Source organism: Peromyscus maniculatus, chromosome 2 (assembly GCF_049852395.1).
Source record: "Peromyscus maniculatus bairdii isolate BWxNUB_F1_BW_parent chromosome 2, HU_Pman_BW_mat_3.1, whole genome shotgun sequence".
NCBI lineage: Eukaryota > Metazoa > Chordata > Mammalia > Rodentia > Cricetidae > Peromyscus > Peromyscus maniculatus.
In genome coordinates, this window is record NC_134853.1 from 17130201 (window position 1) to 17202289 (window position 72089).

Here is a 72089-nt window from a genome sequence, read left to right on the forward strand (position 1 = left end):
CACTAAAAAAGTAAGTCCTTTATCCAGGATCAGAGTGGTAGACCTCAGGCTTTTGTTTTGTAAGAAATACACTCAAGATAATTAAAACAAAAAAACAAAAACCAAGCCCTGGCTAGTGACGAGAATCAAAGGAGATTCTCAAAATGCAAATGGAAAGAACACGCTGGACCAGAGAGGCCCGGAGCCCAGGGCAGCCACAGCTGACAGAGCTCGCACAGTGGCCAACTGCAGGGAACAGCTCACTGTCATCATCTGAGCAGGTCTTCTCCCCAGGAGTCTTATTCCAGTGTCAGGACATCGGACTGACCAAACTTGGCTCGTGTAGTTACCTCTGGATCAGCCATCTGGACCCCCAAATGAGACAGCAAGATTCGGGATGATAAAGTGCTGTAATCACGGTGACCTTGCCTGCCAAAGAGGGAACGCCACTGCCCACCTGAAACTTCAACATGCCAACTGCCGCCATAATTGTCCAGTCTACAGTGGAGAACAGCTCAGTCTTAATGGTAGCATTTTCCTCCTTGGAAAACGGAGTCAGGGAACCGGCTTATTTAGTGGGAATTGAAGTAGCAAACAGTTTAAACATCACAATGGCATCTGTCTTGGTAAACAAATTAGATAGTGTGGAAAAGCCAGCAAGCTTAGCAAGAGTAAAGCAAGCAAACAAGAGACGCTAAGACTAATAAGGAACCATTACAGTACAGCTCCAGGAAATAAACTGATGATGTGTTCGTCAATTTCTGTCTCCCCTCTCCACTTCCTTTCTCCCATCTCTTTAATTTAGGATGGACCTGAATGGTTCTCTTGGAGAAAGTGCTTCTTAAAATAGCTGGAATCCTCCCCCAACTCCACACTCACTTTATATCATTTGTTTCTTGGCTTACTACAAGTTTTATCACATTATATATAGAACACTTGAGCTATTTTTTTCAAAAGAAAATGAGCTAGGAAATGTGAAGAGTGAAGCCAGGACAAAGCAGGAGAGTGCCACTCAGAAAGCACATGCTCAAACTTCATGCGCACAGGAATCCTCTGCTTCTGGTGCACACATCTTTGATGATGATGCAGGAGAGTAACCGGTCCCTTTTGGTAGCGGGAAACATCATTCAGGCTTCTCTGTGGAATGCTGATGTGTGTGTAGTTATTATTTTGACTGCAAAAATACCACCTCATCCTCAGTTTTGATTTCCACGGCTTCTGTTACCTGTGGATAACTACAACCTGAACACAGCAGAGGAAAAAAAAATTAGAAAGCAGAATCATAAGTTGTGTGCTGTTCTCAGTCTCCTGATGGAATCCTATGCTTCCTTAAGAATCTGGCTTGGGATATGACTTGTATTTTGTACTGTGGGTCCACACTGTATATGCTACCTGCCTAATAATGAATTAATGGCCTTCTTGATTATCAGACTGTCACAGTATTACAGTGCTTGTGACCAAGTAACCCTTATTTAATTAATAATGTACTCAAAGGGTAAGAGTACTGGTACATGTAATTGTATTGTATTATAGTGTTGGGATGATTCCATTTAGTCCTTACTGTGTTTAATATATAAGCTACATATATGTATATAAGCACATGTAAACATGTTTGTACAGGGTTTGGTCTGCCCATGACTTCAGATACCCTCTAAAGGTCTTGGGCCACATTCCGTGCAGATATGTGTCCATGCAACGTGCATATGTTAAACACAGATGACGTGACCATGTACTGGGCATGTTTTGAAACCCTCCTCCTTCTTGCCCTTAATGCTCGCTTTCTCCTGTTTTCTTGGCTTTCCCTTTCCTGGCTCACTGATGAGAAGTTATTGAATTCGCCATGATGTCATTATTGGTGTCTCTCCCTTTCACAGCTTCCACAGCTCTTACTTTAAGTTATACCTTGTTCTCACTGCCTTGCAACCATGCCTTAGTTTCAGAAGGTTGTCATGACCAACGTGTTATGCTTATGTTCTGCTTCTGTGACCCATGTGTCCTGTCCCCCATTCTCCCACGCTTATTTGCCTGCCAAATCCAGCGTTTGGAACTGGCTTACTCCTGAGCTGTAAAAAACTTATCTTCCCCACATCGGTGCTGATCTCTTGAACCCCCTAGGAGGAGACAGCCTGTGCACACGAATAAAGCTTGCTTTAATTAATTTGGCCATGATTTGGGTCGGTGGTCTTGCTCCTCTTATTTGTGGGGTTAATGTGAAAGAGTACCAGGTGGGTATGAGAGGGAAACGATATGGGTTTTAGGTAAGAAATAGTCGAGAGGGAACAATCGAAGAGGCACGGAAAGCAAGCCATCAGAACTTAAGCCTTACAGAAGCTTTCAAAAATGTGGTTACGAAAGAGCAAAAAATGAAAAACGAAAATAAAGGAGATTCTCTCTGGGATGGGCGCTGTATCGGTTGCTCCCTTGAGAGGTGTTCCAGAGCCAATGCTAATGCGAGGGCTGTTGTTGGTGTCTCCAGTCCAAACCTGTTAGATCAGATTCCTTATGTGTGCCGTGTCTCAGAGGGGTTCCTGTTGGATTGAATTTCTGCCCAGAAGTCAGTGGGGGGGGGGGGGGAGGGGGGGAGGTCAGCTGTCCCTTCGCAGTTATCTAGTCCTCCACTGGAGTGCTGCCCCACGGTAACTTCCATCTGTTTTCTTCCTGGGCTGGACGGTCAGCTTCCCCTACATGAGCATCAACGTCTAGGTTCTCTTTGCGACCAGCCCCATCTTCCTGTTTGTCTTTCCGGCTGGACGTGCTGGTCTTTCCAGAGCTGGAGCTGTCTGCAGGCTCCTGTGGGATGTCCACGTGGTTCTGTGCTTTTCCAGGTCTGGTGGCTGCTCCTCCTGCAGAACCGCTTTAATTAGAGTTCAGGAACTGCTCCCTCTTTCTCCAACACAACAACTGATAGACTGGCAGGCACCCGGTGGTTCCCAGCATCTGCTTCATGAGGCGCGTGGTTCTGCTTTCAAACTTGTGTTTCTGCTGTATTTACTTCTGGAGCGTCCCTTTCCAGCTTGTGTTCGAATCCACCCCGGGAAGGACGATTCTCCCCTTCCCTGTCGCTGTTCAGTGCTGGGGGTCATAGTCTGTGGCGTTCTTGTTTCGGCATATTGTGTCTTTCAGAGCTCTTTATGAAGGCCCTCCATTGCTTTCCCAGGCTCGCACCTTCTTCCCTGAAGGGCGGCTTGTCAAGTCCTGGCGGGCAGGAGCTGTGGTGAAGAATCTTGATAGATGGGACTGAGGATCGCCATGGAAACAAACCTCTAGGCGGAGTCTGTGTGGGGGTGTCTAGGTTAGGTGACCAGAGGTGGGAAAAACCACTTTAATTGTGGGCTGCCTTGTTTTGTGGAGGCCGAGGAAGCGAACTGGGCAATACTCGTCTTTCTGTCTCCCAGGCCGTCTGCATCCAACTGTCCCAAGAACGTCTCTTCGGATGATGAGCCGAAAGCAGTTCTTCCTTTCCTTGCTTCTGTCCGGCTTTCCGGCAGTAACGGAAACAGTAGGGGGTGCCGTGTGTCCAGCTCCGCCATCTCCCTTCTTTGCCTACAGAGTCTGGCTTTTTTTTTTTTTTTTTAGTTAAGATATTTTTGTTTGCTTGTTTGCTTTTTTTTTTTTTCTTCAAGACAGGGTCTCTTTGTGTAGCTCCCGCTGTCCTGGGACTCGCTCTGTAGACCAGGCTGGCCTGGAACTCACAGAGATCCGCCTGCCTCCGCCTGCCGAGTGCTGGCATTAAAAGCATGTGTCGATTGTTGTATCTTGTTGAACTGACCCTTTTATCAATATAATATGTTCTTTGATTGCCTTAACAGCTTTTTTAAAAAAAGATGTTCTTCCTGCACGTATGCCTGCGCGCCAGAAGAGGGCACCAGATCTCATTTTAGATGGTTGCTGAGACTTGAACTCAGGACTTCAGGAAGAACAGCCACTGGCTCTTAATCTCTGAGCCATCTCTCCAGCCCCCTTAACTACTTTTGGTTTAAGGTCTACTCTATTTGCTATGATTATAGTCGCCACGGTACTAGTTTTGATTTCCGTTTGTATAATACATATTCCCCTAGCCAGTGAACTATTAAATGATCAGTTTCCATTTGATGACATTAAAAGCATTGCACAGATAGAGGACAGCTGCTAGAGAGGTAGACTTTATGTAGGATCCTGACGGCAAAGTGGTACAAAGGGGAAAAGAGAGAGCGTTAGTGGTTTCGAAGCAGGTCAGAGGGACGGGTTTCTAGTCCAGATGGCTAGCAAGTTGCATATTTTCAGAATAAGATGACAAGTGGTTATCATATATAACATTCTTAAAAGATTAGCTGAAGTTAAAAAAAGTTAAAGAATGAGTAAAGTTTTGCAAAGGAACAAAGAGAATGTCAGAAAATAGACAATACGGGAGTGATTCTGGGGCAGAATAGGCTTGTTAGAAATAGACGCACACCAATATCCCTTGGCTGGTATGCCATGAAAATTAGGTGTGATGCTTAATACAGATTGCCACTTCGACAGAGTGGGCATGTCTGTGAGGGAGTTTCTAGACTAGGCTGATACATGACTCCATGGGGTGGGATTATGGACTACATACAAAGGAGGAAGCAAACAGAGCACCAACATCCACCCCTTTCTGCATCCTGACTGCAGACACGTGAACAAACCAGACCCCAGTACCAGGACTTCTCTCCTCGGAGGACTGCAGCATCCACCCTTTTCCGCATCCTGACTGCAGACACAACGTGAACAAACCAGACCCCAGTACCACGACTTCTTTCCACGGAGGACTGCAGCATCCACCCCTTTCTGCATCCTGGCTCCAGGTACAACATGAACAAACCAGACCCCAGTACCACGACTTCTCTCCTTGGAGGATTGCAGCATCCACCCCTTTCTGCATCCTGACTGCAGCATCCACCCCTTTCTGCATCCTGACTGCAGCATCCACCCCTTCTGCATCCTGGCTCCAGGTACACCATGAACAGCAAATCAAACCCCACTACCATGACTTCTCTCCACGGAAGACTGGATCCTCAAGTAGAGCCAGCATCAAATCTTCCTTTCCTAAGTCACTTTTGTCAGGGATTTGACTGTTCAACAAGGAACATATCTAATATAACAGTAAAATAATAGAAATGAGTAAATTGAAAATTTATTAAAGTTAAAAACACACATAGCAACTCAGCATTGTGCATATTAAATATTATCTATAAAAAGTCAGGGTAGGGACTGGAGAGCTGGCTCAGAGGTTAAGAGCACTAGCTGTCCTTCCAGAGGTCCCGAGTTCAATTCCCAGCAACCACATGGTGGCTCACAACCATCTGTAGTGAGATCTGGTGCCCTCTTCTGGCATATAGGCAGAATACATAATAAATAAAGATTTTAAAAAGTCAGGGTAAAAAAGGAAATTATGGCTTGGATATGATATATTCCCCCATGGGTTCATATGGCGTATTCTTGATTCTCAGGAGGGTCTGGAAACGTTAGGTAGGTTATGTGTAGGAAGCAGATGGCAGAGGTTAGACTTTGAAGGTTCAGTCCTATCTGGCTGCTTTCCTTCCCGACGAGGTGAATTGCTCCTCTTGTACCTGTTCTTGCTATCCTGCTTCATCACTAGCTCAGAACAAACAGAACAGAGAACTTCTATTTCAAAACTCTGAAACCAGAAGCCAAAATATGTATTTTTTTTTTAAATATTTCCCTTCAGGTATTTTGGTCACAGATACATGCAGGACCAATTTTATGTTCTCTTCGGATGGTAAAGAGAAGAATTTGCCAAGAGAGTCTCTAACTGAAATCCACTGTTGAAATTATTTGAGAGGTAAATGCAGTGAACAAACACATTGATTTAGCTGGTTCCATTCTTAACTGGGGTAGTCAGTCAGTCATCTAAGATAAATCTTGGGATGTATCTCCCTTAGGTCAGGCAAGTCCATGAAATACGAGCTGGTCAGTCATCTGAGACCTTGGGATTTTCAATCCATAGCCAGCCGGATTCCCCCCTTGGGAGTTTTCTTTGCAGAATGTCATCGTGTGCTGTTACTCATAGTAGCCACGAGGCGGCACTCTAAGCCCGTCGTAAATGCGAGGAAGGCGCACTGACGAAAATCTGTCTCCAATTGTAGAAAATTGATAACAGTTTGTATTTTACTAATTAGTTTTTGTAAATGAAAATAGTTGCTTCAAAACGAGGCAATAGGGCAGACCATATGGTTTAACGGAGTCTCTGAGAGCCTACCGTGTTTGAGAGTTTGCGTTCTTTCTTCTCTCCTCAGGACAGCTGGGGTCAGGCTGCAGGTGGCAGGGACATTTGGGACTGGGCGGGGGGTGCGTCCCCACCTTCTACTACAGACGGCTGGGACCGTAGTGACTGGGATATGATGCCTGTGCTTAGGGAAGGAATTTACAGAAGACTAAGTAACCTTGATCAGAATAGAGGTTACCCTAACCAGCAGTCTCAGATGCCTTGGGCTCGGGCTCCTCCTCACTGCAGGGGCAGGACCTCATGACAGGACCTCGTGACAGGACCTCATGACTGCAGCCTGAGGGCTGGAACCACTGCCTTCCTTACCCAGCCTTTCCTTTCATCCTCGCAGGAATCCACTTACTGGAGCGACCATTGTCTATTCCTGTTAAGGAGGAAGTGGAGGTTCAGAGAGCCCCACTCTGGCTTGTGGAGGGGCAGGGACTGGGGCTCTGTGTGTTTCCAGTGGCTGATAAGCCTAACCGATCGTCCCAGGATAAGGGGGCTTGCAATGAGACACCTTAAATCTTGCAGGCCAGAGTCAGACACTCAAGGGTCTCAGAAGGCCACAATGAGGGCGTGGCGTAGGGCTGTGATCTCCTGGGGGAATGTTTCCCGGTGTTCCCGCCCCTTCCTCTGCCTTCAAAGCCACCACGTTGCAGCTTGTGATCATAGCCAGGAGATGGCGCTCTGCTTCAGAAGAGGTTACACAGGGCTACCCAGACAGTCGAGGGTAGTCTCCTCATCCCAGGATGGGGGCATTTGGGAGTTAAGTCGACACAGCACTTGCTTTGTGAGTCGGTTCATGTATAATTCTGTTCAGTATTTTGAGCTGGCATGAGTGTGGAGGACTTCTTGTCATTAACTAAGGCATGCGACAATCTATACAGAAATATCTCCCAGCGTCCCTAAGCATGGATTCCTAATGAACTCCTAGTGTGTGCCCGGCATCCTATTAGGTGGTAGCCATGCAGGGGTAGAAAGGTGAGCTCTTCTCTCTCCGCACAGTGGAGTGAGGGAAGTTCCAGAAACAGGTTAAGCGTGACCAAGTCACACTGGTCCTGTGGGTGAAACCGTACCAGGGAAGGGTCTAGGGAAGGAGAGTGTAAAATCAGTGCTCTGTGGTTTCTAAAGCAGCCATGCACTCCGTGTGGCTTTTTTCTTCTCACTATGGATTCTGTGACTAGGAAGAGGAAACCCTCTAGAGCAAAGAGAACCACACCATGTTACCATGACCGCTGGCTGCGATGCTTCCATTCTGAGTGCAGGGGCCCGGGCAGCCCTTCATAAACTCTGAAGTTTGATGGGTAAAAAGAGTTCGTCTTGGCTGTCCCCATCTGTCAGGATTCATGGGGCCGTGGCTCCTGAATCTGCATCTGGTGGGTTCCTCCCTGTCTGCAGGGCCTGTGCTCCTCCACCCTGTTCTAGACCACGGAGAATGAAGATGAGCCCCGGCCTCACTTTCAGCTGCGAAGCTGGGGCGGCGAGGGCCAGCATCCTTCACGGAACCTGCGGTGGAACTGAGTGGATTCTGAAGGTGAGAGCAGAGATCGGGGGTGGCGGGGGAAGAGGTCTCAGTTAGGGTCACCGTTGCTGTGATTAAACACCATGGTCAAAAGCAGCGTGGGGAGGAAAGGGTTTATTCTGCTTACACTTTCGTGTGACTGTTCATCACAGAAGAAAGTCAGGGCCGGACCCTGGAGGCAGGAGCTGATGCAGAAGTCATGAAGGAGTGCTGCTTACTGGCTTGCTCAGCCTGCTTCCTTGTAGAACCCAGGACCACTCTTCCAGGGATGTCCCCACCCACAATGGGCTGGACTCTCCCCCATCAATCGCTAATTAAGAAAATGCTTTCCTACAGTCAGATCTAGCAGTTTCTCAAATGACTGTAGACCTCTCCGGTGACCCCGGCCTGTGTCAAGTTGACATAAAACTAGTCAGTGCAGGAGAGAAACTTCTAAGGGGGCTATGATTCCTTCAGGGGACATTGTAAGCCTGTCTTGTTTGAGCTCCTGTCAGGGTAGACGTCACACTTTGCTTGCAGACCCCTGGGCTCCTAGCCTTTCTCGAGCTGAGCCCAGCATCTGTGGTGCGACCCTGACTTAAGGAGCCAGCACTTGCTCCAGGGGCTCTGGTACTTCTTCCTCCCCTGGCTGTGGGGCCAGAGACTTCACAGGCAGTGTTGGGTGGGGCAGTATTTTCAGGCTGCAGGGAGGTCGGTGGCTCAGGTGTGTCTGCAGCTACCTCAGGTGGAGGTTGTTGCCATGGTTGGTGGTATTCAAATGTGATTCAAAACACTCAATTTAGCCGGGTGGTGGTGGCACATGCCTTTAATCCCAGCACTTGGGAGGCAGAGGCAGGCGGATCTCTGTGAGTTCGAGGCCAGCCTGGACTACCAAGTGAGTCCCAGGAAAGGCGCAAAGCTACACAGAGAAACCCTGTCTCGAAAAACCAAAAAAAAAAAAAAAAAAGCCACTCAATTTAGCCTATGAAGAAGACAGAGAATCCAGGGATCAGGGCCAAGGTGGAGAACTCTATGCCCTGGCTCTGGTGAAAGTGTGTTTCACAGACCACAGTTGAAGGTTTTTAGCAAGCCGGACCGTGGCAACCACAGGCCCAAGCACGGCAAACATGACCCTGACAGGTTTTGCCTTTTACTTCTGCCCCTTGCTAAACCTTTAGATTTCATTCCTAAAGCTAAGCAACAAGGCCTATTCCCTTAACTGGCCACTGGCTCATTCCTGCAACGGATCACCAAGGTCCAACTATCAAAACACCAAGGTCCAGCAATCAAAATCATTATTTTTGACTAAACTAATTAAAACACCCAATCAGAATTTACCAACACGTCCTAGCTCATTCTAACGCAGACCCTCCCCCCTTTTTCCCCTCATCAAATTAACACTTGCAAAGCTATTTGCAATTCAGATTCAGCCACCTTGTCTCTTTGCTTTGCTTAATTAAGGATCTCTTTGATGGCTTGCAGTGGGGATGGGGTGCGAGAAGGACTCAGTTTTCTCCAAGGGACTGGCCACTGGGAGTTTGACCATGCTTCAGTGAGTATATGGGCAACACAAATTGGACTTGGTATTTTTTTTTTCTTTTTCTTCTTTTGTTTCAAGGGAGGTCATAAGGGTGGCGAGTGGGTCTGGGAGGAACGGGAAGTGAGTGGGATCAGAGTGCATTATGTGAAATTTCCAAATAACCAACAAAAACATTAAGTTAAAACAACAACCAAAAAAGGATCTCTTTGCATTTGATTTGTGCTTAGAAATTGGTGTCTGGGTGTGGTCTGTGCCTGATCTGGAGCTCAGAGGGGAGCACCCCAAGGTACTCCGGCCCCTTCAACATGATGGTCAGTCTTCCATGAAAGCTTCCCAGACATAATTTCTCTATGCAGGAGAGATGCATAGAGAATAAAGAATCATTGGGCAGGGAGTCAAGGAGCCTTGTTTTCCATCACACTGTGTTTCTCACTCTGTCTTACATCACCTTCCTGGGTTGAGGCTTCATTGGTAAAATGAGCAGGTGGGAGTGGAAGATTTGGAAGGTTCCCTTGGGCATAAAGGTTTTGGGCTGGTATCAACTAGGTGGAGTTGGTCTGCAAACTGCTGCCCTACTGTGAACCCGGGAGAGCTTCCTGAATTCCTGGTATCCATGGCAGTGGCAGCTTCCAGGAAGGATCTATGTGCTTCGGTCAGTTGGTCCAACTGCTTTCTGAAGTATGTTTTATTATCAAGCTTCTAGGTTCTGTTACTTGTGAGTGGATTAGAAAGTATTGATTGGGACCTAAGGGTCACAAATACTACTTCTTTATTATTTATTTTCTTTTGAGTCAGAGACTCATTATGTATCCTAGGTTTGGCATGAACTTATGACCCTTCTGCCTCAGACTCCTAAATCTAGCTTACAGGCATACACCTTACATTTGGCTCCAAATAGTCTATTTCTGTTTTAATTTAAGTATTTGCTTTTCATTTTTTATGCATTGGTGTTTTGTCTGCACGTATGTCTGTATGAGGATGCCAGAGCCCCTGGAACTGAGTTGCAGACAGTTGTGAGCCACCATGTGGGTGCTGGGAATTGAACCCAGGTCCTCTGGAAGAGCAGTCAGTGCTCTTAACCACTGAGCCATCTCTCCAGCCCCCAAATACTCTATTTCTAAGTGCTCTTTTCAGGATTGTTCATATATAACAAGTATGTATTGAGCTTCTGCAGAGTGTCCCGACCTGTTCCTAGGACAGGTGAAGGGCTCCTTAGAGCCCACCATTGTGGACAGACTTAGATGAATGAATGCAACTCAAGGTGGCAAGTAGGCTGTAAGAGGAACATGGTACTGTAGTGGTACTTCCTGGGCATTCTGGGAGGAACAGCACATGACAGATGGGACAAAGCAGTTAGAGTTGAGGGCTGGTGGTGACCACTCATATGCAGAGACGGGAGAAATATTAGTGTCATGAAGGTCTTTGTACATTGTAGCACAAGTCAAAGACATGTCCTGCCATGCAGACAGCAAAAAATCTTTATGGATTAGAGGTTAAACGATATTGGGCTATGGTGCTGGGGAGCTGGCTCAGTGGATGAAGCACTTGCTGTACCAGTGTGAGAACCTGCATTCCAATGCCTAGAACCCACATGAAGCAGGCTGTGGTAGTGTGCACGCACAATCCCAGCATTCCTGTGGTGAGGCAGGAGGCAGAAACAGCAGAGTCTTGGGAAGCGTGTTGGCCACTTGGCCTGGCGAATGCAGCTTATATAACTCAAACAAGGTGGAAGGTGAGGACAGACAGGTGAGGTTGTCTTCTGACTTCCATGTGGGCAGTGTGGCATATATACACCTGAATTCATACACAGGAACTGGATACATGCTGGTGAACATGGTGCTTCTCCTGTCCTCTGTTCCAGAACGTCGTGGAAAAAGGTGGGGATCTCGGGGTGGAGAGGTGAATGGGAGGGGATTCTTATTCACAATTCAAGTTAACTTTCTAAAGTTTAGAAGAAGGTTGGTGAAGAAAGGTATGGAAAGGGGGTCCAAGCAATGGTCACTTTAGCCATCTTAGAATCTATGCAATCATGGGAGGAATCAGCCTTCAATGAGCATTGTTTTATCATGGTGACCACTTTGTACCTTGAAAATTTCTAAGTGTCTTCTGTGTATGGTATCTTTGTCTTGACAGCAAACAGAACCACTATTATTCCCTTGACAGAGTTGAAAGAGAAGACTGAGCCAAGAGGAAAAGAAAGCTTCCAAGAAAAACGTAGAGAAATCTGAAACTTGATCCTGAACAGGTCAGCTTTTGTTTTCTGATTTCTTTGCACCCATAAGCAATCCCTCTGTAAACCTGATACATTTATGGGGAAAGTTTTATTTTAATTTTCAGTGCTTATAAAAAACAATTCATAACATCATATAATGAAACATGAAGGTGGGAATTTGGGATTTCTTTGGCTGTGTCTAGACATTATTTCCCTGTAGAGAGGAAATATGGAGAAAATATTGCTTGACGGTTTTGAGGATGTCCTCAGAACACTGAAGAAACAGGAATGGGCCACTGCGGCCTGTGACTCTGACAAGCAATGGGAGACGAGGTTGAAAAGGTTAAGCACCCATTGTTGTCTAGCTGGGTGCTTTAAAAACATTTGGTGACAATGTGAGGCCCCAGCATCTCGAAGCAGGTCCCTGAATGTAGAATAGGCCGGTTCAACACTGCAGGTGGCATCCTTTGCTTACCTCCCGCTCTCAGGGATCTGCTACCTTCTGGGAGCACAGTGGAGCAGACTGGGCAACACAAATGTCTGATGGGATAATACCATCACCTGACACAGTAACCAGCACTCTGCTCAGCATGGTCAGGATGTCCCCACTTCCCGGGGGCAGTGATGATGGGTCCTGAGACTACTGTAAGGACTGTAAGCATGCTGCTGGGCACGTTGTAGACTCTATCCAAGTCCTCCTTTACACACGATCACAGATGCTCAGGAAAGCAAATGAAGGTGCCTCTTTGATAAGAAGCAGAACCTAAATGTGATCTTCGGTCTATGTAATTTTGAAGCACATTCTTAACTAGAAGAGATCAAGAGGAAGGGTTAAGCCTGGAGGCTCTGCAGCATGAAGACCTGTTGCAAACTCTGAAGCATTGGCAGACACAAAGCACTGGGAAGGTAAGCTCTGGCATTTGGACAGACCTTCTGTTTATTTATCCCTGTAGGTAAGAACAGCCCTCAGGTGAGTAGTTGTCATACTGCTGAAAAATGAAAGACAGTTCTCAGCGTCTTACTTTATGTCTTTTGTAGATAACAAAGGTCTTCTTGTCCTTAAAGTTGCTCACATATAAAAAGAACCCTCCAAGGTCCTAGCAAATGAGCTGTTATCTTCTTGGAGCACAGTGTAGACACATGTGAAGAATGGAGGCCTGGAACATTGTAGAACACGAATCTACTAGACTGTCCTCTTCCTGCTTAGCTCTAGCTGCCTTTGTTCCCCGGTCACCTTCCTGTTGTCTGAGATGCTTGAGTCCACATGGTGTCGGGACATTTTCTTCCCCCTGCCGACTGCACATTCTTCAGTTAACTCAAGTAGAGGCAAGTCCACATTCTTTCCCTTGTCAGCTGTGCCAGAAACCCTTTCCCAGTTTAGGCTGGGTGTGGTGCCACACAGCTGTAATCCCAGCACTCAGAGGCAGAGGCAGGAGACTCATCACAGGTTCTAGGACAGTCTGGTCTACATAGAGAGTTCTGGGATAGCCCAGGCTACAAAGTTTATATATCTGTGTAAGTAAGGTCAACCCTTAGGTGAGTAGTTCATCCAGCTGAAATGAAGAACAGTTTTCAGTGTCTTAGTTTATTTTTCAGTGCAGACAACAAAGGTCTTGCATTGGTCCTAAAGGTGTTCACATATAAAAACAACTCTCCATGATCCTAAACATTTTTTTCCTCAAAAAAAAAAAAAAAAAAAATTAAACAAGTATCAGAGCTAGTGATGGCTAGACTAAACAACTGAACAGTGTCCACTGTGCAGCAGACAGGCCTTTCAGGGCTTGATGGCCCTGCCAGGTCTATGGCACAAACAGCAGGAAAGTAGGAGCCGGGGCTTTCTTTGTTCCTGTGACTTTGATATACCACTACCCAGTATGCACTGCAAGGACCACCAACCCCGAGAGGAGCTCCCATGCGGACCCACAGAAGATTCAGATAGCTCTGTCCTCATTGACTGGTGTCCTCAGGGATCAATCTTGGGCCATGTTTTTGGTGCGTTTGGTTAGGTGGTCAGCGGTCCGGTTTTAGCAGGTTTTCAGCCTGGGCCAATGCTATGTGTTTGGGTTGAGTCACTCTGAAATTCATCTAGTGTCCCAGTTACCTTTCAGCTCCAACTAAACTATTTCCTTCAAGTTTCCAGATGAAAATATGACTGCATTATTCTTTTAAATTACCAATTCAATGTTGTTTTTATTTCATTTCAAACAATGCACAAACATCCAATATTTTATAGATTTAAAAATCATTTTAATTTGATAACTACCACCTATTGAATGCATAGTTTGGAAACCAGTTAGAACAGAAACTACTTGTAAACTGGATAGTTCTTATTTAAACCCTGGAATTAAAATGCAGGGTAAATGATTGGAATAATATGGCTAATGACTAACATTGGGTGTGATCACCAGAACCGGTTTAATAAAGTCCTATTGTATTTTATGTTCATAGAGACATTTCAGAGTGGCCAGTGAGGGTGGTGTTCAGTACAGGAGAATGAACACTGCATTCTACCTGTGCAGAAGCTGCCATATTGTAGGTTAGGGGGGTAGTTTGCTCATAATTCATTTAGACTGGTCAATACTATAATCTGGGTAGCAAGATATTTTATAGGAAACTAGTTGAATTTTCTAAAAATGAAATAGATGGTAGGGCAACATTTACATATACATTAGTTATTACTAGCTTAAATTAATTAGTATATTATTTGTTTAGAAATATATATATTTTTTAAAATTACAGCTTAACAGAGGCTGGAGAGATGGTTCCATGACGAAGAGCACTTTCTGCTCTTTCAGAGGACACAGGTTCAGTTCCTAGCACCCACATGATGGCTTGCAACTGTCAGTAACTCCAGTTCCAGGGCACCTGACTTCTACAGGCACCAAGCGCACACATGTGCATGGACATACAATACAGGCAAAACCCCCATACACATAAAAGTTTTTTTAAAAGCTACCAATTAATATATGCTTACTTTAGGAAAAATGAGAAAAGATAGTGTGGTAGTTTGAATGTAATTGGCCCCCACAATCCCATAATCGCATAGGTAGTAGCATTATCAGGTGAGGCTTTGTTGGAGTGGGTATGGCCTTGTTGGAGGAAGCGTGTTACTATGGGGGTGGGCTTTGAGGTTTCATATACTCAGGATACTGCCCAGTGAGTCAGTTGACTTCCTGTTGCCTCTGAGTCAAGATGTAAAGACTCTCAGCTCTAGCACCACATCTGCCTGCACACTGTCATGCTCCCCTTCATGATCATAATAGATTAAACCCCTGAAACTGTAAGTGAGCTACCCTAGTTAAATGTTTCCTTTATAAGAGTTGCCGAGGTCACGGTGTCTCTTCACAGCAATGAAAACCCTAACTAAGGCAGATAGGCATGTGAAAAGAAGAAAAGGATTCCTTCATAATTCATGGAAAACACTACAGCCATCATTGGACTATTGATCTTCTTGTGCAGATAGGCACAGACAGATGGCTTTCAACCTCTGCCGGTGAGACCCTGCTGCTTGTAGCCTGCTTCTCTCTGTACTGTGAGCACCGTTTCTCCTGTCCGGCGGTGTGACTTCTCGGAAAGTGTCAGTGCAGGAGGCTCATGTGTCAGCAGCAACCTGATGGTCCTGTCCACACGGGAACTTGGTGTTGAAGCACTTGTGAACAGCGTGTTGTTCATCCCGAGACGAACTTCACCTACCGTGCATATGCTTTCGGCTGGAAAGACTGCAGTAAACATCTTCGGCAGGCAGATGTTGTCAAATTAGCTCCACCAGGCATGCAGGGCTCATGCCCACACACTACAGTGGAAACACCGTCACGGAACCTGACAGCCACCCACCCTACCCTGTGGCCACGGCTCTCATGCACTTCCAACTATGAGATCAAACATACTGTATTTGACTGTCTTTTTCCTACACTCTGTTTTCTGTACTAAGTTCTATTAAAATGAGCAAAGATGAAACGGTGTGGCACTGTGCTATTACTGCTTTTCTCTGGAAGGAAAACATGATCTTCTGTGATAACCAATTACCTGAAGAAAGAAAAACAAATTAACTGGATGAGACACCTGGGCCCTGTAGGCATATTTCCAGGACACTTGTCACCACGGCACATGTGGAGTCCTGTCTTTCTGACCTTTAGTTCAGTTCTGCTAACATATGGGTCTCTAACACCTTCTAGACCAGCGTTGCATGGGTGAGAGATACAAAGGAGAGGTCGAGTATCTCTCAATTAATCTGACCTCAGTTCTATCAAGTCAGGCCTTGCCCCTTTATTTGGGATAACTGCATCTGTCTAGAGAGCTTTACCTGGACTGCCCAGTAACAATACCTAGCACGTTCCAGTGAACGAGGATTGTGGGTCTGAGCAGCCACCACCTTCTCAGTCAACACAGCACGAGACTAAAGAGTAACAGGCCTCAGGACTGAAATTTCCTTTTCAAATATTTCTTGCTTTTGACTTTTTTTTTTTGGTTTTTTTTATTATTATTATTATTTTACAACACCATTCAGTTCAACATAATAGCCACAGAATCCCCTGTTCTCCCCCTCTCGCCCACCCCTCCCCCCAGCCCACCCCCCATTCCCACCTCCTCCAGATCAAGGTCTCCCCCGAGGACCGGGGTTGACCTGGTAGACTCAGTCCAGGCAGGTCCATTCCCCCCTCCCAGACCGAGCCAAGTGTCCCTGCATAAGTCCCAGGATTCAAACAGCCAACTCATGCAACGAGCCCAGGACCTGGCACCAATGCACAGCTGCCTCCCAAACAGATCAAGCCAAATGACTGTCTCACCCGTTCAGGTGGCCTGATCCAGTTGGGGGCCCCTCAGCCTTTGGTTCATAGATCCTGTGCTTCCATTCATTTGGTTATTTGTCCCGGTGCTTTATCCAACCTTGGCTTCAACAATTCTCGCTCATATAAACCCTCTTCTTACTCACTAATTAGACTCCCAGTGCTCCACCAGGGGCCCAGCCGTGGATGTCTGCCTTCAGATTCCTCAGTCCTTGGATGGGGTTTATGGCACCACTATCTGGGTGTCTGGCCATCCCATCACCAGAGTAGGTCAGTTCCTGCCGTCTCGCGACGCTGAAGACACTTTATGCTGGAGAGGATGTGGAACTAGGGGAACTCTCCTCCACTGCTGGTGGGAATGCAAGCTTGTACAACCACTTTGGAAATCAATATGGCGCTTTCTTAGAAAATTGGGAATCAATCTCCCCCAAGATCCAGCTATACCACTCCTGGGCATATACCCAAGAAATGCTCAATCATACCACAAGAGCACTTGTTCAGCTATGTTCATATCAGCATTGTTTGTAATAGCCAAAACCTGGAAACAACCTAGATGCCCTTCAACTGAAGAATGGATAAATAAATTGTGGCACATATACACAATGGAATACTACTCAGCAGAGAAAAACAACGACATCACACGGTTTGCAGGCAAATGGATGGATCTAGAAAAAATCATCCTGAGTGAGGTAACCCAGGCTTTTGACTTTTAATTTCTCCAATAATCCAGTTTCGGGTTTCATGATGTCAGTCATTCTACAACAACTGAATATGCACTGATAGATGCTTTTCTAAGCACAAGGTACAGGGCAAAGAACAGAGGGAGACAGGAAAAGCTCTGCTTCCTGAAGCAGCTGTGGAGGAAGGCAGGTGAACTAGACAATGAAAAGGTAGACAGTAAGCCTGGGAGGTGGGAAGCCGCGAGGATGCGTTTAGAGGATGATTAGATTAGACTTGAGAAGGAGACACCAGCAGGGAGATGAGTCCTGCAGCATGGTCCAGGGATGCAGTAATGTGTGTATGTGTGTGTGTGGGGGGGGGAACTGGGGTCTGCCAGGTTGGAGAGCAGGCAGGCAGCAAGTGAAGAGTGGGCATGTGTCTTAGTTGGGTTTCTATCTCGGTGATGAAAGACCATGACCACAAGCAACTTGATAAGAAAAAGAAAAAGACTGGAGATGAGCTGACAAGTTGGGGAGAAGGGACCATCAATGGGAGGATAAAAGAGGGTAATGGGAGATGAATATGATCATAATTCACTGTAACACATAGAAACTTGTCAAAAACAACAGAAAAGAGGCATCAGGATGCATGCTCAATGTTTGAGTAAGGCAAGTGATCCCTTGAACATACACGAATCCTACCTTGCTAGCTCCTCAATCTTGAATATCTTGCCTCCATACCTATGAGAAATTTGTTTATGCCATCCAGTTGTGGCTTTTACTATAGCAACCTGAGATTTGTTACATATATATTTTTTCTATATCATACATACTTTGGAAAAAGGAGTGTCTATTGCTGTGAAGAGACACCATGACCAAGGCAACTCTCATAAAAAAAAGCATTTAATTGGGGGCTTACTTACAGTTCAGAGGTCAGTCCATTATCATCAAGGCAGGGAACACAGTGGCAAGCATGGTATTGGAAAGCAGCCGAGAGTACACCGTGATCCACAAGTGGGGAGAGAAAAAGACTGGGCCTGGCAGGAGCTTTTGAAACCTCAACACCCACCCCAGGACACACTTCCTCCAACGAGGCCACACCCTCTAATTCTTCTAGTCCCATCAAAGGGTTCCACTCCCTGGTGAAGCAGCATTCAAATATATGAGCCTATGGGGGCCATCTTATCCAAACCACTACATTACAGGTCCTGGCCTTCCTAGGCTTGTAGCTATATCATAATGCAAAACTGCAATCAGTCCAACTTCAAAAGTTCCCATAGTCTGTAACAGTCTCAACACTGTTTAAAGGTTCAGTGTTCAAAGTTTCTTCTAGATTCAAGACAATCTCCTAACTGTAACCCCTGTAAAATCAAAACAAAAAAGCAGACCACCCACTTCCAATATACAATGACACAGAATAAACCTTACAATTACTTCCCACATACAGTGGCACAGAACATCCATTACCATTCTAAAAGGGTGGAAAGGGAGCATAGTGAGGAAATACCGGACCAAAGCAAGCCCCAAAACCAGCAGGGCAAACTCCAATTCTGCATCTCCATGTCTGATGACAAAGTGCTTTTCCCATCTCCAACTCCTTTCAGCTTTGTCTGCATCCAGTCTGCAGCTTTCCTTGTGGGTTACTTAACCCACAGCCCTGGCATCTCCAACATCTCAGGGTCTGTAACACAATCTGGGCTTTACCCTCCAGAGTCATGCAATGGCCTTTCTGGGCCTTCATGCAGAGCTACCCTGACATACACCTGGGGGTGCAAATAAACACTCACCATTTGACTTAGCTTGTGGACAGTGGCTGCTGTCTAAAGAAACAAGAAACTTGGATGGGAAGACAGACTCAGAAGTCCATGGAGGGACCTGTGCTGCATTTTTTCAAAGGACTTTAGTATTATGTGAAGTGCTACTACCTCTTGACTACAATTACTTCAGCTACAAACATCGTAGCAAGACTCAACTTATCCTCAGTAGGATCTATTACAAAGCATTCCATTTCTCTTCTCACATACCCTGGCTGCTTTGCTCTTTGCTTTGTGTAGAGATGACACAGATCTGGTAAACGACAAAAGCTGTCAAGCAATTGGTAGGTAACGTAGGTCTCACTTGAGACTGTGGTCAACCCACGGTCCGACTTTATATTGTCCTTTGGTCAAGGGCCTGATTGCCAGCATCTAAAATGTGTGATCCAGACTCACTGATCTATCCTCAAGGTGTGTTTCTAAGGGAGAGCAATTGAGCTTTTTGCAATCAGTGGCATGATTCTTAAGTTGAAGTTGTAAGATTATTCACAAGTACCTTTTGTTTCAGTTATTGGTTACTTTTAAGGGTATGGCAACTATTAACAAAGACTTTACAGAATACCAAGGATATCAAGCATAAACTTAAAAAGAATCATCACTCATTCCATTCATGTGAAACACAGCTCTTACATGGAATTTGACTTATGGAAGCTGTAGGGAACAGGGAGAATAGGGAAAGCAAAGGGGAGGAAAGGTAGCCACCATCTGAGCAACACAGCTGCTCTTGTAATAGAAAATTCATTTATTAAATGGGGATAATACTTGTGAGTAAAATGTATTGTAAAAGTAAAAAAATGTAGCCTCTAAATATAAATAATAGTAGTTTACCTAAAAGACAGGCTTTCTCAGTCATTTAGAACTTTAATAATCTGAGGAGCTGGATTTTTAGTATGGAGTTCCTTTAAAGCAGACATGTAATACTTTAACACAATGCATTTGCAAACATCACTGTGGTCAAATGGTATTGAGTACTTTAAGTGATTGGTCTTTTCGAGCTTTTTGCAAAGCCTACAATACCTTAACACGAATGAGCAGACGAATTCTTTTCTATCTCCAAGGACAAGTAAGCACATTTTAAATACTCTTTGTGGGGAATGTTCTGATTCAGAGCATATCTTTGTATTCTGACAAAGACTTAATTTTAGTATTCTAATAAAAAAAGTATTTTCCTTGTAAGATCAAAGGTTAACAAGAGTCACTGCATGTAATGACTTATGTTAGCAGAATTTTAAACAAATGCATCTTGATATGTATCTTAAGATACTGATACCATTTTAGATTATAAAGGAGAAATGTAAATGTTATTCCATTTCTCTAGAAGGTTCTTTCAGATTTTAGAAAGCTTATGTAGCCCAGTACCAGTTGGGATTTCAAGATAGTATTGTGATTACAATGCACATTAAAAATAATTTGCAGCCGGGCAGTAGTGGTGCACACCTTTTAATTCCAGCCCTCAAGAGGCAGAGGCAGGCAGATTGCTTTTAGTTTGAGGTCTGCCTGGCGGACAGAGCGAGTTCTGGGACAGAAAAGGCTGTTACACAGAGAAACCCTGTCTTGAAAAAAACAATAAAAATAATAATATGCAAACAGTGGAAATAGAAAATATACAGGTTCACACTGTCAGGATGAAACAAGGCATTTTCACAACTATACACAGAGCTGAAATAAGCATACATATTTTACAAGGCTAGCTCCGACTTCTATAATAACAGTAAAGACACTACACATCATTCTTCCAGCTAACTCCACTTACTAAAGAAACTCACCAGTTGAACTTGGCACAAAAGAGTTTAATTATCATAAAGTGCATCAGTTGGCTAAATACATTATAAACAAAATCAGCCATAATACAGCATAACATCTTCACATACATAGAAATACAAATGGAACACCAGGAGTCAAGCTACTTGGGAATTTTGCAATATATATGGTTATTTATTTTGTTTTTTCTCTAACTCACTTGCCTCAAAAGTGTAGTATATTTTGAAAAGACTATGCCTTGATTAGCAAAAAAGAGGTAGTGTTCTGAATGAGGCAAACCCCACTGAATCTATGGGTAGAGAATTGAGTTGAAGATTATGCAGAAAATATCCACGTCTAAGATATTAATAAATCAGGACACTTCCAGTAAGTAGCTTGACATTAATAATCATCATTTAAATCAAGGCTATTTTATTGCTTGCCTATCTAATTACAGTTCTTCAAAGCGCATTATCTTTGGCTCTAGAAAGTCATCTTTTAAATAGTGTTAACATTTCAAATAAGCCATTTTTATTTAGAGATGATAGACACAGCAACATTTCACACTGGATTCATCTTTATCTTCCCTACGGTGTTCACTGATTTAATCCTGTATCATGTCTGAGATAGAAACATTACCCAGAGTCTAACATGCAATTAGTTTTCACCTACTATAACCGGCGATTTTAAGTAAGACAAGCACACACATACACACACGCATACACAGTAGTTTGGAGCAATATACAGGCAAGACACTGTAATAATTTATGTAAAGTATTTAAGAATATGGGCCCTGATAACAATTCTAGCTAGTTTTTTGTTGTTGCTGTTTTTCAGTGTAGTAAATACAATGCTGGACAAAAGACAGTTCAAAGCAGCAGTGAATACAGTTCTTATTCCAATAACTTAAAAGAGACTTTATGTAAACTTTGTACACGTGCATCTTGCTCTCCTCTGGTTCAGTCTTTGCGGTGGGCTCTGCCACTCTGCCACAAATCTGCCAAGATGCCAGAATGGCGGGGGCTGTCACCAGTGTCAGTCATCTTCAACACTGTATGCCAACTGTGCGACTTCTATGTCTGCGATGGCCGCCACGGCCGCCGCACTTCTAGCTTCTCTGGAGTTGAAGTGTGCCTTATTATTAGCTCTGGAAAGAAAGGATCATGTTAGTGAGGTGGACAAGAGGACAGATACATGCTCTCACTTTATTGTTCTCTCCTCACAGAAGAGCTACTTATACATTTACTGTAAAGCAATTATATATTCAACCAGAAATTATTTGTCTTTGTGTGTGCATGTACATGTCTACACATGCTTATGGTGATCACAGGTGAACTTGAGGTGTCATTCCTTAGATGCTATCCACTTAAGAGTTACGTTCATTTATTTACAGTGTGTGTGTGTATGTGTGTGTGTACACACGTGCGCCCAGCACATGTGTGAAGTCAGAGAAAAACTCAAGGGAGTTGGTTCTCCTTCCACTGAGGTGGGACCAAGGAACTGGATGCCGGCTGTCGGGCTTGGCGGCAAACACCTTTACTCAATGAGCCACCTCACTGGCCTCCACCTAACTTCCCAAGACAGTCTCAGACTGGCCTAGAGTTTGCCAACTAGGAAAGGTTGGTAGTCCAGCAAACTCGTTTCTTAGGGAGAAACTAGGGTACTTTAGTATCTTTTTTTCTTGATGAGCGGATTCATGATATAGTAATACAAAGTTCATAAAGAACACTCTGGATTTAAATGAGCAGGCTGTAGTAAACTAAACATTACTGTGCTGGACAGTTTTATATCAACTTGACATAAACTAGTCATCTGAGAGGAGGAATCTTAATTAAGAAAATGCTTCCATAGACTGGGCTGTAGGCAAGCCTGTAAGGCATTTTCCTAATTAGTGACCACAGAGAAGTGCCCAGGCCCCTGTGGGCAGTGTCACCTCTGGGATGCTGGTCCTGAGTTCTATAAGGAAGCAGGCTGAGCAAGCCCGAGGAAGCAAGCCAGTCAGCAGCTCCACTCCATGGCCTCTGCATCAGCCCCTGCTGCAGGTCCCTGCCCTGTTTGAGTTCCAGTCTTGACTCCCTTTGATGATGACCAGGTGAGCCAAATAAACCTTTTCCTCCCCAAGTAGCTTTTGGTCATGGTGTTTCACCACAGCCACAGTAACCCTAACCACGACAATTATATACCTAGAGTCTTCATCCAAGACATCCCGATTGATCTGAAGTACAGAGGACTCCACCCTTAGGATCTGGCCACCTTCTGCTCCTGCTACATACAGTGACGCGTCAGGCTCTAAGGACAGTGTTCTAGAAGTACGTTACAACACAAAGTTACTTCTTCTGAGTAAGACCGGCGTGCCTTCACTGTCGTGAAAACATCAGCACTCAGAGCCTCCAGCCGCTAAGTCCATGCAGTCAAGTGGCTAGTAAACTGCTAACTGAGGACGACAGTGAAATCAGCAGCTGTAATCATTCAGAATCCTCCCCACATGCATTTAGTATATACCGCTAGGGAGGCAAATTCCAGCTTTTGTAGTCACAAGTTAGTGTATCATGTCATGTATACAACATGAAAACACTTAACTTGTCATCAGCTACAGCTTTATCTTCCTGCGGTTTCTCATCCTCAAACGTTCAGCCTCCTACATCCAATCAGCTTACAAGGGCGCAGGCCAAGAGCCCAGGACTCTGAGAGTTGCAGTCAAATCGAAAGGACACTGAGCCCAGACTCCCGGCAGAAGTGTCCTGACCCACCTCATTCTGTTCTCCAGCGCGTCTATGTGAAGCTGCTTTTCCCCCAGCAGTTTCTTCAGGGATTCCACCTCTTTCTGCTTTTCCAGCAGTTCTCTCTGTAAATGGTAGTTAGTCTCTTCCAAAGTCTCACAGAATGCCTTGACAGAGAACATGCAGGCAGAGAAAAAATTATGTACTGAAGCAGTACCTTTCTCAGAAAACATTACTAAAGAGTCAGGAACACAGATAGCAAAGAAATAGGTGTAAAAACCCACACCATTTGTTCTTCGTGCTCATCTTTTTAGTTACTGCTATTTTGGCACTCAGTTCCCATGCACAGGGGTACCTGTAAATGCTCTTCCTTGAGAATAACTACAGTAGCAAACTCTGAAAGTAGATATGTGACTACAGATAAAGTAACAGAATATCATGTAAGAAAATGAAGAATAGTATTACATGGTTTTATTTTTAAAATTATAAAAGTTGTTAATTTCTGTAAACAAAACAAAACAAAACAAAACCTGCCTTTCCCCAGAATAAATAATCTGAATAAACTATAGTCATTTAGTAGAAACGATAGTCAGTTAATATATTCTGATAAACTAGAGGAATTAACAGTCAAATTAGTCTTCCAGGCAAGTTCTAAGAAGACTCATGTAACAAAAGTCATTAACTGTATTCAAGTAGCTCAGGAGAAGAGAAAAAGGAATAATCCTGAGCTTAGGAAACTGGAATAATCCTGACACCAGATTCAACAAGAGATAGAAAGGAAAACAATACACTCAGCAATTTGATACAAAATCATTATCATCTATATTCAGCAATTAAATGAAATTTCCTCTCACAAATAATTCCTTATAATTTGAAAATGTATGAATATATTTCATGCTGATTAAAGACTCCTCACAAAGTTATCCTTACATATGTAAATAAAACCACCAGTAGGACACAGATACATCCACCCTAGCAAACTAGAAATAGAAATAACTTCCTAATTCACAAAAAGAGACAATAACAAGTGAAAAACCACAACTATCAACAGCTTACAGAAAACATCTCACAATGATACAGGGTTTCTTTAAGGTTAGGAAGAATGGTAAAGTATGCCCATTATGATGGTTTTGATTTATCTCCAAGGATATATTAGCAAGCACAATAATACAGGAAAATGCCATGCACAATATTAAGGACCAGTAGGGGAAAACTGTGGATATTAGTATTGTAAGGATACAATTAGCTACATAGGCAATTCAAAAGGATCTACAAAGATATAGTAAGGATGGGAAATAAACATACAAAACCTAACAATTCAATCACAAAAATTTAGATTGTAAAACAGCAATTACTAACAGAATGATTGGAAGTTAATGATGTCTTGGAAGTTAAAGGAGAAAAAGAAACAAAACCTTTATTGAAGGGTATTCCCAAGTAAAATGCAATAGGATTTTCAAGGAATTCATGAGTTGATTATAAAATTCACAGGGAAGAAAAGCCAACCTTGAAAACAAACAAACAAACAAACAAACAAACAAACAAACTGGCAAGAACCTCTGCTCTTGGGACTCTAAGCTTCTACAGATACTAGAATGAACTGTATAGAACTGTCAGGAGATACTAACTGAAATAGAACTGACTGGCTACAAACAGACAAGATGAATGATTCATGAGACAGGAGAACTTTTAACTAGTGATGGATGGTGAACACTTTAATAAGTGGTATTGGGATGAGTAGTCACCCATAAAGAAAAGCTAAGTCAATTAAAGCACGGTGTGAAAAGCAAGTTTTACTCTCAGAATATAATTTAAAGATTACATTTGTGTCTTGGAGTGTAGTAAAATAAAAATCACAGGAAATATGATGAAGTATGGTAATGGACAGCTATACAAGAGCCCTATGTAGCCATTAATCTAGAAAAGGCAGCTGGTAACCAAGAAAATCAGCCTAGAATCAAAAGGCTAATATCACCATAGGTGAGTGACGACAGGAAGCACGGGGAAACACACTGATGTGTTCACTGGCAGAACAAATGGTGGGAAGCTGGAGAGTAAACCACACAGTATCTGATAGTTCCACCCCTACAAATAAGCTTCCTGTAAACCCGTGGTTTCTTCCAGGATGAAAAACTATCTCCACAAGGGAGCATTATCTTAGGAAAATGTCCCTAGAGACTATGCTTTCCAAATAATCATTAGAAATATGCTGATGGAACTATTTACCTATTAATGAGACCTCAGAATGGTTTGTGCTCTTAGAAAACAACCAAACCAAAACTGCTCTGAATGACTTGTAACATTAAATGATGATGAATGTGATGGATGCAATCTTCTGTGACAAGCAGCAGCTTCTAGAAAACATGTCATACATCTCACGGGTGTTCTTCACTTGCCTTTCTGGTTTTCTCAAACTTGGGAACAAGAAAAATTAAGTTCCTAAGCTTCAGAATATCTAAGTTGGGGGCAGAAAGTCTAAGGATTTAGGTTTTAATTATTTGTAGTCATAATTTTTCCTTTAAAAAATCTGAATCTACAACACAATTCTTGATTATTGAGAACTGGTCTTTATATGAGTCAAACCCAGCACTGCCGCTCCCACTGGTGCTGGGATGACTGGAATGTGCCACTGTACCCGGTTCGCATTACTCACCTCTAATCATAACTGGTTTATTGTTAGTACGCCCAACCTCATTTCTTCTAATGATGCTACTTCCACAGAGGTATAGCTCTGCCAAAGGTGGCAGACCAAGTTAATATCCCCAATCTTAGTTTCCTCTCTAATACAGGCACTTGGAGGCACAGAAATGTTTCCCTTTAACAGGGTGCTGGTAAGATGGGGATGGTAGCTCACACCCTTAATCAAGAACTTGGGAGGCAGAGGCAGGCAGATCTCTGTGAGTTCAAGGTTAGCCTAGTCTACCAAGTTCTAGGACATCCAGGGCTGTTAAACATAGAAACCCTGTCTTGAAAAACCAATAAACAAAAAATAGATAATAGGGTGCAAATTGAAAAAGCAGAAATAAGACTTATTGGATTGAGCCTTATCTTTTGAATAGTTTAATTTAAGCTGAAAAGAAGTTTATTATTATCGTTTTATACATTTTCTTCAACAAGAAGCTGCTGAAGGAAGTCTACAAGCTGATGTTGTAAGCCACTGTAGTCTCTTTTGTTTTGAAATAGAAGAGTCAGTGTGGAATTTTTTTTCAAGTTTTTTTTTTTTTAAATCTAAATATTCATTTTCAAATACAGCTTTAAGAAAATACATTAATTTTACCGAAAAATTTCTAGGCGCTACATTCCACACTGCCTTGTTGAATGTATAGGCTCAATATAGCTTTGGCAATTTATTCAACTAGTTTTCAATTTGGCAATGAACTGGTCAGCTCCCTTTGCCAAAGAATTATCCAGTCCCTAATGCAATAGTGTGGAGAAAATCTTAACTCAAACCAACTTCACTCTTTCCCAACTTAACCAGGACATATTTTGAATTAAAAATATTTAGGTTTTTTTTTTTTTTTGTAAAAAGGAAAAATGTAAAAATTAAATGTTTAAGAATCGTCTTGTAGGAAGGCAGAACACTTTTGAAAGGAATAGAAATCATGAACTTTATGAACTAAAAAGTAGTAATGCTAACTGTTCTGTAGTACAATAGATCCACCTAAAATGGAATTTAACTTTCCAAACACATTCTAGATCAAAATAACAAAATGAGCCCAAACCCAGGGACTACATACGCTGCAGACAAATATCACAGCTAATAAATGAGGAGACCAATAACAACCATCTATAGAACAGAAACCAGATGAATGAAGGCTGCTAAACACATCCTGACTGTCTAGTATTTAACAAAACAATAGAAAACAGACAGACAAACCCCCCAAACCAAGCACAACTGGGAAAAACAACAGTTAACAGAAGCTGTCTCTCAATGACCTCAAATAACGGTACACAGAACAAATGATTTTTGAAGCAGCTTTTATGTCAGATGTACTAAAACCAAAAAAATTAAAGGTGTATCTATTTTTCACAAAATAGTGAATCTTAATAGGACTAAAATTTAAAACAAATCAGTAACAAATACTCACTGGCAGGCCTGACAAGACAGAACTGTGAATCCCTGAATTCAAAGACAAACCAATAGAAATAATCCAATCTTGCAAACAAAGAAAAAAGATAACCGAGTAAAATTAATTGGAGAAAAATCAACAACACTTCAGAGTTATGCAACAAAATGAAAATTACGAGGAGACCCAGGGAGAAGGGAAGAGGGGCTTGAAAACTCCTTGAGGAGATAGGGGCCGTCTTAGGAAACCTCACATCTGAGGTAAAGCAGCAGCCCAGGAAGCTCAGTGAAGAGGAGTGTGAAGAACAGAGGCCGCGTGGTGATGCATCACAATCAGATTAGTAAACGTCAAAGACAGAGCTCTTCCAAACAGAGCAAAGGTATCCATCATACACCGGGAATGGCAATCAAGGTAAAGGCCGACTTTTCCTTTAGACTGACAGAGAAGGCAATGAAATGACCCATCCTACCGGCTGGAAGAAAAACAATCTGGGCGAAAAGGAAGTATATGTTAAATGTTTGTGAGGGAATAGAGAAACAGAAACTCTCCCAAACTACCAGTGTTCTGGAAACTACTCAGTAAAATAGTCCATTAGTTCAAAAAAGTTTCTTTCAAGTTAAGATGTTAGAATGCTTTACAAGAAAATAATTCCTTTTCCAGCGAACACCTTAAGAGAAAGGAAAGCATACATGTACCAGGATTTAGAAGAAGTTGTCCCTAGTGTGAGTTAGGACAGTACAGAACTGCCAACATTAAGATGGTGCACACATTAAAAATGACAGAGGCATAAAAACTGATGATCGAGGCTATAAAGTGGAATAGCCTGTAAACACGCCACGTGAAGGCAGAAAAGATTAAAATATGTAAACTATCATGCACATCATATACATGAAAGATTATGTACGTGGATTATAGATCTAAACACACCCACATTATTGCATGAACCTATATATATGAAACAAACAGAAAAGGCAAATTTATAGGGAATGGAAGCAGATTACGGATTGTCTTGGGCTGGGAGTGCAGACTAAAATGTTTGAGTTAATGTGAGTACTCTAAAACTGGATTATGGTGCTGGTACCACAGATGTATAAATACTAAAAACTACTATGCTATATATTTAACAATGAAATGACAAAAGAACAAATGAATAAAGCTTTTGAAGGTTTTCTTTCAACAAAGCTGTTTTTAAAAAGCTACAGCATTTACCCCAACACAAAGAAGCGCTACAGTTTAGCTGAAGAAAACTACAAGCCTACCAATTAAATCTGTTTCATTTAAATGCCATTAAACATTTGGGGGTAAACTTGCATAAAATTCCAGCTAATCTATTATTACCAAATCTGTTTTGTAAATCTAGCCTATTGCTTCAAGAAATGGGCCACTTTAATGTGTCAATTATTGTAATTTGAGTACTATCAAACACAAGCTGAATTGCTAACAAGACAATCCCATCTACCTCTGAAGATCAGTTCAATTTGAATCTAAGAGTAGGTTCCTCACTTGGATACCTTAGAAAAGGATTGATCACCATAAAATCATATTGCCAAATGAAGTAAAGCCCTGTAGCATTTTATTAATTTTTTGAAGCAGTAGAAATATAGTAGAAAGGACTTAATTTTAGATTTTTATTTATTACATGCCATGTACGAATTTTCATCTTTTCACTAAACTAGGACCATGTATTCAATGACAGAAACCTTTGATTCAAACATTAAAAGCTGCCTGTAGCAAAACCACTCTAACTTGAACTGATAATATTTTGCTGTCTGCTAATCCATCAAGAAACAATGTAGTGATTGTACTGTATTATTTATTCTTCTTTCTCGTGACATGTAATACAGCACTTACCCTGCTTTCTTCTAGGCTATCAAATGGACCTGGCGGATCATCCAGACAAAGAAATTCTCTCACTGCAAGGCTTTTCAAAGGTAAAAAAATTAGCTGGCATACAAATAACTTTACAAAAGACAGCAGAAAACAAAAGGCACATTGAAGCTGTACAGTGTGTAAGGCAAGAAATTTGTAGACAGTACAAACAAAAGCAATTTATGTATGTGTCTTCACATAAGTAGCCACATGCAAATATCAGATTACAAAAAATTCAAAGGTATTATGCTATCCATAGGATCTTACAAATGTAAATAAAAATTGTAAGTTTACTGTTACACAAACCATAAGACGCAATAAACACAATTCAGAATAACGGTAGAGAGCAGCAACCTGAGTAGTGAACCTCACTCTGACCTTCAGAGAAGCATCAGTACCAATAGCTGAACAGTTGACACCTTGCTAAGAAGGAAAGCAATTCTTATTTATTCATTCTCTCCTCCATGGAATACTTCTAAAGTCTGAAAAGTATTTACTGTGAAATACCTTAAAGACTGCCCTTGCTATGTTTATTTATTTATATATATATATATATTTTCCCCAGATATTAAGAGAAAAAATTCTGAACATCTTTTAATTACTAACTGTTTTATATAATGAAGTATATACTTTGCATCAGCATTGAGTTAAGAAGGTGGATGATCAACGTCCTCACAATAAAACACTCCCCTCTTCCTAACAGTGATTCTGGGCCTGAGAGATAATGACATATATGTGCAGCTTACATGTTTTTCCTTGTAAAAGATAGGAACATGACTAATTGATACACTACATAAAGGAGATGCCACCCTGCATCGAAGAGAATGGGGCTTTGGGGTTGCATTAGTCCTGAGAGCTTTCTAATGACAAGGCTGTGTAATCATGAAGAGATAGGGTGGATATTGAGAGCTCTTCAAGAAGAAAAATAGGAATATAAAAAAAGTAGTATTACGACACTAACAGGAAGTCCAAAGACAGCAAGGAAGCTGATGGCAAGCAGATGCTAGACTGTCAAGTCTTTACAATACAGGGGAAGGACACATGCTCAGGGAGGCTGAGGAAAGACAAACGTCCATGATCATGGCAGAGCTCCGGCGTGATGCAGAACCACCTGCTACACATTCTGTCCCTCCTAAGCTCCAGGCAACCACAGGGGCCGTTCTACTTCGGTGTTTTACAGAAACCACCTGTGGGTGATCAGTTACTTCCTTTACTAAGTGGTGACTGGTCCCCAAGGAGACACCCATAGGGGCCTTCCTTCAGCTCTTTGACCATCCAGGGCAACCCAAGTCTTTCACAACACCAAGCAGTAAGGCTGTTACTCCACTTCCTCTACTGCTTCAATTCCTAGATGCAACGCCAATGCACTACCGCTTTCACACTGCATCATCACACCGCTTTCACACCGCATCACACCGCTTTCACACTGCATCATCACACCGCTTTCACACCACATCATCACACCACATCACATCACTTTCACACCGCATCACACCGCTTTCACACTGCATCATCACACCGCTTTCACACTGCATCCATCACACCGCTTTCACACTGCATCATCACACCGCTTTCACACCGCATCACACCGCTTTCACACTGCATCCATCACACCGCTTTCACACTGCATCATCACACCGCTTTCACACTGCATCATCACACCGCTTTCACACCGCATCACACTGCTTTCACACTGCATCATCACACCGCTTTCATACCGCTTTCACACTGCATCCATCACACCGCTTTCACACTGCATCCATCACACCGCTTTCACACTGCATCATCACACCGCTTTCACACTGCATCCATCACACCGCTTTCACACTGCATCATCACACCGCTTTCACACCGCATCACACCGCTTTCACACTGCATCCATCACACCGCTTTCACACTGCATCATCACACCGCTTTCACACTGCATCATCACACCGCTTTCACACCGCATCACACTGCTTTCACACTGCATCATCACACCGCTTTCATACCGCTTTCACACTGCATCCATCACACCGCTTTCACACTGCATCCATCACACCGCTTTCACACTGCATCCATCACACCGCTTTCACACTGCATCCATCACACCGCTTTCACACTGCATCATCACACCGCTTTCACACCGCATCACACCGCTTTCACACTGCATCCATCACACCGCTTTCACACTGCATCATCACACCGCTTTCACACTGCATCATCACACCGCTTTCACACCGCATCACACTGCTTTCACACTGCATCATCACACCGCTTTCATACCGCTTTCACACTGCATCCATCACACCGCTTTCACACTGCATCATCACACCGCTTTCACACTGCATCACACAGCTTTCACACTGCATCATCACACCGCTTTCACACCACATCACACAGCTTTCACACTGCATCATCACACCGCTTTCACACTGCATCACACCGCTTTCACACTGCATCACACCACTTTCACACTGGCAGCAGCTCTGCAAGGCAAGACACCCATTTCTCTGTCTCAGAAAGGATATCAAAGTCTAGACAGAAAAACGACCATTATAATGTCATGAAGTACAAGTGGTAGAGAAGGACATTAAATGTGTCTTCTGAGTATAAATGCATGTGTGTCCCTTTCTATCTGAAAATTTTTTGTCTTATGTCTTGGTTAAGTCAAATGCTTCTTTGAAGGACACTTCCCTCTGAACACACTCCACTTGCATGCATGACTATCAAGTTCTGGTCTAACAGCACAGAGTAGAACAGGACTACCAGTCTTCTGGTGTAGGAATTATAACCCCACTTACTCACTCTTTCTACGAAGTACCTACAGCTAGATATCAGTGAATCATTGGAAATGGGACGTGAAATACTTGTGAAAACAGAGAAGAGTTAAACACTGTTAGGGTGTGATGGTGAAATGATGTCAGTGTAGGAGACAGCATAAAACAGCTGTGTTTGACTATGAGACTGTGCAAATAACTGTACTTCACTTTGACAAACCAAACAGTACGCTGTTCCCAGCATATGACCTGTAGGCTTTACTTCTGCAGTTTGATTACAAAATTCTCTTTCATCTGGCAAATCCTTCTTCACTTTCTCAAACATGGTCCAAATATCATTAATTCTTTAGAGACTGGCTCAAATGCCATCCAGTCATAAGTTCTGACATTTCCTCGGCGAAAAGATATATTTCATTCCATTATCACTTCTGGGGCACATTTTCTCACGTAGACTTAATATAGGACCAGCACCTATTTCATCTTTGTGTGGCCATACTTTCATACAAGAAGCTCTAAATAAAAATGTGTTGAATGGGTAAAATTTCTAATAAGTCCTGCTATCATGGAAATAGTGTTTACTTTCAATTTGTTTTTCCTTCGTGCTTTATAACTAGACCTGAAAACAATATCCTCAGTACTTTAAACTAGGATTTTTAATTTCCTTTCATCTTTCCTCCACTCTAGCCTTGTCACAGCTGGAGCAATTCTAACAGTCCTAAACGCTGCCACCAGCTGTGTGATGAGGACAGCTGTGTGGCAGGCGCACTGGCTATCAGAGAATGCACATAATCCACCAGAAGGGAAAGTGAAGACTGACTTAACACGTGAGCAATTACTGACACATATAAAGACCACTCAATTTTAGTTTTTTGACGTTTTGCTGTGTATGGGAGTGTGCCTGTGTGTGTTTGCTCTACACGCACGCACACGGTGCTCCTGGGGAAGAGAAGAGGGGTCAGATCCTTTTGGGGCTGGAATTACACATGGTTGTGAGCTGCCATGTGGGTGCTGGAATTTGAAACTGGGTCCTTTGGAAAAGTAGTCAGTGCTGTAACCCCCCGAGCCAACACTCCAGCACCCCAAAATCAGACAAATATACAGTATCTCTTGTGTAGGGCAGGCTGGTCTGGAAATTGAGACCCCCATGCCTCATTTCCTGTGTGCTGGAAGTCTCTGGCAAACCCTCATAGAGTTCTCTGTAGAGATCTGCAAGTAGGGTTTCATGAAGACGTGTAGAAGTTTTGTCTGTTCCTTTTTCCCTTGGGAGGAATGTCCTCTGTTCTCCTTTCAGCATAAAAAGTGAAAGAATCTTCTTGCCTATATTGTCAAACACAAGGAAGTCTTTGAACAGTGAATTCCTTTTCCCTCTATCTACTGTGTGACTTGGGATGGAGGAGACCATGTACATCCCATACACGGAGCACCACAGGAATAGCACCATCGACAGCAGAACGGCTGCAAGGAACTGAGCCTGACAGGCTGAGAAGCAGGCACTTCTGTTTATGGAAGAAACAGTCCTGAAAGGCGGAGAGATGATGCAAGAACAAGGCATATGTTCTTTACTGACCTACATCTTTCTTCTTTTTCTTTTTCCTGATAAGTAGATTTGATCTATTTTATTTCATGTATTTTGTTTTTTGAGATGACCTTTGTAGATAGCCCAGGCTGGCCTCAAATTCACAGTCTTCTGGCCTTTACCTTCCCAGGGCAGGTAGTCCAGGCTTCTGTACCATACTTGGCTGCAATGCCCAACTTCTAATGATTGAAATCTAGTACTGGTAATTTTAAAAACGATGCATCTGAATAAGCTACATTTTGCTACTTAAAATTGAAATTGTTAACAAAGTTACTTAAAGTGGTCCATAGAGTATACTTTAGCATATTTTCAGTACAAAGACATCAGGCTTACTGAATATGGGGCAGGAGAAAGCATGTATAGATTTCCTCATTACAGTGTTCCTTTATGGTACAGTGTAAGGTAAATTTCAAAGGCCTTTTCTATGATTCTAGTTCTTACTAGTTCTTGTTACTGCTTTTTCTGTCCTGGCATTAATGATAATCTTTCTTCTTTTGGATTTTGAGAAATGTAAATATATTTGTATATGCACACACACAAATATTCTGTCTCATACGTACAAACTTCTCTTTTCTAACAGAACACTAACAGGTTTACCATTCATTTATTCAAGGGATACTCAGAACTGACTGAGTCAGCGTTGTGCTAAGCACGGACATTGCACAGTAAATGAAATAACCACATAACTAAATCTTACAATCTGGTGAAAGAAACAAAACCAAATAATCACAAAAATATTGTGCAAACCATATGTGATGAAAGTCAAGTACCAACCAGCCTTTTTAAACTGAGATGTCATGAAATTAAATTATACTGGTAATGACTAAAGTGTTATCTTCTCAATTCTTAAGACTGGTACAAAGTGAGTATCATCCTACCCAGAAGTAGAGAAGGTCATTACAACCACAGGTGTTTTAAAGCACTAGGAGACGACTTTCAAACCATCGAAGGGCTCCTCCTACAAATACTCTGAGGAAGGAGAGACCTTGTTTTCCGTAGTGGAGAGGCAAAGGGCTAGTCAAGAAAGCCAATGAAGTGAAGTTTGTGTCGAAATTTTTGGGATGTGTAGGAGTTACAGTGGCGTAGTTTGAAATATTGTCTTTCTAGGAAGCAATATACTTGAAGACCAAGAAGCATGGTAATGTTAGATAAAGAGGAGATGGACACAGCTGATGTACAGAGAATGGATGAATGGAGAAGTAACAAACCCATGGCTGAAAATGTTGAGTAGGCTGGGACCAGAATGATCTCATCAAGGTGCACCACAAAACCATCAGGCTATAGTGAGCTACAGAAGGAAGAGGGGATGAGGAGAGGAAGACGAGCAGGAAACTACAGTAATTATGGCAGGGAGCTGCTTGTACTAGGATGGAGAGGGCCGAGCCACAGGAAAAGCAGACGAGTTTGAGTGGTCCTAAAACATAAGGGACTAGAGCAGTGGGGATGTGCGAAAGAGCTGCAGGTCTGGGCAGATACTGATGCTGAAGTTGGGGGAAAACTGTCTGAAGACGGTTCTTAAGCTGAGGCGGCACACACCAAGGAGCAGAGAGATGCTCAGGTAGAGCATGCAGGGCTCATGCAGGGCTGAAGGCGACATGCAAAGATGGAGTGAGAGAAAGAAAAAGAGATAGAGGGGTGCTTGGTTACTTTTCACCATTATTTGAAAAAGTGCAAACAGCTCAGACATGTACCATATGCTATGTTCACTGAAATGCTCTCTGTAGTTTTTCAAAACAGTTGTAATTTTTCTAATAATATAAATCCTTCAAGTACAATAATTCATTAAGAGATTTTCTTATATTCAAATGCAAAAAAACTTGATCCTTTTCATACATTGTTCAATGTTTCCAGAAATTTTACTTTACTATACGAATTAATCTAATTTCCTAATTTTTTATTACTTTGGAGAAACATAAAAATACTAGCCTTAAAATTATTGTTACATTAACCAAAAGTTGAATATTATGTGAGCTATTTTGGCTAAATGATTGCTAACATGCTGGATAGTTTGAGGACTGAAAATTTCCCTTCACGTTTAAAGCTTTAATACAAACAAAATGCTAAATAAAATCCTCAATTGAAAGAAAGCAAGAAAATTCCATGCAGAGACTTATTTGGGAGAACTAATTCAATTCCCACCCTCCATTACGTTCTGATATGAAGTTGGTCCTAAATTTATTCTTCAGTTTAAATTGGGTTTTGAAATAATTTTATAATCTCTTATTTCAATTTGTTACCTACCAGTTAGCAATGTCCTTGTGAGCTACTAAGTTTTGGAGAAATGCTTGTAATCCTAATTGTCGATCTTCTAAAAAGTCCGCATTGTAATTATCTTTAAACCAGCGTTTAGGAGGAAGTGCTAATCGAAAGCCTGGAAACATCTCTTTTAACTGAAAAAGAGAGAGAGAAAAAAAAAGTTAAACTCAATTACATGAATTGAGTACTGTTCTATACCACTGACTATGTGAAATTATTCACCAAACATTAAGATAACTAAACCAACTAAGCCTTTTTCTCATTGTGTCTTGATGCCTCCAGAGCCGTGCACGCAGACACTCCAGTTGCTCCACACCAGTGCCTGCACATGGTATTTTCCACTTTCTCTTGTTAGTCATCCTGGGGAAAGGAGTAGGATTTACTGCGGCTGTAATCTGCATTTCTGACTTCATAAATACTGTTAAATACTATACAATTGGCTATTTGCATATCTTCTCTGATGTATTACCTATTTAACCTAGGACCAGCCACTGGGGGAAAAAAAAAGTTGGGCTGTAGCTTTAAAGATGGAGGAATCACATAAAAGGATGGATCCATGCCCTAAGAATGATCTGCGGCTCACAGGCAGTAATCAGACAAGGGCCTTGTCCCTACAACATCGAGAAACTAAACTCTGACCAAAACCTGAATGAGCCTGGAAGCTGATTCTTCCCTAGAGACGCCAGATAAGAGCTTGTCTGGCCCTAAAAAGCACCTACACCCCATCCCAAGCCACTATTAGGAAGAGTTTTAACAGTGTAGGCAGCAATAGAACTAATACTAACATTACATATTTCTGCTAACTTTCCTTTAATTCTAAGTGATGTTAAGTAGATTTTCCTCAAACTGAGGTTATATAATTATATATGAAATATTAAGCATTTCATATTTATATTAGAACAATTTTTCATAAATATGCAGCTAACCATGTAGATGACACTAAAGATTATTATAGTGAAATGAAGTCTGATTTTCTTATGACCCCACAAAGACAGGGAACAGACTGATAACTCCCAACTGAGGGGCAGCTTGGGATTTATTGACTACTTACTTTGTCATTAAGTCTAGAGAAGTCGGTGTACCTTCTGAAAACTACCCAGCTTTCTTCTGGTGTTTTCTTTACTAATATTTTATATACCTAGAGAGAAAGGGATTGATACAGGGGAAGCGATATTGAGAGAGGGGAGGGGAAGAAAGAGAGGGAAGACAAAGAAAGAGGTCAAACATTTCTAGAAAACTTGATATATCAAGCAATTTTTATGCAAGAAATATGAAATCATTTAGATAATCAAATATATGGAGATGGAGACACCAAAATAATTAAAAAAAATATGACCAAGATAAAATGCCAAAGTACATGTGTGGACATGAGAGAGCAACATCCAGGAACTGCTGTCTCCTACCATGAGAGTCCTAGGAATGAGCTAAGGCCGTCTCACTGAGCTGTCTCACCAGCTCGGTCCTATCTCTTAGTAGCTTCAACGTGGAGGTTAGGCTTCAACCTGTGGCTCTAGGCAGACAAAAACACTCACACCCTAGCAGACTCTTAATGAGTACACATTCTTTCTTAAGATGGGTAGGTCAATATAAAGAAACAGCCATCAGGTTATAATGGGTGAAACGTTCTAAATGATGGTTTCACACATTTGCATCTTATCCCAGTAGTATGATACCTGCATCCTATCCTAGACTGTTTCTTCAAACTAATGCCAACAGTTTTCCTTGGAGGTCCTCTCCTCCAGGCAGAAGTTAACAGCGTGAAACAGAGTAAACATAAAAACTTTATTGCAAGAAAATCCAAAAACAAACCCTTCAATCTAATGTGACTTTAGCAGGGTTAGTGTTAAACACATACAGGCCAATATACATAAACACACAATATTAAAGTATGTAAACTAGGCGAGTTGTGGTGGCCCCTGCCTATAATCTCAACACTTGGGAGGCAGAGGCTGGACAGATCAGTATGAGTGCAAGGCCAGCCTGGTCTACACAGTGATTTCCAGGGACAGACACGGCTACATATCTCTATGTCTCAAAACACTAAAAAACAAACAAACAAAACAAAACAAAACCCCAAAATATTAAAACTGAACAGATTTTGTAAACAGTAGTTAATAAATAGAAAACAAGTAACTATAGATCCCTTCAAAGAGTATTGAACAGTTATACCAGACAAATATGATCACAAGACCTCCGCCAGCCACTACAAGACATTATTAGGAGGAATTAAAGACTTAACCAATGGGTTCCTCAGATAGCTGAAGACAGTACTGTGAAGGTGAAGGGTCTCTCCAGTGACTTGTAGATCTAACAAACCCAGTGCACAGGGCAGAGAACAGCAAGGGCCATCCTGAGAAATGACAGAGCTGGAGTGCTGAAACTACTGGGGATCAAGGCCTATTGAACACTGTACTAATTAGGGTTGTGGAACTGGTAAAAGACAGAAAAATGAAGCATAGGAGATTCACCTTTATGAACTGTGTCATAGGCAACATCGGAAATGAAGAGTGCTTTTAAATAAAAGCCTGATTAAGAGATTTTGTAGAAAAATACAAATGGCTTGGCCTTTCATCATAATATGGACATAAGAATCACTCCTGGATGGTCTGCTGATATAAATGTGAAAGATCGAACAAAAAACTGTTGGACAAAAACATAGACAACACCTTTACAACATTAGAGGAGGCAAAGATTATAAAAGAAGTGCTAGCCGGAGCCAAGTGTGGTAGACATGCCCAGTCCTAGCATGTGGGAAGCAGAGGCAGCAGAACGGAACGTCTGAGAACAGCCCAGGTTACACAGCAAGACCCCATCTTAAAAGAAGAGGCAAGAGGGAAAAAAGTACTAGTAATAAAAGAGCATAACAAACTGGGCCATGTTAAGGCTATGTTTATCGCATGCACTAAGGAAAGGTGAAAACAGTTACCACACGCATACATATCTGAAAAAGGACTGTGTCTAGAATGCAGAGAACTGCAAAATGGAGATGTGTAAGAGAATATTCAAATAGCCAAAAAGGTTTTGAATGTTCGTTTTTGTTTTTTTGAGACAGGGTTTCTTGGTGTAGGCCTGGATGTCCTGGAACTTGTTCTGTAAACCAGGCTGGTCTTGAACTTCGAGATCTACTTGCCTCTTCCTCCCAAGTGCTGGGATTAAAGGCATGCGCCACCACTTCCTGGCTAGGTTTTGAATGTTTTAATGTAATTAGTTATTAAGAAAACTCCCATTTTATATAAACCAGAATACATGAATTAAGAAGGTAGGAAAAAGGTGACACATTAGGAAATTGTGGAATGAGTGGAAATCCCACACTGCAAGGGCATGACCCCTACAGAGCACAGCTCACTTCCAAGACTGGGCTCTGAACTAGCAACTTCACTCCCCAAGAGACTGCAAATGGAAACGTGTACATGTGTTTCCCAAGTGATCAGTACTAAATGAACATAGCAGTAGTGTCTGAAAGAACCTGAAAAAACAAGCATTACCAGCAATAAAAACGAGCTACCCAAAAAGCCTGCCTAAATCTTAGGCAAGATTAAGGGTGACTCTTACAAGCATAATGCTAAAACAAAACTGGATCCCAAAGAGTATGTGCTCAACAACCACATTTATGTCATGTATAAAAAGGGGCAAAATTAACCGGGGCTAGCAGAAAAATCTTGGGTAAGTGGGTACTGACTGTCGGGGAGCATGGGGTGTTCTATGATGTTCTTTTTCTATCTATGTGCTAATTACAGAGGTATGTCTGGTGGTAAAATAAGAGTTTGCAAAAGCATGGAACTCACTGGGTAATAGCCACAGAATTTTATGGTCAAGAATTTGAAGTACAGGCTTGCCTTAATCAGGACGCACTTAAGCACACAGGTCTTTTACTTGTTACTGGTGTGCAGCAGAAGCCAATACTTACAGTAAATTTGGCTCGCTCTTCCATAACTTCATAGCCCAGAATCGTAGGTGTAGAAGGTCTATCTTCCCAGTTCACTGTGTCAGGATGCTGCTCTTCAGTGTCTCTTGGTCTAGCAGAATATTCAATGGATGAATCTGTACCTGTAAATTTAGTCCTAATGAGAGGACTACCACAGACTGATGATGTACTGTCCATCCGATCCTGAACATTCGTCTGCTTAAAATTACCCGTATTTGAGTCTTCTAACTGGCCTTTGGAAGAGTTTGAGCTGGTCGAGACACTACCAAAAGAAGAACTCCTTTGATTTCTGTTGGTTGTAAAACTGGAAGCAGAGTTTCCTATTGGCATAGGAACTGGGACATAAGGGGTTGCCATCTTCTTCGGCCTTGGCAACAAACCTGTGTACTCTGGACTCCAAACACTTAAAGAACAACCAATATGCAGTTCATTATTTTCTTCTTAGGAACTCACTATCTAAAAATGAGAAGGAAACATTCAAGGGTTAGTCTTCTACCTAGAATATAATCCAAAAGAAACAAAATGTCCTTTTGAATTTGTGACACTCAACTAGTTTATGAAGACATACTTCTAATACCTTCCTTTCATCTAAATTATCTCCGTGGACTCTTGTTTGCAAGGTGAAGAGAGCAAACTTATTCTACATTTCTTTTCTTTCTTTCTTTCTTTTTTTTTTTTTTTGGTTTTTCGAGACAGGGTTTCTCTGCGTAGCTTTGCGCCTTTCCTGGAGCTCACTTGGTAGCCCAGGCTGGCCTTGAACTCACAGAGATCGCCTGGCTCTGCCTCACGAGTGCTGGGATTAAAGGCGTGTGCCACCACCGCCCGGCTTACATTTCTTTTAATACTCATAATACACAGCATTCTTTTTTTTTCCCTACTTTAATTCCTTTATTTCTGCAACGTTCATTTCAAATGGATTCAATCCTAACATACATACCAAACACACCCCGCCCTCCCCCCAAAGAGGAAGAAAAAGAAGTTCTGTCATCCTGATAGTACTATAGGTTGAGTATAGGAACAGAAAGGAAAAATCATTCACATTGCCTTTTTATAGACCAAGGACTTAAATAAATCATAGTCAACCAGAAACTTAGGTGGTATGTATTAAGGCGTGCTCTTTTATCTTGTCAGAGCCTTGGGAACACTAAGGCAGGTACTCTACCCCTCTCTTCTTAAAAAAAGGATGTTTTTAATTTTTAGATGGGGTCTCACTAACTTACCAAGCTGCTGCCTGTGAACTTGCTAAGTAGCCCAGATAGGCTTGAACTTTTATCTTCTTGCTTCAGTCTCCGGTCGCAGGGATACACACCTGCACCACCAACCCAGCAACAAGTGTCCTGAAAGGAACATTTTATAAAACTTAGCATCAAATACATCAAAAGTAAACTTGACCCAGTGAATGAATCTTGATGAAAATCAGTCAAAATTAAATGATTAAATTTTGTCTTAGTTTGTAGATTATTAATTCTCCATAATCTAGGGTCCAAAAGATGGTTGTGTCAGAATAATTTTGTACTGTAAAGACGTAATGATCTACCATTCCATCATTAAGGAATAAACTAAAATTTTAGGTGCCAACCACTAGAAATGGCAGGACAGGGGATCTACGCGCCCAAGTGCATTTGCATAACTCTACTGCCCTTGGGGAGATGCTGAAACAGGATTTTTTTAACCTCACGTGGCCAGTGAACCTTCCTTGGAGTCGAATATTCAAGGACCCGGAGCTGCTGATTCACCTCTTGCGTTCTTTCAGACGCACCCCCAGCCCCATCCCCCCAAAAAAGAAAGAATAACCGAGCATGACTTCTCAGCGCCAGCGAGCTGGCCTTTGGCATCTGCCACCTGAGGCCCGGGGCTGCGGAAGGCGGCCTAAGCGTGCCCCCCGCCCGGGGAGTTCCACCCGGGAGCTGCCGGGCGTGCGGAGGGCGTGTCGCGTTCTCCGGGGGCGCCTGCCGGGTGTCCCCGGGAGGATGCTCCAGCGCTACCTGTCTCCCTCGGACAGGTGAGGTGGGTGACAGCGAGGTGGCGGCGGAACGCAGGCCCCGGGGGGACCCGGCGGGGGCGGTGTGGTCGGCGCGGGCCGCGCCCCCTCGGACCCCGCTCCGCCGCCCCCAGCCCTCCGGGGCGGCCGAAGGTCAGGGGCGGCCAGGGGGTGCGGCGGGGACCCCTGCAGCCGCCCCGCGCCCTCCCGCCAGCCGTCGCGGCGGCAGGTGTCCCCCGCGCCCTACCTCGGAGCGGCCCCGCGCGTCCCGGCGCCGGGAGGCGGCTCCTCTGCGACTGCGGCGGGTCGCCCTCCTTCCCGGGACCCGGGGCGACGCACGTGACCTTCAGCCCGACAGCAGCCGCTCGGCGCCTCGGCTCGGACACCCAGCCCGGTTCCCGCGAACCGGAGGGAGGGGAGCCGCTCCAGGAAGTGACGTCACACCGCGCCGCCGCCCCCGGAGGCTCGCCCGCGAGGTGTTGGTCCCCGTCTCCGCAGTAGCCAGAACAAATCTAATTTCCTCGCAGAGGATCGATGGTTTTCCACAGACTTTATGATTAAAAGTGCCTTTCTGAGAAGTGGGGCTACGATATCTAGTTTGCCAAGTGGGTGACAAAAAAAAGACTTCAATTCCCAGGAGGCACTGTGGGTAACCTAGGTTCAGGCTCGAGCTTTGCATCATGGGACTTGTAGTTAACACTGGTCTGGGGGGTCTCTAAAAGGTTATTAGTCATTTTCCATAATTAGCAGCTCTTTGATGGATGAAAACTGATTTGAAAAATAGGCAGGTAGAACACTATTTTATTGTGTATTCGTCCCATGCAATTTAGGACTTTCTCTGGCAAAGATTTCTAAATTTCTTAGTAATTTATCCCAAGTGATAACAATATTGGGCTGCTTAGGTCTGCTCATTTGAAAACCTATAATGTTTCAGTAACACTATTATTTGATGGTTATATACCAACGTTTACAGGGCCAGTAGAGTTGTGCAATCTGATTTAAAGATCATTTCATGATTTCTAGGGCTTTGGAGCAATAACAAATGAATGAATGAAAAAAGAAAGAAAGAAATAAAAAGGAAAAGGAAAGGAAACATGACCGCTCCTAGGTATAGTGGAGGGGAGGGTTTACTGTAAATATGTGGGAGAGCATAGGTAGAGACAGACACAGGGACACCCGGGAGAGGCCAGTCTGGGGAAGGGAGAGGGCACAGAGGGGAACCAGGTGCAGCAGGTTCGATTTAATGTGTTAAACAGGTGTAGTAGTCAGGGTTCTCTACAGTCACAGAACTTATTGAATGAAAATTCTCTCTCTCTCTCTCTCTCTCTCTCTCTCTCTCTCTCTATATATATATATATATATATATATATATATATATATATATGAATTTATTAGAATGATTTACAGGCTGCAGTCCAACAATGGCTTGTTATGAATGGAAAGTCCAAGAATCTAGTAGCTACTCAGTCCCACGTGGCTGGGTGTCTCAGCTGGTCTGTTGGGATCTCCAAGAAGGAATGGATGTGCTGATGGAGGTGAGGGCAAGTAGGTGAAGAACACACTGTTCCCTCTTCCATTGTCCTTATATAGGCTTCTGACAGAAGGTATGACCCAGATTAAAGGTCTGGATCAATAGAGTGTGTCATCCAGCCTCAAGATCCAGATCAAAGGCATGTTGTCTTCCTGCCTCAAGATCCAGATCACAAGTGTGCCCTCCATTTCTGGATTATAGTTCATTCAAAATATAGTCAGGTTGACAACCAAGAATAGGCATTACAACAGACACTTCAGCCATTTGTCCCAGGGTTGAAACCTAACACCATGAAGGGGCAAATTGATAGTGGTAATTCTGACATAATTGTAGTTTTTTTATTGGAGAAATACTACTCTTTAAATATGAATGAAATAGAATTCTTTGAAAACAGGAAGGTAGTTTTCAGGATGAAATTGGCAGTTTTGTCTGCAAGTAATGTCACTGAATAAGGAGAAGAAAAAAAAGCAAAACAAAGAATAGCTTTCTCAATATGAACAGGGTTACAAGGGCCAAAGAAATCAAAACTTTCAAGAAATAAGAGTGTGCAGGTGCCATAATGTGAAGAAAGATGTTCTTGGCAAGGTGGTTGGACTTGACCAAGAGTATTTTTTTTTTTTACAGATTATTGAATGGAGTATAACAGAACACACACACACACACACACACACACACACACACACACACACACACACACACACACCATATTTTCTGGTATTGATAAATGTCTAGATTTTACTTTCAAGAAATAGCTAAATGGCTTTAGTAACCAAGGAAGAACATCATGTGTAGTCAAGATAAGACTATCTGACTATATTCTGACTATATATATACATATAGTGTGTGTGTGTGTGTGTGTGTGTGTGTGTGTGTGTGTGTGTGTGAGAGAGAGAGAGAGAGAGAGAGAGAGAGAGAGAGAGAGAGAGAGAGAGAGAGAGAGAGAGAGAATGGCACTTGAGCTCACCCAGGATATTGTTACATAAGGTATTTGGCTCTCATCAGCCTGAGGTGGTAGTGGGGTGTGAAGGAATAAGAGGTAAAAACTACATCAGAAAAGAGGTGTTTGAAATGGGAAGGTATTTTTCCAAGTGGCTTATTAGTTAAGCATGTTTCCCCCTTCTAAGAAATTGCTCTATTTTCTGTACATTTGGCTTCTCCAGTGTGTAGCAGGAATCTTAAAAGTTCTTATTAATAAAATCAAACCTGAGGCCAGTTATTGGGGTCAATGCTGGTAGATCAGAGAGACAGAACAAGCCACAGCTATCTCACCTTGTCAATTCCTCAGCTGGTCCTGTTTCCTCAGACTGGAAGCTTCTGTGTCCTCATCCCAATGGCTCTCAGCTGAACTGCTGCTTAAAAGCCTGAATGATTAACCAGGCCAAATGCTTCTAGTTTCTGGTCCTCACGCCTTATATATCTTTCTGCTTTCTACCACCACTCTATGGGATTAAAGGCTGGCTTTCTGGGATTAAAGGCGTGTGTCACCATGCTTGGCTTTTTCCAATGTGGCCTTGAACTCACAGAGATCCAGAGGGATTTCTATCTCTGGAATGCTAGGATTAAAGGTGTGTGCTATCACTGCCTAACTAGTGGCTTTTCTGTTCTCTGACCCCAGATAAGTTTATTAAGGTACACAATATTTTGAGGAACACAATACCACCACACCAGTGGCTATATATTCCCGTTAATGCATATTTTTATTAAAAGGTTTTTTTTTCAAGTAGAATATTTGATCTAACTTGTGTCCAACAGGAGCTCTTTCCTGAGAACTAAAATGGACATGGAGTTGAGGAAAGCCATAAGGTTGATGTCACAGGAACTAATGTGAAAGGAGTATCTGTGGTGAGACGTCTCTCAGTTTCACTGCCAATTTCTCTAAAATCGATCAGTTCCTTCCCCCGTCTTGACTTTTCCTTGAACTCTATGAAATAGCCCAATGAGTTTCCCCAACATATTAGCTTTTTACCTAAATCTGGTCAAAGTTAGTTCTTTAGTGTAAAACTCAAAGTGCAAGTAAGTCAGACAAACTGAAAATGAATAGCAGATGCCGAGAAAAGTCTTACAAACATTTGAGTTGGGCTGAAGAGGTGGCACAATGGATAAAAGACCTTGCTGGACAAGTGTGAGGACCAGAGTTCAGATCCCCAGTATACACATAAAATAACCAGGAGTGTGCATGCATGCATGCACATGTGTGTGTGAGTGTGTGTGTGTGTGTGTGTGTGTGTGTGTCTGTGTGTCTGTGTGTGTCTGTATCTCATCCCAGTTCTTGGGAGGTGGACATGGGGGATCCCTGGATTTAGGCTACCTCAACTAGATTAATTCTAGGTTCGGTGACAGTAAAAGGAAATCAAGGATGAAGGATAATACATGCCTGATCTGCATACTTATGTACAAGCATCTTCATGTGCACACACGTGTGAACACACTTGCAATCATGCACACCACTTACAAACATATACAGACAGTAATATAAATATATGATTTTAAATAAAGTGAGGTCATTCATAATGGAACATTATTAGTCCATTCCTCTGATGCCTCTATATAGCGAGCTGATGTTTATAGTGTAGGAAAACAATTCCTCAGTAATTTATAATATAAAAAAACCCATGCAATAACCGCATTAAGTTTTAAAAAATGAGTTCCCTGGTTCATGCTTGTTCTCCATAGGTGGCATTCCTGTCTTCTTGCTATTTAGGATCTACATTCCACTTGCTCTCTTTCTTCACTGTCGAGACATTGAGTCTAGAGAAAGAACCACAGGTGATCTATATCTGGAGAGCCAGAAGGTCAACAAAGCAGCAGCGTGGCGACTGTGACACCTGAATCTATCCCCACGAATCTGTGACCTCTCCAAAGTCTTCCATTCACAGTGACAGTCATCTGATACTCAGACTGGTACAGAGATAGCTGCTGTTATCAGTTATTTTTCATGCTGTGTGGACATCCTACTGGGGACATATCAAAGTGATACAAATTTTTCCTCAAAAATCAGATTCATAGTCTTAGACCTGGGAGCATGAATGCTCTCCATGAGGAAAAGACTTTGTTTTACGAAGAAGGATCCTGGCCATTTTCTTGAGCTCAGACAGCCAATCAGACTTCCTCCTTCTCCCAGGGCATCTACACTCTGTCCTTCCCTAGGACTTTCTGATGGTTAGCTGCTGCTACAGCTGTTGTTCGGGAGATTTCCATGGATCTTGTGTATGACAATGTCTGCATTGGGCCTTGAGGGGCTAGCAGGAATTGTTAAAACAGGGAAGGTGGTCTCTCTACACACAGTGAAAGGCTTGAGAGAAGACACAGCACCAAGTGTGGGGTGTTGAGGGAAGGTTAGGGACAGCCTGATAGAAATGAAAGGTGTTTGTAGGGTGTCACCAGACAGAGATGAGTTTCTGATTGTCCTTTAGACTGTCTCAAATGTGACCTTATCAGTAATGCCTTCCTGCTCACCCTAGATAGAATTCAGGAAGCCACCCTCTGTTACCCTATTGTTCTTGGTTCGTGAATGGAGGCTGACATCATATTATATCATAAGTGCTTACTTGTTCAGCCTTGGGGCCTGGATTATGTATTAGATATCTATCTGCCCACAGAGCCTTAACACCACATAAGGAATAGTCCCCACAATTACATTTTTTTAATACCTAGCCCTTTTTACACATTCACATTTTCACGAGATCATTTTAGACATTTGTACTTCCTAGTTATAATTTGCAAAACAAAATCTACATACTGTTCAGAGACCGATGAGCTCTATCATGAAGTTTATTTTACCCCCAGAACAGTCAGTCAGCTGATCAATTAATCAGCTACTTACTGGAAACCTGTCATAGGAAATGAACCTCAAAGGCCAGCTGAACCAATTATTGGACACTCTGAGTGCTCAGGTTTTCTCTTATATGATTTGCTGATGCTTTTGCCTCTGATCTTCCTGTGTCCTGCATCCCAGTTAAGGGGCTGAGTCAAACTCTTTACAACAGCGCCCACATTCCTTTTGACAACCCCTGTGTGGCTTTACACCCATCTCCATCAGATGAGGTTATCTCTGTGTCAGCCTCTTGGACCAGACCCAGAGGGCACCTTGAGGGCAAGAAAGGTGGGTTTTCTTCTCCACTGGTTGACAGAACCTCTGGCCAAGTTCTGTAGGGCTAAGTTGAACAAATGAATGAATGTAAATAAGTGATGAAATTTTCATTTTTTATTCTTCTGGTTAGTGATTCTAACAGCCACACCTTCTCAGTGGAATTTTGTTTTGAAGAAACATGTGGAAGCTATAAGAACAAAATCAGAGCAACTGTGGTTGAGGAGAATGAATACTGCTAATTACGGAGGGTAATTAATTGTAAGCCACTGGACTGGCCAGGGGACTGGGAAGGTCTACTTCAGACCTCACACTTCCAGTGTATGTTGCTTGGAGTCAGAACTGGATCGCAGAACAAGCGCCATAGTCCAGTTAGCAGCGCTGAGGTCCATGAGAAGCCTTTGGAGAGCAAAAATAAATTGAAAACCAAGAAGCCAAACTTCTGAACTTAACCAGACCAGTGAGTCAGAGTGTATTTCCCTTTTACGGTCTCAAGCTGCTTTGAGAAATGCTCCTGGCATATGACTAAATAATGAAATCTCTAAGTGCCTCACAGTGTCAGCATTTTCAACATCTCCGTTTGTAAAGCACTCTTCCAAAGGGGGATTAAAAAATCCTGTCGGGTAAAAAGCTAAGACTTGGAAGGAGCGGCTCCAGTCTGTCAACACTGGCATTGTTGCTTGTTTCCTAGAGGAGCTGGACGTCTTCCAGGGAGTCTTGTCAGGGTCTTCTTCACTTTTGCACATGTACTGTGGTGCAGTACTGGTCCTCCATGGTTATTGTGAGAGTTGAAATGATCGTGCCTTCGAAGGGCTTAATGCCGACAAAAGGAACAGTAGCTCCCACTGCTGTTTCCGGAGCATCCAGGCAGTGACTTTTAAAAGGTGTGAACAGCAGCAGTAATAACGTACTTAGACATACGTTGAATGAATGGATGTTGGGAACCTCTACAGAGAACCGCTGTATTGGCTTCATGTTTCATGTACATTAATTGTGTTTTCTCTGTCTTTTTTCTCCTATTGATGTCTAGTTAGTGCTCTCTCTCTCTCTCTCTCTGTCTCTCTCTCTCTCTCTCTCTCTGTATAAACTTAAAGTATACTATGTGGAGATTTGTATGTATTAGGAACTGCTTGCCTCAATAGAAGTAGTGAACACATTGCATTAATTTCCCTAATTCTCACAATAATTTCTTAGACACCATTGTTACTGTAGATGGTACTTTACAGATCGTGTGTGTGTGTGTGTGTGTGTGTGTGTGTGTGTGTGTGTGTGTGTTGATGGGAATGCTATTCTGAAAGGTGAGCCTGTTGGTATGTTGGTATTTCACCTAGTTCCGCCTCCATCCTGCATTCTCAGATTCCCACATTACTATGCAGTTACGAATCACCGCAGGAGTTAGGGATGGAACCGGACTTTCATACAGTACACTGGCCAGACATTGGTTGAAAATTAACATAGTTACAGGAGTTGTATAATCGTATAATTTACATAATATCTAGGAAAAACTGATTTCGCCTCTCTTTCTTTCTCACGAACCATTAACTAGTTCTGTCCTAATTTACCATCTTAGCTATGGCCCCTAAAATTCTTGTCCCTACAGACCACCATTACCCTGGGCCTGCTCTCTCCTCGGCCTTTTGCTTTTATCTTGACTTATTCTCTGGCATGTGTCTAATGGTACTTTTTTATTTTCCTTGTTGAAAGACTGAATGAACCAGGAAAATTAGAAGATGTGGAAGTGGCTTACCAGATGAAAAGTGTTTCTGAATTAGAGTTTAGTTAGATAGAGAACTACCCCAAGCAGGACTAGACAAAGGCGATTATGTAGAAATTCCTTCAAATCTGACATCAAATGGCCACAATTCAAATAAAGGCTTGAAGACTCGATATTTGATGTGTATGTGTGTGTGTGTGTGTGTGTGTGTGTGTGTGTGTGTGTGTGTGTGTGTTTGAGAGACAGAGAGAGAGAGAGCGAGAGAGAGAGAGAGAGAGAGAGAGAGAGAGAGAGAGAGAGAGAGAGAGAGAGATGAGGTCTCACTATGTAGCCCAGCTAGCCTCAGACTCCATATCCTTCTGCCTTAATCACCTGTGTGCTGTCACCCTGCCTGAATTTTCATCTGAGCATATAAAATGTTTCAAGCTCTGTGAGGAGCCATGTCTTCATTTTTATCTAACTATATTGGTCGAGTGGTGGCCATATGCAGTGGTTATTGCTCTAAGCCTTGAGAATCCACTAACAAGATATGCAAGGTCCTTGTGCTCATGGAAGTCACATTCTTGTGACTATGTGTGCAGGGGTAGTCAATAAGTATACGAAATGAGTTTTGAGAATTTAGCTAGACTTATATTCTTTGAAGATAATAAAACAGAGTAATATAGTAAAAGTAGCAGAGGAAGTGAAACAGTTCTCTGTTGTACTGCCAACTTTTCTGGGGGAAAAATGGCCTGGATTGCTGAGATTTCAAGTTTATAAGAAAACAGTCTTGCAAAAATCTGGAGGTCACACCTTCAGGCAAGCAGTCTCAGTGCGTCCTCAGAGAAGAAAGGAAACAAGCTAATTAGCAAAACCTCTGTTTTCCTTCAAGTGTCCAGGAAAGGTGACAGGTGTTTCTCTAATCACAAATGTGGTCTGCATGCCCCCGCGACATGTTTTTTTGCTTTTTTAAAAAACATTAATACCTGCTGCTTCTAAATCTTCGCTTGCTTCTCAAGGAATCCTCACCACATAAATTTTCCCTTCCTGGCGTATTTGCAGCATCCCTGGGGGTGCCGTTCAGTGCTCCAGGGAACCTGTTCTGGTTATTGCTGCCTGCCACTGTTGCTAGATGGGCTGCTGTCACTGTGCTTGCTGCTGGCCGAGTCACGCTCGCCTTGACAGCTCTACAGCGGCCTTCGCCCTGACAGGAATTAGATGTGCCGCGTCTCTTGACTTCAACCCCATATGGCTGCAAGCTGGAGCTCTGCCAGCGGTGCTAGCAGACCCGCCCCCCCCCCCGCCCCCGTGAGGGAGATCTGTGGAGCAGTGGGCACAGCTGATAATTATAATGAAGTGGCTTCCTTCTCTTCAGCTGGAGTCCTCAAGCATTGCAGAGTGGTGAGTCAACCCTTTCAGTTTTGTTTTCCAGGGAGCTACGTGCCACGTGGGGGGCTCATGTGGAAAGGGTCTTGAGCAGGCGTAGAGTGGGCCTTCCTGGATGCCCACTCTCTGAGTCTCTTTGTGTCTAAGGCACTGCTGCCCTATGACTCACGGGAGGTCTGAGCCCGTGGCTGAACATCCCAAAGGCCCTTCCCTTCTCAGGCCTTATGAGCACTTCTGAGTAGATGAGCCATTGAGGATGCCTGCTTCATAGGTGTCTGGGATACAGGGACGATGCTCAGGAGTTTTGAGGTTTGCCCTAAGGGTTGCTCCTGGGCTATATTGTCCCAATTTTCTAGAATTTATATGAGCTAGTTAGTATCTTTACTACAATATCATTTTTCTTTTGTAAATTGGACGGTGCTTGCCTTCTAGTGATGTGAAGAAACAAGCCAAGAGAAAGACCAAGAGGAGAGACTTATGGCCCCCTGAGGGCACATAAATGAGGAAACACAGATTCTGATAGTCTCCGAGAGTCAGTCTGAAGTGAAGCCAGTACCAGGATGACAGAGGGAAGCAGGACAAAGCCTTCGGGCGACATCATTGAGCCTCAATTCTACTCTGCTGCTGAAATTGAAATAACTGAGAAAATGCATTCCCTCGTGATAAGCAAGTTTAATGCTGGATTTTCTGTTGATATTAGCTTTACAACAATAAGTACAAGACATAACACCTAGCCTTTCCCAGAGCTTAAAACGTTACAGGGATTTCTTTACAGTCATTCAACAAATATTTATTGAACACTAATGTATTAATGAATGACTCTGTCATTACAATAAACCTAATAGAAGTATTATCTATGCATCTGCATGTGCATACTCTTTATAGACATAAGCAGATAGAGATAACTATAGATTGTATAGAGGCATGTATGTGGAGGTACATATAGATATTGGTATAACTCTGGCTATAGAAATGGTTATAGGCATAGATCTAGACATAAAGATACGCAACTAGGGCCAGGAAGATGGCTCAGTGGCTTAAAGCACTTGCTGACAAGCCTGCAGGCCTGGATTCCATCCCCAGGATGGACACAGTGGAAGGAAAGAGCTTCCAGACCCATGCTGTGGCACTCAAATAACACACACACACACACACACACACACACACACACACACACACACTGTAAATACAAATACATATTTTAAAAAGCGACTTAAAAAAGGAAATGTTTATTCTAGCTCACAGTTGCAGAGCACAGTCCCTCACGCTGGGAATGTCAACGCAGCAGGAGCCTGAAGCAACCGGTTACATTCCTCAAGCAGAAAGGGACAAATGCCTCTTCTCAGCTTCCTTTTTCCCAGCCTGAGAAAAGGTGCCACCTACAGTGAGCAAGTCTTCCTCAGTCAGTCAATCTAGACACCCTCCAGGCACCCAGGCAGGGGGATCAGGATCCATCCCTGGTACATGGGCAGGCTTTTGGAAGCCTGGTGCCTGTGGTGTGACACCTTGCACAGCCTTGGTGCAGTGGGAAGGGGCTTGGACCTGCCTAGGCTCAGTGTGCTGGACTCTGCTGACTCCCCATGGGAGACCTTGATTTGGGGGATGTGGGGTTGTGGGGTGCCTTGGGAGGGAGGGCTGGGGGGTGGGAGGAGGGAGGAGGGGGTATCAGTGGGTGATATGTAGAGTGAGAGTAGAAAATTTCTTAATAAAGAAAAATGAAAAGAAAAAAAAGACACCCCCCATAGGCATGCCCAAAGGTGATTCTATAGTCTATATTCTGTCATGTTGACAGTTAACACTAACCATCACATGTATGTCTTTTGGGTATGGTATGTAAGCCATTCAAGCCAGTAACACTCCTTGAAATCCCTTTTTAAAATTTGTTTTTAAGAATATTTATTTATGTATTCATTCCTTTATTTGGTGTGTGTGTGTGTGTGTGTGTGTGTGTGTGTGTGTGTGTGTGTTCATTCCTTTATTTGGTGTGTGTGTGTGTGTGTGTATGTGTGTGTTTATACAATGAGTGCAGCTGTTCCCTGATGAACATGTAGAGGTCAAAGCACAACTGTGGGAGTTGATTTTTTCTCTTTCCACCATGTGGCTCTAGGAAATGAAATCCAGATTGCCAGGCTTGGCAGCAAGTATCTTTACCTCCTGAGCCATCTCCCTGGCCTATGGTATCCCTGAAATCCTTGTATTGAGGGGTGCTAATTCAGAGGACTGCCCTAATCACCAAGCCCACTCGATTCTGTTAGAAGAGGCCTGAAGAGAGAGGAGGGAGGGGTCCCTTAGGCTATTTCTTTCCCACCGCAGCCAATAGTTTAAGCAGCATCGTTTCACCTTTATGCTGAGGATGGCCACCTACTCAGCCTGAGCTATGCCTAACCTGTGCTTCTTTTAGATCTTTTCATATGCTAATCTGAACCACAGTGTTGGGCAAATATTACATTATCGCTGAAATATAAATAAAATCTATGGTCTCAATTACCTGAAAATGCAGACATAGTAGAGGTTTTAGGAAAGGGTGAGTTTAAGCCTTAATGGTTCTGTTCCATTTGTGACATTTGTCTGCTTGGCTGTGTAGGTGTAGAATGGCTGCTGGGACTCTTCCAGTGTTTCATTTCCCTGTATATTCTGGTATCAGAATGGAATTCTATCAGAGTGTTCCAGCTAAGAATCCTATTGTTTATCCTGGTTGAACTGTTTGTCATATACCCAATAATACATTAGTGACTGTGTCAGAACAGAATACTTTTGTCTTCTTATGTCACTCAGGATCCATTCCCATGTTTAGAGACTTTGAGTCAACTTTATCCCATATTGCATGGAGTCTTAGGGTTTGTATTGCTGTGAAGAGACATTATGACCACAGCAACTCTTATAAAGGAAAACATTTGGTTGGGGTGGCTTGTCTATATTTGAGAGGTTTGGTCCATTATCATCATGGTGAGAAGCAAGGCGGCATACAGGCAGACGTGGTGCTGGAGCTGAGAGTCCTTACATCTTGATTCAATGGCAACAGGAAATGAAACGAAATACTGGGCATGGCTTGAGCATACATGTGTTGATATTTGGTTTGTGCTCTAACAAACAAAGCTTGCCTGAAGATTAGAGGGTGGAGCTAGCCATTAGTTCACCATAGAGGTCTGGAGGTCTGTACAGACAGGAGACAGGGGTGGAGAGAGGAATATAAGGTGGATGGAGACAGGAGACTGGGTCCTTTTTGGTCTGAGGAGTTGTGGAGGTAAGTGGTGACTTTGGCTGCTTCTTTACTTGTCTGATCTTTCAGCATTTACCCCAATATCTGATTCTGGGTTTTTATTATTAAAACCAATTAGAGTTCTTGCTACACATATATGAGACCTCCACAGTGACACACTTCCTCCAACAAGATCATACCAACTCCAACAAGGCCACACCTCCAAATAGTACCACTCACTTAGGAGGCCATTTTCTTTCAAACCACCACATTCATGGCTATGTAGATGGATACCTGAACTGAAATATGAAAGCTGTTAGGAGCGGGCACAGACCACAGATGATGAAGCACAATCAGTAATATCTTCTCCAAGGAGGGAAAGTGACCTCATGAGGGCAATTAATCATGGGGAAACTAGTTGGATCCTAGGTTAAGGGCTGAAGATTGGACAATACTTCAGGGAACAGGTAAAGATATGCAGTGTCTAGAGCTTGGGATAACCTTGAAGATTTGTCCTCAACAATACCTTTCCTGCATTTTCATTGAGACTGTGCTCATTTGTACATAGGAAGTCAGGGGAGGTGGTGTCTAGAGCACGCAGAGGACAGGTGTGTCCCTCCCACACCTACTGGTAGAAGTGCTGACAGCATCATGCTCTTAGTGATGAAGAACTCCTGCCTGCAGACAGCTGCCCAGCTAGAGAAATGGTAAAGCTGGCCTCACCCACTGCCTTCTCTTTCTCAGAGAACATTGTGCTCTATGGAGAAGGAAAAGGCAGGCCCAAGCTTATGTCCAAAGGCTGGCTGAAGGTTCAACTTGCATGACCATTCATGTTTTAAAGCCATCAATTCTTCAGCGTTACTTTCCTCTCCCTGTAGGTGTACATCCCTTCCTTCCTTCCTTCCTTCCTTCCTTCCTTCCTTCCTTCCTTCCTTCCTTCCTTCCTTCCTTCCTTCCTTCCCTCCCTCCCTCCCTCCCTCCCTCCCTCCCTCCGTCCCTCCCCCCCTCCTCCTCCCTCCCTCCCTCCCTCCCTCCCTCCCTCCCTCCCTCCCTCTCTCTCTCTCTCTCTCTCTCTCTCTTTCTCTCTCTCTCTCAGCTATAATGTTACTATCTACCAGGTCACCCCAAATCAAAAGTTGATATTACATCAGTCAATTTCCCTTCTTCCTTTCCTTGCTTCTTGTCAAGAGCAATCTCTGTCAATTGTTTACTAAATATATTCCATGATGCCTTCTCTCCTATTTCAATGTAAGTACAATCCTTAGTCACTCGCATGCAGTTCATTTTTGTTATTGTTCTTTTGTTTTGTTTTGTTTTGTTTTCAAGACAGTTTCTCTATGTAACTGCTCTGGCTGTCCTGGAACTCTCTCTGTAGACCAGGCTGGCCTTGAACTCTCAGAGATTCATCTGCCTTTGCCGTCCAAGTGCTGGGATTAAAGGCGTGTGCCACCATGCCCAGCCACACTCAGTTCTTGACACTGTACATCCCATTTCCCCTTTGTTACTAGAGTGAACATCTACTGTTATAATTTATCTTATCAAAATTCATTATTATTTATGTTACACCCATGAACTTGACGATGTGGTCCTGCCTCCCTTTCTAGCCTCATCATCCCTAATTTCTTTTACTTTCTCCTTACTCCAGGCCCAGATGAATCATTTACTGTGGTGATATTTTATTTGTACTGAAATGTTATTTTAATTTTATGTTAATAAATAAAGTTGCCCTGGGGTCAGAGCTATTAGAGCCATAGTAAGAGCATGGTGGTTAGAAGAGCTAGGTAGATTTCTGTGTGTTCAGGGATACAGCCAGTATTGGAGACATACGCCTTTAAGACCTGGAGGGCGGTACTTACAGGCAGTGATGAGGCAGTCATGTGGTTGGGTTTACAACCAATGAGAAGGCAGAACAGAAAGATTATTTAAACAGGGACAAAGGAAGTACCTCCCTCTCTCGGGGAAGCTAGGAGCACTGCAGGAGGTAAGATTTTATCTCTGAGCTCTGACCTCTCGGCTTTTCTCTTTTACCTTGGCTCTGTGTTTCTTATTTTAATAATATGATTGGTTACATCTACATCTGGCGCCCAACGTGACAAGAATCCATTAAAAACTGCTTGGGGCCGGCTCCCTAGCCGGAGCAGCCGGCTCCCTAGCCCCAGCCCAGGTCTGCTTGGGCTCAGGCCGGACTGTGAGCTGCTTGCTTAAAGCCAGTGCTACAAACAGCTCAGGCCTGCCCTGCTAAACAGGGCCCCTGGCTGTAAAGCCAAGCCTTGACTCGGCTCAGAGGGAACAAGTGGCTGGCTTTAAGCTTTAGCCGGCTACCCCTTCGCTTTCACTTTCACTTTCGCTTTTGCTTTCTCTCTTGCTTTCTCTCTCTCTCTCTCTCTCTCTCTCTCTCTCTCTCTCTCTCTCTCTTCTCTCTCTCTCTCTCTCTCTCTCTGGATTTACACCTAGGACTCTAGGTGGCTGTTTTGAAATTCGCTCGGATTTCTACTGTTCTACGCAGATTTGGTAAGTCATAAAGGAAACTATTTAAAAGACAAATTTTTTCCACATTTAAAAAAATGGGTTTCCTGTGTACATTGGAAGAAAATTGGGTTTTGTTTGAAATTTTAGGCAGTCTGACAATGGAACAACTATATGAAAAGATTAGTATTATGGGAATTATGCAGTTAATCACCATGCTTATTCTCATTTTACTATTTAAAAAGATAGTCGATTTAAGTGCCAGGATAACAGCTTTAGAAAAACCTGTTAATTTTAACAGTGAAGTTGGTTCAAGTTTGGATCATAAGGTTACAGAAAGAAAGCCTGTTTTCACACAATCATCCTTAATTTATCCTGTAACCGTACAGCAGATGCCTGATCAAATGGCTACACAAAATATCTGGGCTCCAATTGAACTGATGGATTTTAAAAGGTTTAAGGAGGCAATAGTATCTTATGGCATGCATTCCCCATATGTAAAGCAAATGTTAAACTCTTGGTCAACATATAATAGGATTATACCACAGGACTGGCGGGACCTTGCACAAGCTGTTCTGGAACCCAGCCAGAGAATTCAATTTCTGACTTGGTTTAAGGAGGAAGCTAGAAACGTAGAAACACAATGGAGGGATAAAGGAATACAAATTTGTCAGGATCAGCTTATTGGAGAAGGCCAATATGCTTCAATACAAACACAATGTTTATATGATGTTCAAACCGTAATTTTATGTCGAATGGCAGCCTTGAATGCATGGGACAGAGTTGATGAACCAGGAAAAAAACATGAGTCATTCACAAAGGTTATACAAGGCCCTAAAGAATCTTTCACAGATTTTTTAGAAAGACTGGCTTCAGCAGTAAACAGAATGGTCTCAGGATCAGAAGCTAGTAAGGCAATAATTGAAGCTTTGGCATTTGAGAATGCGAATGCAGCATGCAAAAGAATAATCAGGCCGTTAAGGGCAAGATCTGCACCTTTGGAAGATTGGATTAGAGAAACAATTAATGTTGAGGTTGATGAGCATGATACGTGGGTAGGAGAAGTAATTTCAAAAGGTTTGAGGAGTGTTAGATGTTTTGGGTGTGGAAAGCAAGGACATTTTAAAAGGGACTGTAAACAGGTCAATCCTAGAAGCAATGTTTCTTCAAGGAACAATGGCAACAGAATGCCCCTTCCTTCTGGAGTATGCAGAAGGTGTGGTAAGGGAAAACACTGGACCAACGAATGTAGATCAACAAAGGACAGACAGGGTAATCCTTTGCCTCAGTTTTCGGGAAACTCCCGGAGGGGCCTCATGCAGGCCCCCATAGCAAAACCAGTTCAAACCTTTCCTGCAGCTGTAGAGGAAATCCCTGCTCTGAGCGATTAAATAACCAAATGACTATTGGAATGGATCAGGCTGGTCAGGATGATGAAAAAGAGAGAATAGAAAATTCAGGAGAAAACATAAAGAAAATTTTTTGGCAAACTTCTATTAATGAACAGAGACCAAAATTAACGATAAAAATAAATGGTGTTTTGTTGTCTGGTCTGGTAGACACAGGTGCGGACATTACCATAATTGCACCAGAATTTTGGCATCCAGCTTGGCCTCTTCAGGAGGTAAACGTTCAACTGTTAGGAATTGGGACATTATCTGGAGTGAAACAGAGTGCAAGATGGCTGGAATGTATAGGTCCAGAAGGACAGAGAGGAAAATTAAAACCATATGTCGCTAACATAGCTATGAACCTGTGGGGTCGAGACTTGTTGCAACAATGGAATACTCAGATTAAAATCCCTCCAATCTCAGAAACAAATCATAAACTAGCACATGTTTCTGAGAGAAATATTAGAAGGCATTATTTTGAGTGGTCACCAGCCATCCATATTATACAGGAACAGGGCACAACAACTGATAATCTTCCAAAAATACCAACAGCTCTACCTTTAAAATGGTTAACAGACAAGCCTGTATGGGTTCAGCAATGGCCTTTAACAACAGAGAAACTCCAGGCTTTAGAAGAGCTGGTAGAAGAACAGTTAAATGCTCAGCATATTGAACAGTCAACCAGCCCTTGGAATTCTCCTGTATTTGTTATTAAAAAGAAATCTGGTAAATGGAGAATGGTAACAGACCTTAGAGCAATTAACAAAGTAATTCAGCCGATGGGCTCTCTACAATCTGGAATTCCTTTGCCTACTCTGTTACCAAAAGGATGGCCTCTCATAGTTATTGATTTAAAAGACTGTTTCTTTTCAATACCCTTACAAGAAAAGGACAAAGAAAGATTTGCTTTCACAGTGCCTACTTATAATAATTCTCAACCGGTTAAAAGATTTCAATGGAGGGTCCTCCCACAGGGAATGTTAAATAGCCCAACTCTGTGCCAATATTTTGTACAACAGCCATTGGAAGTGATACGTAAAAAATTTCCTAAATCTATAATTTATCATTATATGGATGATATTTTACTAGCTGACTCAAATGCAGATACTTTAGAAAGAATGTTTGAAGAAGTAAAGAAAATTTTGCCTTGCTGGGGATTACAAATTGCTCCTGAAAAAATACAAAGAGGAGATTCTATTAATTATTTAGGATATAAAATAGAGCTACAAAAAATTAGACCCCAAAAGGTGCAAATTAGGAGAGATAGACTACAGACTCTTAATGACTTTCAAAGATTATTTGGAGATATTTCTCATCTACGAACTATTGTTGGGGTAAAAAATGATGAACTGACTAATTTGTTCAAAACCTTAGAAGGTGACAAGGACTTAAATAGTCCAAGAGAATTATCCCCTGAAGCTGAGAAAGAATTGGCCTTGGTAGAAAAGAAAGTACATGAAGGGCACGTGGATCGTATTGATCCAAAGCTGGATTGCATTTTGGTTATTTTACCCTCTAGGCATTCCCCTACTGGAATATTAATGCAGAGGGAAGATATTATATTGGAATGGATATTTTTACCAAATAAACCAAATAAAAAATTAAAAACTTATGGGGAAAAAATCTCTGACTTGATTTGGAAAGGAAAATTGAGACTTCGTCAGTTAGCAGGAATAGACCCAGCAGAAATTGTCGTACCTTTAACTAAGGAGGACATTGAAAAATTATGGACAGAAAGTGAACCTTGGCAAAGAGCTTGCAGTAATTTTTTGGGAGAAATTAACAGCAAATATCCCAAAAGCAACAGAATTGATTTTATAAAGAGAGCTGATTGGATCTTGCCTCGAATTGTACGGCAAAAACCCATATCTGGAGTTCGTACATTTTATACAGATGCCAACAAACAAGGAAAGGCAGGTTACAAATCAGAAAATTTAAGTAAAGTGGTACAAAGTCCTTATAATTCAGTGCAAAAATCAGAATTGTATGCTATTCTGTTGGTATTAATGGATTTTTCAGAACCTCTCAACATAGTAACTGACTCTCAGTATGCTGAAAGAGTGGTATTACATATTGAGACTGCAGAATTTATCCCTGATGCTTCAGAATTAACTTCACTATTTATTCAATTACAAGATACAATCAGGAAAAGGAGTCATCCTTTATATATAACTCACATCCGATCTCATACTGGTTTGCCAGGCCCTTTGGCACAAGGCAATGATGAGATTGATAAATTATTGATAGGAAATGTGCTGGAGGCCTCAGAATTTCATAAAAAACATCATGTCAATAGTAAAGGTTTAAAAAAGGATTTTCCCATAACCTGGCAACAAGCCAAAGAAATAGTAAAGAAATGTCCTACTTGTTCCTTCTATAATCAAACACCATTACCAGCAGGATGTAACCCAAAGGGTACTCAGAGGAATGAAATCTGGCAGATGGACGTGTTTCACTTTGCAGAATTTGGAAAACTGAAATATGTACACCACACTATCGATACTTATTCAGGATTTCAATGGGCAACTGCTTTGAGTTCTGAAAAAGCTGATTCTGTAATCACTCATTTGCTAGAAGTTATGGCCATCATGGGTATACCTGCACAAATCAAAACTGACAATGCTCCATCATATGTCTCTGTTAAAATGAAACAGTTTTTTGCTTATTACAATATAAAGCATATTACAGGTATACCACATAATCCTACAGGTCAAGCAGTTATAGAAAGGTCAAACAGAACTCTAAAGGATATGCTAAATAAACAGAAAGGAGTAACAAAAACCCCCAGAAATAGACTGCATAATGCTCTATTAACTTTGAATTTTCTGAATGCCAATGAGAAAGGAACAACAGCTGCAGAGAGACATTGGGTAATAGAAAAAACTACAGAATTAAATCAGCCTATATACTTTAAGGATGTGCTGACCTCAGAATGGAAGCCAGGGTATGTATTACGTTGGGGACGAGGTTTTGCTTTTGTTTCTATAGGAGAAGATAAGCTGTGGGTACCATCAAAATTGATAAAGGTTCGATTTGAACAAGAGAAACCTCTTAATTAGAGGAGGTGATAGTTCATCAACCAGCATGAACATCCAATTTAAACTAACTTGTACCTGTAACACATGTCTTTTCATTTAATCAGATAATAACTTGCCAAAAAGGAACATCCCCAAAATTAGTCTTGGGGGAAGGTTTTTGTTTTTGTCTTTTAGGAGAATGAAGGTTAAGGAATCTGAAGGACACAAGACAAATGAGACAACTGAAGAAAAGGGACAAATCATCTATCCCAGGAAACAGAGTATATTGGAGTATATGGCATATGGGTATATATTATCTAAAAAATTTTATGTCTTCTTAAATGTTTGTTTCTGCTTTTCTCTAAAGATTTAACACTATTGGTTTTCTAATAGTCCCAGTTCAATTAAAATTTAAAGCTGACTTTGGAGTTGGAGAATGGCTCTCTCCTTCTTTAAACTCAAGCATGTTGTTAAAATGAAAATACAAACTCCCTGTATCATGACAGAATAAAAGAGCCATTTTCTGCTATGGGACAGGACAAAAGCCAAATTAATTAAGGGACTATTCTATTACTAATCTCAACTCTTTGATTCTATTCTGATTCTTTAAACTTTTCTTAAAGTATAAATTTTATATCAAAATTTACAAGATTAATATATATATACATTTTAAACTTTGTTAAGATATGAATGGTCATATAGAGTACTAACTAATTCTAGAAAAAAGGCTTCAGTTAGCTGCATATATATGTCTTTGTGTTCGAGTCTCTTATCAGTTTTCTGCAGGAAATCACGGCCAGGCCTAACATCAACTGAAGTCTCCGGAAAGAAGATGGGGCCCCACCACAACAACAACAACAATTCCACGTGGACAATAATAATATCACTAAACTGACAAACATCATCTACAGATCAGCTTTGAACTACAAGGTGCTCAGAGCAATTTTGAGATGACTAGCTGAGATGATCCAGTCTCAAAGACTACTTGAATAAGGACTTGAGATAAACCCTGAACTTTGGCTTTATACACAGACTGGATAATAATGAAGGATATAGTTACCTTTCCTAGAATTTGACAATTAACCTAAAAAATTTTTCTTTCAGGATAAAGATAACTTCGCCCATACCCAGCAGGAAGCAATTTTAAGAATATGACACCCACATTGCCAAAGAAGTGGTGTGGGGCGGGTGGTTTTTTGGTTCTTTTAATGGGTTTTGGGTCTGGGATAATTTTCATTGTTTAGGGGGGTAGGTTACAAGTTGTCAAGGGTTAGGAAAAAGGCTAAGCAAAGGAGATTAGATTTAAGGTTCTTGTTTTTAAAAAAAAAAAAAAGAAAAGAAAAAAGAAAGAAAGAAAAGAAAAGAAAAAGACAATTACTAGTTTTAAATACTTTACATTATTACCAACTATTAGGATATAAAGAAATGAAAGTTAGTAGTTAGACATTACAATAGAAATTGTAGTCATATTAGATATGTTTTAAAAATTGAGCAGATGTATTTTAGACAGGTCATCTTCAAACCCTTCAGAGATCTAACGAATATGGCATTTAAAATATTTTAATAACTTAGAAATTTTTCTTTTTTGAGACATGTCAGCTCCTGGCAGTACCAATCTACTTCAGAGAAAATATGGGCATTGAAGAAACTGCATATGGAGTTAATTTTCATTGTGGCAAAAGTTAGCCACTGGACAACAAAGTATCCTCAAATCAACAGGACAAAATGGACAGACAGAACACGAAACAAAGGACTACCGATTCCTGCCAAAACAAGTATGGTTATGGCTTTATCAGAAGGCATCTTCTGAGGCCAGGACAATATGGCACCATCCCTGAAGTGGCCTTCACAATCTGGAAAAGGTACAGTGCCCTTTTCTTTGAAGGCAGCTGAACAGGCAGTGGGCCGATGGCTTCTGTTGTGCAATGGAACAGCATCTGAAAGCTCACGCCTCTCAATAGTAGACTGGCATTTAATAGAGGGATGTGGAGAAGGGCATGCTTAGATGAAGCCATATATACACAGCCAAGAAGAATGGACAGCTGAATTCAAAAACCATCAACAATTTCCAGAATTTAAAATCCTGAATCATGACATGACACTAGTGGAATTCAGGTGTTTCTGGTACATGGACTGCTCTCACCCAGTGTGAGGTTGAACTGTTGACCTTGTGTACAACCTACTTCACAAATGAGTCTGTCAGATACGCTAAGCCTATAGGCTGAAGATGATGCCCCAACACTGTGGAGAAACCTCAGGTGACTGTCCAGGCAGCTGGCTGTTTCTGTCAACTCACAAAATTTTTGGAAGTTGCTTTTGTGCACTTCCTGTTTTTATTTTTGTTAGCTAATATTATTTCCTTCTTGGGTCTCTGAGGGAGTTGAAGATTAGTTAGTTATAGTTGAAGATTAATTAGGATAGAAAGTGAATTAGATACATTTTGGACTTACTAAAATAGGATAGATAAGGGAATTATTTTCTCTGATTTGTCAAATACAAATGGACTAGACATCGTTTAGGTATTTGTTACTTGTATATATTGTATATAGTTATTGTACTTTTGTATATAGTTTTTCTTTTGTTAGTTATAACCTTTTGCCTTTTTTCTTTTTATTAAAATAGAAAAGGGGAAATGTGGTGATATTTTATTTGTACTGAAATGTTATTTTAATTTTATGTTAATAAATAAAGTTGCCCTGGGGTCAGAGCTATTAGAGCCATAGTAAGAGCATGGTGGTTAGAAGAGCTAGGTAGATTTCTGTGTGTTCAGGGATACAGCCAGTATTGGAGACATACGCCTTTAAGACCTGGAGGGCGGTACTTACAGGCAGTGATGAGGCAGTCATGTGGTTGGGTTTACAACCAATGAGAAGGCAGAACAGAAAGAATATTTAAACAGGGACACAGGAAGTACCTCCCTCTCTCGGGGAAGCTAGGAGCACTGCAGGAGGTAAGATTTTATCTCTGAGCTCTGACCTCTCGGCTTTTCTCTTTTACCTTGGCTCTGTGTTTCTTATTTTAATAATACGATTGGTTACATCTACAATTTACTATACATATAATATTACTCTTTACCTGGTTTATGCAGTTTCTTCCCTTTCCTTTGAAAAAAAAATCCATTCATGGTGCTCATATTCTATTTATTTGTATTTTTAAGGTTTGAAAATTTAGTTATTACTGTGTGTGTGTGTGTGTGTGTGTGTGTGTGTGTGTGTATACACATGAGTGTGTGTGTCATCGTGCTCCTCGTGTTGAGGCCATCGGGCAATTTCATGAAGGTGATTGTCTACTTCCACCTTTCTGTGATTTTGGGGGAACTCAGGTTCCAGGCTGGCATTGCAAGGGCTTTGCCCATTGAGTCATCTTGTTGAACCAATGCTCACATTTCAAATCTCTCCCTCTAAAATGATGTTTTGTAGCTTATCTGGCATTTCTTCTTCAATGATTCTGTTTGTCCTTTGTGTGGTTTTGGCCTTTATCATACTGAACTGGAATTGTTTCCCTGTCGGCCTCCCCATTCATTCTGTCAGCCTACACGTCTTCAACACTTTGCATGTGTGCAGGGGCCCTGGCTGCACAAAAATGAATGCTTTATACTTGTTGGCCTCAGTCAGCAGTCGGGTAGAGATAGGCATTTAAATTAATAAATATCAAAGCATTCTGGATACTAAGATAGATGGTGCCATAAATCCATGAGCAGCAGAAAGAAGAGAGAAACAATTTTACGTAGAGTTGGGGATCATGTCAGTTTCACCGCTTGTCACCTTGTATATGTTAGCTTGTTCATTGTTTTACCATCAGCAGTACTTACTGAATACAAATGGCTGCTGTACTGTACGTGAAATAGTGATGACCTAAATAGAATTCATTGTTATCTTCATGCAACTCGTAGTGGGGTCGGGAGGAGACAGACCAAGTAGGCACCAACCATACCTGGTAAGCTCCAGGCAGCTCACACCAGGAGGGGTGCCAACCCAGGCTGTGGAGTGCAGAAGCAGCAGAAGATTCCAGAAGGAAATGACATCTAAGGTCAACCTGAAGGATGAGGTGAAGGGATTGAGCGTGTGTGTGCGTGTGCGTGTGCGTGCGTGCGTGCGTGCGTGCGTGCGTGTGTGTGTGTGTGTGTGTGGTATTTCCCAGTCTGGAAATGAAAACTAGCTTGGTGGAGTCACATGCTTTAGAGGCAACACGTTATGCCTACATAAATACATATAATTTCCTACATATCCTTGATTTTCGAGGTCAAATGTTCATTGAGTTGACTAGGATTTTTGTATAACCTAGTATTCCATGGATTCTCTCTCTCTCTCTCTCTCTCTCTCTCTCTCTCTCTCTCTCTCTCTCTCTCTCTCTCTCCCTTCCTCCCCTTGCTCATTTTCCCCTCTCAGCAACAGACGTGGAGTGGATACCATCTTTCCCAGGAAAATCTCTGTGTGATTTCCTTTTGATAGCATATGGAAGTCCTGGGCCTGGATCTGTTTCTTGTCTCTTCTAGGCCACTCCATAGTAGTTTAGGACTAATTGGGAGCCTGGTACCCGAGGATTTTGCATGGGTGGGGGATTCTTCCATGGGCGGAGAGCAAAATCCAGACCTTTTGTAGGCTGCTTAGGGTGGGAGACCTTTGGGAAAAAGAGCATTAGATGGGGATGCTTAGGAAGATTCTATAGGAACTCTGTACCATTACAGTACTATCTTTAGTTCTTTAATTCTGCTTTTCAGATCTACTCTATCCAGTCAAACATTTTGAGACAGATTCATGAGCTGTGGCTGGGGTACCAACAGACACTGGATTCTGAGCAATTTGATTCAATTCAAATTACTTAAATTTTAGAAGGTAATGTAAAATGAAGTAGAAAAAGTTGACAGAGCCAACCCCACAGCTTGTCTGCTGGGGATGGAGGAAAAGGCAAAGGAGGACTAGGTCATAAAGTCTCTGAAAGCAAGGGTAAAGGGGTTAGAAACGAACTACTATGGGTGGTAAGAAGGCAGGGAGGGGAAACTGGGGTTGTCGCTCAGTGTCAAGTGTTTGCTTATTATTATTAAATCCTCTGTGGTGAGTTTAATCACATCCTTATGAGACCCTGAAGAAACCAAAAGCCCCAAGAAGAGGAAAACAAGGCGGGGGGTGGGGGTGGGGGGACGGACCAGAGTGAGACTAGCATCGCAACAGGCTGTGTCCAGAGTAAATAGAAGGAGATGAGACTGAAGGCAGAGAGGGGGCTTGTGGGGGGGGGGCTGCCACCATTCAACAGCAGCTATCCCAGTCAGTCCTCAGTGTCTACATGCTTTTATTCATGGATTCAACCAGCCTTAGATAAAGTAGACTAAAAAGTCCTTGAAGCCATTCTGAGCTGGCTTTCTCCATTGTTATTATTTTCTAAGCATTTTAGTGTACCAACTGTCTATTAAATATAAGTAATCTAGAGACGATTTAAAGGCCACACAAGGATTGTGTAAGTTCTATGCAGTTAACATATTCTCTATTATTATCTTTGGTGTGATGCTAGGGATTAAACCCTTACCACTGAGCTCAGTCCTGTTTATACTGTGCCATTTTGTATTAGTGACATCAGCATCTTAAGATTTGGGTACCAGTGGAGTGGCTTTGAAAATGATACATCAGAAATTCCAAATGTAGACAAGAAATAGTAGGTGTGCTTGAAAGCAACCACAGAGGACTGGTACCCTGTTCTCTAGATTCAAAGGCCACCCTTTTCTCAGTAGATAATACTTCACTTTGTAGTAGGCCACACTGCTCTTTAAGTAGTTCCTTTATTTTGTGTGGGTTGTGGTATTTGTTTGTGTGTGACTAACCACAGATAATGTTGGCAATAAAAACCATTTTGTTTTTATATCTTGCCTGGCAGGCTCAGCTCTGTTCTGTTTTCCATTGCCATGGCTGAGGTGGCTTGCAGAATGGGGATTTGGATCTCTGTAGACTCCATCATCTGCATGTCTAGAAATTGATGCTCATATAGCATTCTTGGAGCCCTTAGCTGAGCCTTCTTGGCAGAGCAACCACACGACTTTTCCTTGTGTCCTCATAAAAACAATAAACGGGCTCCGTGTGTGAGAGACAAGGAGGATGTCTTTGAAGTTCTGTCATTTTTTTCTAACTTCCCTTGATGACACTCTGTGATATTCATCAGGCATGCCAGCGTGGGTGCTGATTTATTTATTTTATTATTACTTTTGAGACAGGCTCTCTTTACACAGCCTTGGCCATTCTGGAACTCACAGATCCACTTGGCTCTGCCTTTTGAGTGCTGGGATTAAAGGTGTGTGCCACCACACCCAGTAGGTGCTGGGTTTAAACGATTGATGCTGGATTTAAAATGATTACCCTCCCTGCTTTACCATCTACTGTGGATGAAATATAGTCTGGGAAAGTATACCCTGCTGGAATGAATGGCTGTTTTGTTCTTTCAGTTTCCCTCAAATGCTAGTAAAGCTGTTCCTTTCTTTCTTTCTTTTTTTAAAAAATTTAATTAATTAATTTTACATCCTGGCCACATTTTCCCCTCCCTCCTCTCCTACCATTCTTCCCCTGACCTCTCCCCTGCCCTACCATCCACTCCTCCATTTCTATTCATAAAAAGTCAGGCCTTCCATGGATATCAACAAAACATAGCATATCAAGTTGCAGTTAAACAAAGCTCCTCTTCTTATATTAAGACCAGGCACGGTAACCCATTATGAGGAGTAGGGTCCCAAACGTCTGTAAAAGAGTCAGAGACAGCTCCTATTTCCACTGTAGGTTTCCCACAAGAATAGCAAACTACGCAACTGTCACATATATGCAGAGTGCCTAGGTCAGTCCAATGCAGGCCCCCTGGTTGTAGGTTCAGTCTCTGTGAGCCCCTATGAACCCAGGTTAGTGAATTCTGTGAGTTTTCTTATGATGTCTTTGATCTCTCTGGCTTCTACAATCCTTTATCCCTCTCTTTTTCAGGATTCCCTGAACTCCACCTAATGTTTGGCTGTGGGTCTGCATCTATTTCCATTAGTTGATATATGAAGTCTCTCTGATGACAATTGGGCTAGGCACCAATCTGGTCACAGGAAATGGCTAGTTCAGGCTATGTGTCTGCTATTGATAGGAGTCTTAACTGGAGTCATCCTTGAAGATTCCTGGGAGATTCCCTTGTATCAGGTTTTTACCTGACCTTGAAATGACCCCCCTTCATCCCCACACTCTGAACCTGATCACTCATGTTCCCATCCCCACCCTCCCTGAGGACACTCTTGAAATCTCTTCTATTTCCCCTTCCCAGGGAGATCCGGGCATCTTCCCATGAATCCTCCTTGTTACCTAGTCTCTCTGGATCTATAGATTGTAGCATAGTTATCCCTTATTTTAAAGCTAATATCCACTTATGAGTGAGTACATACCATGTTTGTCTTTCTGGGACTTTGTTACTTCACTCGGGGTGATTTTTATTCTAGTTCCATCCACTTGCCTTCAAATTTCCTGGTGTCCCTGTTTTTAACAGGTGAGTAATACTCCATTTTATAAATGCATCTCATTTTCTTTATTCCATTCTTCTGTTGAGGGGCATCTAGGTTGTTTCCAGGTTCTGGCTATTATAAATAAAGCTGCTATGAACATAGTTGAGCAAGTGACCTTGTGGTATGATTAAGCACCCTTTGAGTATATGCCCAAAAGAGGTATCGCTGGATCTTGTGGTAGATTGATTCCCAGTTTTCTGAGAAACCCTCCACACTGACTTCCAAAGTAGCTGTACAAGTTTGCACTTTTACCAGCAGTGGAGCAGTGTTCCCCTTGCTCCACATTCTTTCCAGCATAAGATGTCACTTGTGTTTTTGTTTTTAGCCATTCTGACAGGTGTAAGATGGAATCTCAGAGTTGTTTTGAATCGCATGTCCCTGATGGCTTAAGGATGTTGAACATCTCCTTAAGTGTTTCTTGGCCATTTGAGATTCTTCTGTTAGGAATTCTCTGTTTATATCTGTATCCTATTTTTTTTTATTGGATCATTTGGTTTGTTGATGTCTAGTTTCTTGAGCTCTTTATATGTTTTGGAAATCAGCTCTCTGTAGGGTGTGGGGTTGGTGAAGATCTTTTCCTATTCTGCTGGCTTCCATTTTGTCCTATTGGTGGTATCCTTTGCCTTAAAGAAACTTCAATTTCATGAGGTCCCATTTATTGTAGGTCTTCATACCTGTGCTATCAGTGTTCAGTTCAGGAAGTTATCTCCTCTGCCAATGTATTCGAGATTATTTCCCACTTTCTCTTCTACAAGGTTTAGTATATCTGATTTTATGTTTAGGTCTTTGATCCATTTGGACTTGAGTTTTGTGCAGGGTGATAGACAGGGATCTATTTGCCTTCTTCTACATGCCAACACCCAGTTAGACCAGCACTATTTGTTGAAGATGCTTTCTTTTTTTCCATTGTACAATTTTGGCTTCTTTGTCAAAAATTAGGTGTTCATAGGTGTGTGAATTTATGTCTGAGTCTTCTATTTGATTCCATTGATCAATGTGTCTGTTTTCATGCCAATATCATGCTGTTTTTGTTACTATAGCTCTGTAGTAGAGCTTGAAATCAGGGATGGTGGTGCCTTTTATTGTTCAGGATTGTTTTAGCTATCCTGAGTTTTTTGCTTTTCCATATGAAGTTGAATATTGTTCTTTCAAGGTCTGTAAAGAATTGTGTTAGAATTTCAATGAGGATTGCATTGAATCTGTAGATTGCTTTTGGTAAGAAGGCCATTTTTGCTATGTTAATCCTATTGATCCATGAGCATGGGGGATCTTTCCATCTTCTGATATCTTCTTCAATTTATTTCTTCAAAGACTTGAAGTTCTTGTTGTACAGATCTTTCACTTGCATGGTTAGAGTTACCCCAATATATTTTATATTATATGAGGCTATTGTAAAAGAATGTTGATTCTCTGATTTCTTTCTCAACCTGTTAATTGTTAGTATATAGGAGGGCTACTGATTTTTAAAGTTAATCTTGTATCCAGCCACTTAACTAAAGGTGTTTATCAGCTATAGAAGTTCACTGATAGATTTCTTTGGTCCACTTATGTATACTATCATATCATCTATGATTAATGATACTTTGACGTCTTCATTTCCAATTTGTATCCTCTTGATTTCCTTTAGTTGTCTTATTGCTCTAGCTAGAACTTCAAGTACTATATTGAATAGATATGGAGAGAGTGGAAAACCTTGTCTTGGTCCTGATTCTATTGGAATTGCCTCTAGTAGAGGAGAAGTCTTCTTGAGAATTTGTAGAATAGGTTATGGAGATGGAGTACAGTCTGGGATTGTTGGGCAGGCTTAATGGGGTTTTGTGGGCAGTGGGCAATGTCTTACCTGGGGTTCCTAGGACCAGCCTTGCCTCCTGTAAGGCTGCCATGGCTGTTGGCCCTAGTATGGAGCCCAGGGGTAGGGGTGCAATTTCACAAAGGTGTTTCTTGAATGAATAATTTCAAATGCCATCCTTCTCCAGACATTGAATTGAGGGTATGCTATTTTGTGAAACTGGAGGTGAAGTCCCGGTTTTCCAGTAAGTGGTAAGAGACCCTGTTTTAGATGGCTTCTGCTGCAGAGTTGCTTTAGTCCTGTATTCTGCATTAGTTACTTGGGAATGTGGAGGATCCTTTCCTTTTGATTAGTCTTTTTAAATTATCATATAAAGTCATTGAGTTTATGATGGCATTTCCATACTTTGTCCTTATTTATCATCTTCTCCAAGTCCTCTTTCCTATTTCCCCTGTTGACCCCTTCCCTTTCTATAATCATCTTGCTTTCAAGAGAACATGACCATCTTCTAAGAGATGAGTTATAAGAGCCTTCCTCTCTCTTATCCACATACACCCATTAGAGTTTCCCCCATTTTCTTAAACTGACTTCATTCATGGTGGAAGTATCTACTTATTTATTCATATTTGTTTATTTCAAATAAACAGTAGTATATTTATTTAAAAAAACTTTAAAGGAATCATATATTCTCTATGGCAAAAATTTGTTTGAGCTGTTCACATGATAGAATATAAGAAGAGCCAGGAACTCCACTTCCCTGGTGCAATCCCCACCAGCCACCCACTGGACATCGTCCCACCAAGACCCCCAACCCCAAGCACTGGAACACCCTTCCCGTGGCCAGCCCTCCCCGGCAAACCCAGCAGACTACATAGGAAAAGGCGCAAACCACACTAATTGGGAAAACAGCAGACTACAGGCTCAAAACACAACAGCCAGAAGAACAGGCACAGGCACAAGCCACACCAGTGGAAGAAAAGATGAGTAAATGCCACTGTAAGAATACATTCAACAACCCAAAGAGCAGTATGGCACCGCCAGAACCCAATGATCCTACAACAGCCAAACCTGAATGTGTTTCCAATGCAGCTGAAACACAAGAACATGAGCTTAAAAATTACTTTAAAAAGATGAAAGAGGCTCTTAAAAAGGAAATGAAAAATTCCCTTAAAGGAGTCAAGGAAGGGGCTGGAGAAATGGCTCAAGGGTTAAGAGCACTGACTGCTCTTCCAGAGGTCCTGAGTTCAGTTCCCAGCAATCACATGATGGCTCACAACCACCTATAATGAAATCTGATGCTATATTCTGGCCTGCAGGGACACATGAAGACAGAACATTGTATATATAATAAATAAATAAATCTTAAAAAAAAGAAGTCAAGGAAAAGACAAACGAAAAATTAGAAGAAATTATTAAATCCCTTAAAGAAATCAAAGAAAGCCAAGAAAAAAAATCAAACAGGTGAAGAAAACTGTTCAAGACTTGAAAACTGAAATAGAACCAATAAAGAAAATGCAAACCGAGGGCATGCTGGAAATGTAAAAACTGGGGAAGTGAACAGGAACTATATATACAGGCATCTCTAGTAGAATACAAGATATAGAAGAATCTCAGGCATTGAAGATATGATAGAGGAAATAGATTCACTGATCAAAGACAATGTTAAATTCAATAAATTCCTAACACAAAACACCCAGGAAATCTGGGACACCATGAAAAGACCAAACCTAAGAATGATAGTGATAGAAGGAGAAGAATCCCAGTTCAAAGGCACAGAAAATATATTCAACAAAATCAGAAGAAAACTTTCTGAACCTAAAGAAGGACATGCCTATAAAGGTACAAGAAACTTACAGAACACCAAATAGGCTGTACCCCCCCCCCCAAAAAAAAGTCCCCTTGCCACATAATAACCAAAACACTAAACATACAAAATAAAGAAAAAATTTTAAGAGCTGCAAAGGAAAAAGGCCAAGTAACATATAAAGGCAGACCTATTAGAATAACACCTGACTTCTCAATGGAGACTCTGAAAGTCAGAAGGTCCTGGACAGATGTTTTACAGACACTAAGGGACCACAGATGCCAGCCCAGACAATTATACCCAGCAAAACTTTCAATCAACATAGATGGAGAAAACAAGATATTTCATGACAAAACCAGATTTAAACAATATCTACCCACAAATCCAGCCCTACAGAAAGTACTAGAAAGAAAACTCCAACCCAAAGAACTCAGTTACATCCATGAAAACACAGGCAATGGACAATCTCACTACAGCAAAAACCAAAGAAGGGAAACATATACACACTACCATCCCAACCATGAAAACCAAAAGATAACAGGAATTAATAATAATCACTGGTCGATAACATCTCTTAATATCAATGGACTCAGTTCACCAAT

The 72089-nt window shown here is 42.0% G+C and overlaps 1 protein-coding gene across 5 annotated transcripts; it reads right to left on the reverse strand.

Annotated features, from left to right (window-relative positions):
- Positions 1 to 20490: 20490 nt before the first annotated feature.
- Positions 20491 to 52952, reverse strand: Snx16 (sorting nexin 16). Of its 5 annotated transcripts, XM_076563809.1 has the most exons (10): positions 41862 to 42011; positions 40854 to 40970; positions 39843 to 40089; positions 39616 to 39755; positions 36760 to 36846; positions 35694 to 35842; positions 29100 to 29169; positions 23212 to 23348; positions 22645 to 22764; positions 20491 to 21608 (listed from the first exon to the last, which is right to left on the reverse strand). In XM_076563809.1, the coding sequence occupies exons 3-10, from the start codon at positions 39988 to 39990 to the stop codon at positions 21497 to 21499; spliced, it is 963 nt and encodes a 320-aa protein (XP_076419924.1). In that variant the 5' UTR covers positions 39991 to 40089; positions 40854 to 40970; positions 41862 to 42011; the 3' UTR covers positions 20491 to 21496. The 5 variants fall into 5 exon arrangements, with proteins under 5 accessions (XP_076419924.1, XP_042126726.1, XP_076419923.1 ...); XM_042270792.2 differs by lacking the exon at positions 41862 to 42011 and adding an exon at positions 52800 to 52952 and having other exon boundaries at positions 39616 to 40089; XM_076563808.1 differs by having other exon boundaries at positions 39616 to 40089; positions 41862 to 42067.
- Positions 52953 to 72089: the final 19137 nt, after the last annotated feature.

What these genes read in the sequence shown, in the direction of transcription:
- Snx16 (XM_042270792.2), bottom strand. Translation starts at nt 39,990, where the DNA reads ATGGCAACCCCTTATGTCCCAGTTCCTATGCCAATAGGAAACTCTGCT. An exon ending in CACAAGGACATTGCTAACTG is followed by an intron (nt 29,170 to 35,693) that starts GTAGGTAACAAA and finishes ACCTTTGAAAAG; the next exon opens with CCTTGCAGTGAGAGAATTTC. An exon ending in ATAGCCTAGAAGAAAGCAGG is followed by an intron (nt 23,349 to 29,099) that starts GTAAGTGCTGTA and finishes TTCTCTGTCAAG; the next exon opens with GCATTCTGTGAGACTTTGGA.